General features: G+C 37.4%; 2 protein-coding genes across 2 annotated transcripts; both read left to right on the top strand.

Moving 5' to 3' along the window:
• Positions 1 to 12,571: 12,571 nt before the first annotated feature.
• Positions 12,572 to 47,198, top strand: FAM241A (family with sequence similarity 241 member A). Its single transcript, XM_057706708.1, has 2 exons — positions 12,572 to 12,890; positions 44,967 to 47,198. The coding sequence occupies exons 1-2, from the start codon at positions 12,726 to 12,728 to the stop codon at positions 45,210 to 45,212; spliced, it is 411 nt and encodes a 136-aa protein (XP_057562691.1). The 5' UTR covers positions 12,572 to 12,725; the 3' UTR covers positions 45,213 to 47,198.
• A 5,144-nt stretch (positions 47,199 to 52,342) lies between these two features.
• Positions 52,343 to 53,048, top strand: LOC130835267 (replication protein A 14 kDa subunit-like). Its single transcript, XM_057706709.1, has one exon. The coding sequence runs from the start codon at positions 52,485 to 52,487 to the stop codon at positions 52,773 to 52,775; it is 291 nt and encodes a 96-aa protein (XP_057562692.1). The 5' UTR covers positions 52,343 to 52,484; the 3' UTR covers positions 52,776 to 53,048.
• The last annotated feature ends 19,041 nt before the right edge of the window (positions 53,049 to 72,089 follow it).

Genomic DNA, 72,089 nt, shown 5'->3' with positions numbered 1-72,089 from the left:
AAGCACCTGACAACAAGGAGGATCTCTTAAGCAAGTATGTGTTGCTAGCTAGCAGAACAACGAGAAAAATTATATCAGAAGATGGAAGTGTTAAATTAGCCTATATTCTTGGTGACCCGAAAGCTATAAACTTCAGGGGGTATTTTAGAAAAAACTTAAGAGTTTCATGCTTTTCATGCAGAATGTAACTTAAGTCTGTGTAAATCATAACACAAACAAAAATTGTAACCAATTCATTCCCCACCCCCCACAATTAGGGTGAGAGTAGTATAAATTTTCATTGGGAGATCATTAGATTTGTACCAAGTTACATAATTAAAACTAAAAACAAAAAATATGAAATAAATAAATAAATGTATTAAATGTATCTAATGGAACACCAAAGCTGGAGATAAACTGTCTTGTAAAATACATCAAAATATAGGTCCAAAACCAAGGGCAATCTTTAACACAAGGGCAATCTTACTAAATCAAGGGCGAAACTTGAAGGTTGTTTTAGCACTACTACCCAGAAACTTAAAACCAGCTGGGTACAGAAAAAACAGAGCAGGGTTTCTTCAAAACCACCCACACAGTGGCTGTCTTCCTGCTCCCAGGTCTGCCGGTGGAGATCAGCTTCCAGCTCAAGCATGAGGAGCACATGGTGCATATGGAAAACCGTGGAGTCAGCCAAATTCCCACCCACATAAGTTCCTCTCCTCAGCAGCATCCTGACAACCCACAGAAACCAATTGGCTCAATGTGATGGCGAGATGAAAGCAGGACCCACTTCTCTTGTAGACAGAAATGTTTAGGTACAATGCAGAGACTTAACCAACCCTCAGAGCAGACAAAGTATCAAGAGTTTGAAAAAGCAAAAGCTGAAAGATACATTTCATTAGAAATGGAGATGCAAAGCCTGAAGGAATGGCGTTTACCTAATTATAAGTGGAAAAAGGAGCAAAAGATATTAAGTGATTATGTAAAGAAAAGTAATATGAGAAATAAAATCCATTTCAAAGGAGTTAGAAAAGGAAAAAAAATACTTTGAGGAACGTAAACAAAAATTAAAACCTTGCCTCTCAAGAATCACTAGTGAATGAATTATGGTGAGCAGAGATTTCTGGAGAGCTGGACATTTATTCTTCAACTAACACACTTGAGAGAAGTTTAACCATCTTGAATGCAAATCTTTCTAAAATCTATTGTTTTATTATCTGCTATGATCTATTACTTTCACTTCTTAAACTGATTATTCTTAAAGGTTCATGATAAGGAACATTGTGCAAGGATTTACAAACTCCAGCCTGAGATCAGATTCTAGGTTGACTCATAAGAATCACCTGAGAAAACCTCATAAAAATATGGAGAAGATATTCTAATTTACTAGGGCAGGAGTAAAGCCCAGAAATCTGTGGTTTTTAAAATCTTCCCAGGTGATTCTGATTCGCAGCCAGTTTCGTGAACTGAGAGTATAAGAGGAAGAACACTTGCCTGACCGTTAATATTCAGGTATTAGCTTTTTTTCTAAGAACAGTGCACGCATTCAACACACAATGATTGGACATCTAATATGTCCTAAAACTGAGCACCTAATATGGTCTTCAGTATACAAAGATGAACAAAACAAGCTCTGTCAAAGAGTTGCATTCAAACAGGGTAGCCGAGTACATAATTATAGCATAAGTCAGTTCAATAATAGGATGCAATGAAAAACCATCACTGGACAGTGAAAGATCTCCTTTATCTTAGCCTGGACTTCCTGGAGGGAATGGCATCTGAGCGAGTCCTAAAGGGTGAGATATTAGCCAAGTGAATTTGGAGAGGGAATGAGGAGGAAGAGGGGGACAATGTGCCAAAACCACCCCCACCATTATACATATGGTATAAGAAGTGGTAGAAAGCAGGGAAGGGCTGGATAGAAGCTCGAAGTTCATCTTGTAGGCAATGGAAAGCTGTTGCAATAAAGTCAGTGAATGTCACCAACAGATTTGAATTTCAGCCAGATGTCTCTGGCTGGATAAGTGGTATATAAAGAAGGACAAGAAATGAAAGAAGAAAGATGAGTTAAGAATCCATGGAAGAATTCCACTCAGATATTGAAGGTCTGATATGTCAGTGAAAACTGAAATGGAAAAAGAAATATAAATTTGAGGGAAATGGAGGCAAAAAGAGAAGGTGATTGCTTAGATGGAGGTGTCAGGTGGGAAAGATGGAAAAGGTGATGGAAAGAGTAAAAGGAGTCAAGGTTGAGTCCTCTTCCCCCCGCCAGACTGAGCAAGCAACTTGCCCTTGCTAAATGTCATTAATAAAAAGTAGAGCCTAGACAGGCTTTAAGAGAGCTTCTAATTCTATAAGTCTATGAATCATTTACAACACTGATTATTGCATTATTCAATGATGTCCTCAAAACCTCTCAAAACTCACCTTACACTGAGTGGCTCCTGGACATTTTAAGTTCACATACCTTCTTTATAGAATATTGCTCACTTATTTCTTGATGTTAACTTACCAGCTGTAATAGTAGTGGCTGACAGCATGCCTGCCTATAGCAGTTCTTCCCTCTTCTAAATTTGCTATTTCGAATGTATACCGTAGGTATGGAAGTTAGGTAACTAAGTAATCTCCCTCTCTTCTGAACTACAAAGCACTTAGTTTGTAATTCCTTATGACACTTGCCTCATGCTACCCTGCTTTACTCTTAGTTGAGTAAATGCTTTATATGGCTTATTAAAGTCTAAGCACCTGAGAAAAAGGAGAGTCTCAATATCCATTGTGCCCCTTCACATAAATCACTCCATACACAACCACCTTGCATACAGAATTTAAACAACATATAGGTGTCTTTTTGTACCAAGATTGTTAGAATGTGAATAGATTGTGAATAAATAGACTCTGAGGGAGCACCCAAACAGTATTTTTTTCCGAGTAGAGGAACTATAATGCTCAGGAGGCTTAACGGTCTTTCAGAAGGTCTTTTGCTTAGTTCTCTACTCTCAGTTGTGTTCTAGATAGATAAGGTTATTAAGAGGCAGAGACAGAAAACAGCAAGACATCATTAAAGCAAGAAAAACTGAATATATTCAAGTATAACTTGAGAAAAGAGGCAACTATCAAAGAAAATAAATACAGGCAGCCCCCTACTTTTGCATATAGTGAATTTCTGAAAATCTATATGAGGGTTAACTGTGTCCACTCTCAGAAGGCTAAAAGCCATAAAAAAAATTCTTTAGGTACATCTCATTGGTGCAATTTGAAAATATATGTCTAGCAATTTGTATCAACTCTTTATCTTCCCTGACAAATGAATCTCTCGGATAAACTGAACAAGCTAAAGCTAGATAGCGTATTGTTAATGCCAAAATTGTGCCATTAGGGACATGCTGCATGATTTTCACCCTTGCTCAATTGCAACTAAGTTTATGAGGCCTATGCCTCTTATGTTTCAACGGAACTTTTATTTTTCTAGCACACTGCCTCATATCTATAAAAATGTTACGTCAAGATTCAACTGAATAGTCAAATTGCGACTATTGTTCAGAAAAAGAAGGCAATGGGGCCAAAACTGAGCTATTGGCCCTCTTCCTCTAAAGGCTCAGAAGAATCATTCTCCAGCTGCTGAACATAGCAGTACCCATTTTATTTATGAGTGTCAATTAATGATGTGGAAATTACACGTTGGACAAAATCTCAGAAATTATGACTTAAGGACTACCTACAATTTGAATATTTAAGAAGACAAGGAATCATAGAATTTTTATTTTTTTTTTTAGTTTTTAATAGATACTGTGTCTATTAGTTTCCAGAAGTAGAAAGGAGCCGGTTAGTATGCACGGAAGGCCTAAAATTTGCATCTCCAGGGTCTTCCATATCTCTATTCCCCACCTGAATTCTGTTTTACATGAACTCTTAAAAAGGGTTTTTAGTAATCAGGGACTCACTGCTCCTTCTCTGTTCTGATTAAAGTTTGGCAAACATCTTTTTGCTCTTAGTTTACTTGCTATAAGATTGGAATTTTCCAAAGATATTTTTAATAGAAAAGTAAGCAGAGCAGGAAGCTTCAAAATAAGCATAGAAACGGAATGAACTTTACAGGATAAGGACTTTCAACCCAAACCTAACCAAAATTTAGATATAGCTGAATCAGCTCAAACATTGATTATGTACCTCCTACATACCTAGCACTTTGTGGATCTTTCTTCTGGAAACATATTCCAATTGGAGAGACAAACACATAAACAAAGGAGTTACTATAATGTGGCAAATGCTAGGACAGACATATGCAGATATTACTGGTTGCTAACAGCCTTGATGGAATACTTCATTTCAATCTACTAATTTTTTTAAGTTTTTTTAACTTTTTTTTTTTTTTGCCACACCATGTGGCATGCAGAATCTTAATTCCCCAACCAGGGATCAAACCTGTGCCCCCTTCAGTGGAAGCGAGGAGTCTTAACTGCTGGACCACCAGGGAAGTCCCTCATTCTACTAATTTTTCTCTTTCCTCAGTCTTAAATGTATTTACTAGCCAGCTGTCAAGTTCACTTCCCATTTCTGAAACTTGCCTCCTTTGTTTTTCAGATCTAGATCAGAAAGGCAAATGCATGGCATCTGTGCCAGTGCTCATATCTCCCATGCCACAGCAATTATTCTTTCCCAAAAAGTTCTCACAAGCTATCTTATACAATGTACCAGGCAGCCATGAAGACTAATTGGCATATGAGATGAAACCCATCTGCTATCCTTATCTAGTTTTACTTCCACAACTACCCTGTTGGCAGATGCCATTTGAAACTTTCAGCATGGGGTCTAATTTCTTGCCCAGCCAAAAACACATTTTCTTTAATTTCTGTTTCAGCTTTTTGCATTCCCTTTTGAGTCAACCACAAATTTATGTCCCATGTGAGGAAACTCAAGGTCTAACGTCATTTGCAAAGTGCAGATAACTGTGGTTTCCCACAAGCAATGAAAAATCACATCTCATGTGAGCTCTACTCACATAAGAATACTAATTAATGTGCTTAATATTAACACTAATTAATTAATACTAATTAACAGATGTCAATAATACCCATATTTGGCAAATATGAAAACTGGGGATTAGAGAGAGCCAGGTTTGAAATTCAGGCAAAGCCAAGAATCTGAATTGCTAGTCCCTACCCTGTACCGCCTCCACTTTTCCAGTTCCTTCTAAATGGTCCCAGGTAAGGATAGCACTCCTCTTAGAAATCCTTAGTTTTCTTAATACATGCTATTTTAAACACACATTAAGAATAATAGATTTATTTAGGAAAACATACACAGGAAAGAAAATACAGAAAAATATCAACAACAGGCCAACCTAGGTAAAAGCTCTACTGGTGTTCATCGTACTTGCAATTTTTCTGAGGGTTTGAAATTTTTCAGAATGAAAAGTTAGAGACAAAACAGTAATAGATCTAATTTTCATTGAATAAAGGGAGTTATTTCATGACAAAGTCTTAAAATTATAGATGCCTTAGAATCATATTTGGACAATTTTTAGTTCATTAAAACATTTTAAAAGATTGAGGGGGAGGGAACAGGGAAAATAATTTAAATATGAGTGATAAAAAGAGATGCAGCATAGGAAAATTCCTTCTATCCTTCTGCTTTTGAGAATTAAGCTCTCCAATAAGAACAACTTGACCAATTGGAATAAAAGCGAAGGACAGCGGCCAAAACACTCAGGTTAGATCTGGAGGCAAAGTCATTCAGAAATTATAGAATTTTAAAGCAGGAAGAGGTTTTTCAAATTCTCTAGTTAAACTTGCTCATTTTACTGATAATGAAATTCAAGTACCAGAGACTTTAAATGAACTGCCCACATTTCCGCAGTCTAATAGTAGCAGTACTATTCATTTCCTTCATATCCTAGTTTAGAGCCTGTATCATTCTAACTTCTTTAGCAAGTGATGAAAAGCCAACCCAAGATGGCGTATGAGAAAAAAAGGAGGGGGAGTGCCATTATGGTGATATATTTATTGGCTAACATATTTGAAAAAGCCATAGAGGGGTAGGTCAACTTTTGGAGTAGTTAAATGCTGGCTTTAAGAAGCTCATCGCTCAGTCATGCATTCTGCTGGACAGACTTCATTCTCAGGCCCTATAAGGTGGTTCTCCTGCAGTTCCAAGCTCATGTCATCACACACCAATACTGTAGACAAGACTTTGCTTTTTCTACAACACAAACAAAAATCCCAGAATTGAGTTTCATTGGCCCTGGCAGGCCTGATTTGGGCCATGTGCACATTCTCAAACCAGGCACTATAGCCATGGGAGGTAGGAAGGGTGAAATGCATTTGATTTACTTAGTAAAGTTCATATTTTCCACTCCTGGACCCAGGAGTAGAGTCATCTTCACTGAAATCACAGATTGAGAGTGGGAAAGAGTTGAATCAATAAAAAAAAAACAGCTGGGGTACTGTTAACATTAGAAGTAGGTACAGATAACAAATGGCAATATCTACAAATTCTACATCTATCCATAAATAACAATTGAAAGAATAAAGTCTAAGAGAAGACAAAAACTGCCTTTTAAGAAACATTCAAAAGACTGTCTTGAGGGGGGAAAAAAAGGTTAATCAGTTCTCTTATACTTCAGGAAAGAATTAGGACCAGTAGGCAGAGGAGACAAGGATAGAGATTCAATTCAGTAGATGTAAAGAACTTTCTAACAACTAGAGATATCCAGTAATTGAACAGGTGGCATCATGAAGTGATGAGTTTCCCATAGTTGGAAGCCTTCAAACAGAAGGAGGGTGACCATCTGTCAGGAATGTTATAGAAGGGATCCCTGTACTGGGTGGGAGGTTGTTCTAAACTGCCTCTTAGATTCCTTCCAACTCTAAGAGTCTAAATTATTGAGAATAGCATGAATAAAAGATCCAAACCCATTCAAGAACTAAATTATTCAACAAAAGGTAATAGAACTTTCAGCTATGAAGTTGAGTCAACCAGACTTTGCATGCCAGCCTTCCAATTTTACAAAGAAAGCAGAAACAGATCTTTTAAAATGATTATTTTTAAATTAAAACATTAAAATTAATTTTACCAGGAAACATGCAATCCAGAAAAATTTTTAAAATTTCTCTTCCAAATCTGATCTCTATGTTCACATAATTTCACTCTGTCAGACGTATTCCCTAAGTTGAACACAGTTAAGTTCCCTTGTGGGAAGACATTCCGGAACCTTTTTGAAACCTTGAAAATGTTGAAGTATGTGGGCCGAGCGATGGGATTCAGAATGTCCTGCTTGAGCAGTGGAGGAGCTGAGGGTGCGGGGCGTGGAGACTAATATCACCCTGTTTGGTCCTGAGGGATGGCTGGTTAGCCAAAGACGGGTAAGATTCCTCAGAGGAGGAACAACCTAAGACAGGCACAGCCGCAGAGGGGCCAACACGGGTGGGGCACAGACCCCTAATATCTGAGAGAGGTCTCCTGCCCCCAGGGCTGTTTTGCTCTCCACCCCCAGCTCAAATCCACACCTGCTCAATTTGGACCCAGGAAGTAAACAAAGATAATTGCCTCAGTCATGTGAGGCCTTTGATTGTTTATGAGTGTAACCTGAGAATGTTAGCCCACGAACTCAATAAAAGCAACCTGGGATGAGTCAGCAGGGCTCTTGATCCGAGAGGTCTTGAGCCCCCCGGTCCCACTTTTCTCTTCAGTCTGTGTCTGTGTCTTCTTCAAGCTTGCGGCACCCGTCACTCACCTCGAGTCGCCGAGCTGGTCTCGGCATTCCCTATTACTCTTTTCTACCTTTCCAGCTCCTGAGATACAGGATGACTGAGTGGCTCTGCTACTATCGGGCTGCACTTTTTCACTTAACATTATATTAAATATGTTTATCACACTGATGTAAAATTTTTATCATTACTGTTTTAAGGCTTATACATTTGTGTTGGGATATCATAGTTTACTCAGCCATGTCCCTATTACAGGGCATTTAGGCTTCTTTCAGCTTTTCACTATAGTTTTGCCTTGAACATCAAACAGGTTTTTTCTTTTACCTTTTTTGATTTTTTTCCTAGGTCTGCAGTTAGTGGGCCAAGGGGTATGGATACTTTTACGGTTCTGAATATGTAGTGCCAAAAGAATGCCATGAGTCTGCGATGCTACCAGCAGTAATTGAGTTTAACTATTTCCCTAAGGCATTATCCACATTAGGTTTTATTCAACACTTTAAAAATTACTAACATATATTAAGTAACACTTTATAATTGTTTACATTTCCATTTTTTTTCTCTACTAGTGAGTTTGAATAGCCTTCTCAACTGATTTTTTTTTAATGAAAACACAGCTCTTAAACTACATTCCTACTGTAAGGAGAGAACTCAGTAGTACATGTGGAGGCAAAGAAGTCACACCAGAAAAAGTGAATAAAACAGTTAAGGTAAACAGATTAGGCCCAAGATGGAGTCACTCATGCTAAACCCCACATCGGCAGACCAAAACTTAACTAAGTTTCGATGCTCAGAAAAGGAAGGCCTAGGTCAACTGATCAGCGCTTGCCTGCCCAGCACAAGTTACCTCACCAGGCCCCAAGACTTCCCTTTGCTCTGTATAAGGGAATAACCCTGTATTAACCAATCAGCAAATGCCCAGAGTAACTTTCCTGTTCCTGCTCATTTTGGTCTATAAAACCCTGTTGAATTGTACAATTCTTTGGAGCTCCTTTCTACCACTACATTGGATGCTGCTGTCTGATTCATGAATGGCTGAATAAAGCCAATAAGATCTTTAAAATTTACTCAGTTGAATTTTGTTCTTTAACAAAAGAAAGCATAGAAATTAATTCCAAGAAGGGCAAAATTTTCCTTCTCCCAATCAGAATGGACTCTCTGGGATGGCTAGAGAACATTGAGAAAGCATTGGTTCCACATGTTTCTGATACAGCTTCCTTAAAATAAAGGAATGATAAGGGAAGTGAGTGTTCTCCAATAAGTTCCTTTTCCTCTATACTCACATGTTGTCCAGAAACCATAGATTTTCCTGGGATTTTGGTTAAGATTCTAAACATCTCAAAAATTATTCCATATACCAAAGGCTCTGCTAAACAGGAAAGAAACAGATTTAAAAAATGAGAGGCAAAAATTAAAGCACAGGAAGCATGTAACACCACAGTATATCAAAAATTAAACTGAAAAATGAAGTTGGGCACTTTTTTTACAAATAACTGCATTTGTTTCTAATATTATATTACTAAATGAGTACAGATCACTCTGATTTGTTCATTTTTCTCTCTGGAAAGATGTACACATAGGAGTACAAGAATATTAAAAATAAGATATTAAAGTTGTGAAAGTGAGAGATTCAAAGTCCTTGTTCTCACAGCAACTGCACAAGATACACTTGCACTAGGCCACACCTGAGAAATGAATCTGTTTTTTGCCACTTATTAATTCCTGGGAAAACACAAGGTAAATACACTAATAAAATCACAACTAAACTACATACAATTTGAGACCAATATGTTATAGTTGCCTAGGTAATAACAATCTTATATTTCCCATGGGAAACTGACAGTAATAGCTTTATGCATTTATTATTCATATTATGCAACAGAATGAAAACAGTCCTCTCTTCTCATAAGATGCACTTGAAGGTATGTTATCTATGTTGTAACCTAAATAATGTCTTTGTATAAAATTCTACTACTGGATCTTTTAAAAAGAGGTAATTCTCTAAATCTTCAGGAAAAACCAAGTCTCCATAAAAAATGAAGAACAGTTGAAAGAGGAAACTTGTGCACTAAATAAAAAGATAGATATTAAGAATAGGAAAAGGTTCTGACATCAGTCTTAGGCAGGAATCAGAGGATTCTGGCCACCTTTTGGTGAAAGTTCTTAGCTTTTGCCAGGAGAAGCAGAATAGAATTCAAAAGAAAATCAATGGAAGCTTCATGAGATAAGGGACCTAGACCTGGGCCTAATGCCTAGAGGTGTCCACTAAATAACTGAACGAGTACACTTCTCAACGAATCAAGAAGCCTGAATCTCCCAAAGGCCAGACAGCATATTCTAAAACACTTCAATAAGACTTGTCCCCTAAGTAGAACAAAGCTAAACTCTGTATTGTTCTGTTCACTCTGTAACCTGATTGAAGAGGGTATAGCTGCTCGACTTATCAAGTTAACAGATACAAGACAGAGGGGGGTGAACTTCAAAATGTGCCTTAAGCCCCACAGAGTTGGCAGTAAAAAGCTGATATTCTCTGTGCCACTATACATAATCCTAAAGTTTTGTTTTAAAAATATATAAGGTCACTTTTTATAAGAAACACTACTAAGAGCCAAAGCAAAATTTCAAGAACGAAAATATCATTAGAGGAAAGCAATGAGGCCCATCAGGGAATGCTTTTGGGTTCCCGTGGTGACATTTGTTTCTGATTATATATATAATATTAAATACTTTCCTCTGGAGTTTTAAAGGCTTTTAAGAAAGGAAATAAACCGGATTCATTTTCTTTCTAATTTGTGATCTCCAAAGGCATATTTTCTAGTTTCTACAGTCCTGACTACCAAAACCAGGAAATAGGTCATTAAAATAAATCTTTATGTTCCTGCCTATTTTAATTCCCTCTCTGGGCATAGAGATAACATGTTTAATAGAACATCTCAAATAACTCACTCTTCTCCATACCTAGGTGTATTTACTTTCCACTGAAAGATAGCCTGATATTTTATCTATACAATAGTCTATTATTTTCTCAAAGTACAGAGAAGAGTAACACAAAATTTGATATCTTGTTTAAGTGCCTTCAACTTCCCTTTAACAAAATGGGTAGGGTAGACTGATGTGCGTTTTTCAACACCACTATCCTCAGTTCTGGCACTACCTGTCTGCAGATAAATTCACAGATCTTATCCACCAAGGACTCAGTTCCACAAGACTGCCACTCTCCCCACCTCCCCTCACTCCAACTCCACCCAACCACACACGCTTCAGATGCCAATTGCAATTCCAGGTTGTTACCTGTGCTTCTACCAGCCAGCTATATATTGAAGGTTCCCACAATCCCCTCTTTGGGTTCCATTAATTTGCTAGAGCTGCTCACAGATCTCAGAGGAATATTCACTCACTTTTACCAGTTTATTATAAAAGATATTACAAAGAACATAGGTGAACAGTCAGCTGAAAAGGTACATAGGGCAAGGTATGTGGGAAGGGGTGCAGAGCTTCCATGCCCTTTCTAAGCTGTCATTCTCCCCCCATCTCCACGTGTTCACCAACCCGGAAGTTCTCGAAACCCCTGTCCTTTGGGTTTCTATGGAGTCTTTATTACAAAGGCATGATTGATTAAACTATTGACCATTGGTGATTGATTCAACCTCCAGCCCTGTTCCCCTCCCAGGAGATCAGAGGGTGGGACTGATAGTTTCAATCCTCTCATCACAAGGTTGATTCTTCTGGCAACCAAGCCCCATCCTTAAGTTACCTAGGGGCTATCAAAAAGTTACCTCATTAAGGTAACAAAAGACCTCTTTATCCCTCTCATCACTTGGGAAACTCCAGGGTTTTAGGAGCTCTGTGCCAGGATGGAGACAAAGGAAAAAAAAAAACCAAACCATATATATATATATATATTATAAATCACAATACCACAGGTAATATGAAAAAGAATTATGAGTTAGATGTGTCTCCCTCACCATCCACTGAGAGTAACATATTCTTACCCATTTATAGAAATATACACAAAGGCAGATACATCACTAAGTGCTCCCAAGGCTCCAACAACCAACACACACCAGGGAAGCACTTAACAGAGAGAGACCTTCAGACCTTCGGAGGGACACAGAGAGGAGGCAAAAGGAACAAAATAGAGAATGTGTATTACTTGCAAAGGATGGACAGCTACTCGGGACAGGCAGCCACCATCATGTCCAGGCACACCGCCACTGCCAGGCAAGCACAGGGAGGCCCCGCTGGACTGTGGAACTCTGTGTGTGTGTGTGTGTTTCCCGCTGGACTGTGGAACTCTGTGAGTGTGTGTTTGTGTGTGTGTGTGTGTGTGTTTCCCGCTGGACTGTGGAACTCTGTGTCTGTGTATGTTTCCCTCTCTCACACACACCAACACACGCTCTCCTGTCTCCCTCACAAACGCACACCCCGCGTAATTCACCGTCTCTCACATAGTGCCTCTCTGTCAGGCTCTCACACACACGGTCTCTCTCATGCACACGCGATCTCTTATACACAGTCTCTCACAGTCTTTACGTACCTAGTCTCTCATACACATTCTCCCTCGCATAGTCTCTCACACAGTCTCACACTCACACACAAGCCTCTCTCATATACAGTCTCTCACACAGTCTGTTAATGTACAGTCTCACACACTCATAGACTCTTACAAACGCGTGCGCGCGAACACACCCCCCCACGCGTAAGACAGACTGACACAGACAGACAGACAGACACACACACACACACACACACACACACACACACACACACACACACACACACACACACACACACACAGCGTTGGCCCCGCCCCTGCCCTGGCCCCTCCCCCGGGTGGGCTCCGCCCCAGCGGCCGAGGGCGGGGCGAGCCGGTGACAGGAGGGGCCGGGCCCGGCTGGTACTTGTGGCGCCCCGGCCGCCGGGTCGCGCTCTGGAGGCGCCTGTCAGCGGCGAGCGCGGCCGATCCCAGGGCGGCCCTCGGGTGGCGGTCGCTGCCTTCGGCTTCGCGGCTTGGCCCCTCCGGCGGCCGTCCCGGGCGGCGGGATGTGCTCGGCCGGGGAGCTGCTTGGCGGCAGCGGCGGCGGCAGCGGCGGGGAGCGCGACGAGGACGGGGACGCGCTGGCGGAGCGGGCGGCGGCGGGGACCGAGCCGGAGCCCGGGGCGAGCCCGCGGCGGCGCGGGCGGCGGCCGCAGGAGGAGCACGAGCAGGTGAGAGAGGAGGGGCGGCGCGGTCCGGCCGGTTTCCCGAGCCCCAGGCGGCGGCGGCGGAGGGAAGTGGCCCGGCGGGCGGGCGGCGCCCGGGCTGTGCTGGGCGTGGGGCGCTGGTCGCCGCGGCGTTCGGGGAAGCCTCCCCGGAGAGCGGTTGGACGGCGCGCTCGGGGCTGGGCCGCGGGGTCGCGCGTGTGCGCTGCCAAGTGCCGGCCCGGAGTCGCGTGCCTGGCGGGGTCAGCGCCGCCCTTACCCACCCGTCGGGCAGAGGCTTCTCAGGCCGGAGCCCAGGGGTCTGTGGAAGTGCCTTCCGCAACGGTCACTTATCTAAAAGCCTTGCATGTAAACACTCCTCAACTTCGAGTTCGTACCCCGGTGCTGTGTTTTCGGGGCCAGCGGCTCCCCTGCCGCCTTCCATCTTGTCGTTTCTGAACCCACACCTAGCGCCTCTGTAAGGTGTGGGTGTATTTCTCTAGACACGCAATCAGTATCTGAAGGCATGTGTAGGAGCGAGTATTACAATAGATGTCTTGACAGGGACTCTCCGACAGCAAGTTTTTCACATGAACACAAAGGAGATCTAAACTTCATTTAAAAACTGAAAAAGCAAGAAAATTGCTTTCGGTTGATACCAATGGGGGAAAAAAAGTGTGAGTCCAGCTATAACAAGGGAAAAGAAAAGTTGGGTAATTTTTGAAACTCTCTGAATTTGTTTTCACTAAATTAAGTGTGTGATGATAGGCATTAGAAGACATCATTTACCTTTGAGATTCAGAAGTTTAATAAAAGAAATTGAATTATACGTGGGATGAATTTTCACCAGCAAATACAGTAATTAGACCTTCAAAAATACCCGAGATAAGCTAGCCTTCAGAATCACATTAAAGAGCAAGAATTAAAATGATTGTCTTTATTACAGTGTATACTGTTGAGATCCATTGATACCCGTCTCCTCTCGTTATCCTTCAGCATCTGTTCTTTTTGTCGCATTTTACAAACTCCAGCATCATCACTAAATGCATTAATAGATAAAGTATAACTTCTAGTGTCTCAGCCTTGGGTTTAGAAAACAGAAATAACCGTGTGTCATGCACAAAATATGCCTTAGCATTAGGTTTGCTCACCATGTGGAAGTGTAATTTTTCATTCTTTTGACAATATAAGAGATGGTGACTGAAGCAAATAATTGGTAGCTAGGAGATCTTCCTGATTGCTTTCCTGGTGGTTTTCCTCCATTTAACTGTACCATGACTCAGTACCTAAAGAACTGTTTCCTTTTACTTTAGTTGTTCAACTGGAAAAGTGAAGAAATAGCAACAGGAACTCCCTGGGGCAGAGAGGGGAATATGTATTTGAGCTGAAGTTCCCAAAGTAATTTTCAAGTGGTTGTAAGGGAGCATGTAAAATACTTCATTTAAGCTTCTGTGGACTTTTCATCAGTAGCTCTGGTCTTAACAAAATTGCTTATGGTACAACGAAAAGGGATGAAACAAAGAAAGAATGAAACATACTCTCGAAAACATATACTTTGCATACCTGCTTCTTTCATTACATGTCATGGAAATTTATTTTCCTGTACTCCTTTGAAAATGTTATCATTTTATTTTTATCACATGATTTATTTATATACTCTAAGTCCACATACACAATACTGAAAATTACACCTGAGATATGTATTTCCTCCTGTATCAGCACCAAAGAAGAACGTCTTATAAAGAAGTCAAAAATAAATAAAAAATTGATACTACCCAATCCATTGGTGTAAGAAGCAAGCTTTTGTGATAAATCATTTCTTGGTCATAAATGTAGCTTTTTTTCAAGTCCTGAAAATGAAATTTAAAATTTGTATGCACTGCCTTGCAATGATGGTAGAGATATAAAGATGTTTGAGGGAGAGGTAAATGAAATTAACAACTATAAAACATATCTTAAGGAGTTTTATTTATTTATTTATTTGTTTATTTGTTTATTTATTTATTTTAGGCGGATAGTGTGTGTTTTATTGTTTTAAGGATGAATGGATTACAAATGGAGTATTTTTGAAAACTTGGTTTATAAACTTGTTGTTTAGAACTGAAAGTGAACTTTTCCATAGAAGCAATGATATAAGAGAAACAGAACCAAAACTAATTAGCTGGAAATGAGACAGAGGCTATCACCCTGATGTCCTTTCTGCTTATACTCACTTAATGTTCCAGAAACTGAGTAGCTTCGTGGATGTTAAGAGAGAATTGGTAGTAGTAACAGTAGCAGCAGAGGCTCCTTTATATCTGGATCAGGGTTATGGGTGGTGTGCTCTTGAACACAGTAGCTCCAGAAGGCACCTGACTTTTGCTCCTCCAGCTCTTTCAAAGATTTTTGTCAGCCCCTAATTTTCTCTATTAAATCCCTTTCTATTTCTAGTTCCTTCGTAGTTTGCCCTTACCTGATCATTTGATGGAGCGGCTTTCTTCCTTTGGCTATTCCCCAACTAGTCTCCTCTACATACAGCCTTCCCTTCACTGACTTTTCTTTCTATTCCTGTCTGAAAAACTCATACCTTTCCCTCAACCTGGAAGGATCTTGCTCTTTGACTATACAAAATGTATCTTTGGCTCATGGTTATTATGATACCAGATTAAAGTGGTATTTATTTCATGCAATACCAAAATACAGTATTTATATAGGTGTTTTCTTAATAACTAAGATATTGTCAGCATCATTTTTTTACAGTTTATCCTTAAGTACAACTCCATTTGAGAGAAAACTAAGGTTCCTCTGTCTTTCTGACCTAAATCTTTCCAGGTAAGATGATTGACAAGGCAGCCTGTATCCTAGGAAAGGAGAACTTGACAAACTGGACCAGCTTCCCTAGATGAACTGTGTCAAGTCTGAAGTAGGAGTTTGGCCTCTAAGAAAGATAAGCCAGGGAGAGGGATAAAATGCCCAAGGAACTGAAGGGAAAAGGCACAGCTATCCTACATGTGTGTTGGTAACTGTGTGCATGAGAGATGATCCAAGTATGTTCATGACTGTGAATGCCAGGTCCCTTTATGTAAGAGAGTCTCTGCCCTGCTGCATACCTGAAAGGTTAAATATCTCCAGTCCTTTTATTACATTTATGTATGTATGTGGAACTTCACAACCTGAATAACCTGAGATGGCCCTGCCGTCTTAGAGCGTACAAAGATCCTACCCTCCTTGGATTGACTTTAGAATCATTATTTTTAGCTTTAAGGTCTTTCTTTATGGTTATAAAATGTGTACCTCAGAAAATGTAGAACTATAAAACAATCTAAAGGAGAAAATGAAAGCATTTGAAATCTCACTGAGAAATACTATGCTATAAAATATGAAATTTGATGTTGCTACATTTATATATATTCATATGCACACATATTTTTTAACATGTTTTAGTGTAATATTTGGATTTGGTATCTTGTTTTATCAACTTAGCATGTTGTGTCATTTTCCCATATTATCAAAAATTCTTTGTAAAAATTATTTTTAGGGATGCCTAATAATCATTCCCCTAATACTACATATTTAAGTTGCTTCAAACTTCTTTTATAGATAATACTGTAATGAAAATCTTTACTTATAAAGTTCTATCTTGTTCTCACAGTTCCTCACAGTTCTACCCTGGAATAAATTCCTAGAAGTGGAAGAGCTAGGTCAATAAATCAAACTCTTTGAATCCTCTTGAAACATCATAAAGAATTGCATTCAGGAAAGGTTGCACCATTGTATGCTTCTGGCATTAGTATGTAAGAGTGCCAGTTGGAAACCATCCATTCCAGCAACAAACAGTATAATTTATAGATTAATCTTTGCCAATTTAGTATGCAAAAATTATCTTGTCGTAAGATACTGCTGGAGAGGTTTACTAAACCATTCATATATTTATTGAGCATTTATATTTCTTTTTAATCATGTTCTTTGACCATTTTTTTTCTTTTTCTTTTGGCATTATTATAAGATATTAAACTCATATTTCACATTGATTATAATTATTTTCCATGCTTGCCATTTACTTTATAATTTTGTTTATGATTTTTTTTGGTTTAGAAATACTTTAAATTTTTATTAGCCAAAGGAATTTTTTGTTAATTTCATACACATATATCTCACACCCTCATACATGTGCACACACACACCCCCTACACATACATACATATATCAATATATATTTGTTTAGAACATTCTTTCTAATCCTACAATTAAAGTATCCAGCAATATTTTCTTATGTGTGTGTTTACAGTTTTTTTTTTTTTACTCTATGTATTTAATCTCTTTAGAATGACTTTATGTATTGTGTGAGGTATGGAGCTGATCTTTTTTTTTCCTCATCATTGAATAATCCACTTTCTCCCTGGCTTTACAATCCTTTATAGTAGTTATAAATACTGAAGTCTATATTAAGCTTTTACATTTCTGTTGGCATTGTGAAAGGGATTTCTTTTTCCACATCACGTTGTTGCTGCTGGTTTCTAGCTATTGGTTTTTATTTAGTTAGTTTTAAACTAGCTACCTTTCTGAATTCTTTTATTAATTCTAATACTAATATGTTTCTCTTAGACTTGATTCCTTTGCATCTTCTAGGTATATAATCATCTACTCTATAGATAATGTTGATTTTGCTTCCTTTTATATGGTAATGCTTCATTTCCATTTCTTGCCTTTTGCAATGCTGGAACTTTCAGATAAACGCTAGCTTATAGATATTTAAGTAAATAAGTGAAGGAACCTGTATAACGGCATTTTTCAAAGAATGTTCCGTGAGATCGTCTGTAAAAACAAAAAAATGGCAGCAGAGGCAAGCCTTGTGCTTCCCCTTTGATCTGTCATTAAAGATATGATCAGCAGTACATATTCTAGATCCAGAAAACCTAGGTTTGAATCCTAACTCTGCCACTTACTAACTGTACCTTTGGGGAAGTTAATTAACCTCTTTGGTCTTCAGTTTCTTCATCTGTATAAAGGGAATAATACTTGTATCAACCTCATAGAATTGTAATATATATGTATGTAATGTATGTAAAGTGTTAGAGCAGTACCTAGCATATAATAAGCATGAAGGGTTAGCTTTTGGACCTAATTTTCAACTAGAACCCTAACTGAAAAGAAATCTGAGAAATGTTATTTTTAAGTTTTCCAGACTGTGCAATTAGAAAGCTACTCTAAGAGGAAGGTGGAATAGAATAGTGCTCCTCAGCTTTTAATGTGCAGACAAATATGTCTTGTTAAAATGCAAGTTTTGATTTCATTGTTCTGGGGTGAGGCCTAAGATTTTGCATCCCTAACAAGCTCCTAAAGTGATGCTGATGCTGAACCCTTGGACCACACCCTGAGTGGCAAAGGAATAATAAGCAAACCAATCCACAGTATTCACCATACTTGCCCTTCAACGTAGTATCAGTAATAGATGTATATATGTATATATAAGGAAGTTATTTTACTATTTCCCTAGAAGGGTATATTTGAACTCTTGGTAAAGTGTAAGAAGCCAACAAGCCTTGGTTCCCCACACCAAGTGATTTGCTCTAGGTTTTATAACTAACTAGTACTAGAGCACACCAGAACCCAGGTCTCCAAACTCCAAACCCAGTTTTGTTTTTGTTTTTGTTTCAGAAATACAAAGAGCCCTCACCCATGATGGAAGAACTATCTGATAAATCTGCTCCTTCCTGAGATTATATAGCTCAAAAATAGATATTTGTTTATACCCATTTCCTTTCACATCTCTTAAGAGCAGTTTGCAAGCAATACTGTAGCAAGTGCTTTGAGTTTAGATGAACTCAGCCCTAAACTTAATCTAATTTTTTTCCAGTGTGCATCTAGTCACTAACTCAGGGAATAATTTTGTATATGGCAGGTATCTTTTGTTCATTTTTTTAAATCATTATTCAAGAATGGAACCTCTAAATCAGTGGTTCTTAACTGGGGGCAGTTTTGCCCCCGGGGGGCATTTGACAGTGTCTGGAGACATTTTTGAATGTTAAGACTAAGGGGGTACAGTACCATTAGCATCTAATAGGAAGAGTCCAGATATACTGCTAAACATCCTATAATACACAGAACAGTCACCTACAGCAAAGCATTGCCTGACCCAAAATGTCACTAGTGCTACGTTGAGAAACTTTGCTCAAAATGTATTAGAAGTACAGTGGTTTGAGTTGTCAAGAATAATTACTCTACTGATAGATATTCCAATGGATAGGTAATAATTGTTTATTTTCTTGACACCTATATTCCAAACAGGCAACCTCCCAGCAGATCTTATCTTGCATCTCTTCTTCCAGCAACTCCTTATATGCAACTTTCTATGTTTTGCTTTCCTTTTCTGTTGGAGGATGGAGGGAACAGAAAGTGCCCACCAAACTGAGAAGATATCTTGAGACTGAAAAACAAGGCAAGCAACTCCATATAATTAATGGATCGGTATATTATAGGGTAGCTTGTTCACAGGGTGGTATCAGGCGGACAATGATCCAGAAGCATTTGCAGCTGCACTCCACACTGCCAAGGGGCCACTGAGACAGTTTTATAGTTAACCTAGGGTATGGGGGTACGTGCTTGGAAACGTACGTTTCTAAGTCAATATTTATGAAGGTGTAACTAGTCTTGTGGACACAGGGAATAAGTCAGCAAGTTTTCATCATTGTTTGGGGATTACAGAGCAAAGAGGCCAATTTGGTCCCAATGATTATTAAACAATATCTGTTAGCTACAAAGCACTTGACAACAGAGACGTGATTTACCGCATAGTACTGTCCTGGGTAGGATCAGTGGAAGGCAGGAGAAACTGTCTAGCAGGCAGCTTCTGCCCAGGATGGCATCAGTTATGCTAACAGCCATATACTCTCGTATTCTTTTTCTGCCCCTCTGTCCTACTACCCATCTCTTTTTCATCTCTACTAGGTCTCATTCTCCCGTTGTCTTTTATTCTTTCCCACCTCCCATCTCAGTCACTTTCTCTTTTTTCCATACATCTTCTCCACCCTACTACCTCCTTTCTTCTGAGCATTATGGAGCAATGAAAAAGATTTTGGAGTATGACAGTTCTAAGTTTGAATCTTGGCTTTACTACTTTATTAGCCTTGTCATCCTAGTAACGTAATCCCTCAGAGACTCAATTTCCTCATTGTAATGAGTATAATGCTATCCACTTAAAGTTTTTATAAGGATTCAGTAACATTTTGTGTATTAAATACCTAGCATATAGTAGGTCCTCAGTGAATATTAGCTCCCTATTTTACCCTTGTCCTCTCTCATCTTTTTCTCTGGTTCCCTTCTTCTTATTCTTCTTAACTAACCACATCATAGAACTGTGTTTTTAGTACATGTAATTTTCAGATTTATAGAATAAATATTATTTATTGAACAAAGTATTGATTTCCTAATCAAAAAAATCAGACAAGTATTTCATATTTCTTTAAAAAAATTAACCCACCAACCTAAATAATTATTACGTTGCTTTTGCGTAGATCTCTAGTTGATTTTTTCTTTTTCTGTTGCGAATCACTGATCCTTGATGGGAAAAATACCCACCCTCCTCTGTAAAAGTTATTCCCAATTTACTATTCCAGAGAAGTAGTAAAACAAGTTTAAAGGGAAAAACCAAAAGTAGTACCATGACATTAACCTTGCCCTAGGAGACCTAAGTAGAAACTATATCTTTTTTCATACCTTCTTTAACCCTTAGCCACACTAGCTTTAGTTTCCATCTTTTTCTCTGGAGTCATAGTCTTGTCTTGCAGTAACAGCCACATATCTTCAAAAAACCTTGAGTCTGTACTAGGCACATTTTGGTTCATTAAGTGTGTGGCGTGTTCGTGTGTGTGTGTGTGTGTGTGTGTGTGTTTAAGGGAATTAATAAGATAATCAAAGGGTAGTTTCATTTGAGCAGAGAAACTGAATTTCTAATTAACTTAATGCAAAAGATAGTTTTTATCTTCTGATCTGATTTTTCCCATATCCAGTGTTTTTTTTCTTTTTTTCCATTTAACATCATTGGCAGCTGTGCCTTATCTTGGCTTAGGAAGAGGAAATGGTTGGCTTTATTTGTTGTCGCTGTTTTCTTATAGCACCAACTAGAGCTTAGCAGATTTCTAATCAAAGAGAAAGCATGGTGCAAATATTTTGAACTTTATGGAAAATGAAGGATAATTATTATTAATACTTAATATCTAAACAATATCTACTAATGCTTAATATCTAATATCTATTTGTGGTTTTTATTATATTCCATTTGATATAATTTTTTCTAATGATCTGTGAGATTTTTTTATTCCCTTTTCCAATTAATCCAATTAATTTATCTTTTACTCTCTTAATCAAAATTTTACTGGGATGTATGCAGACCATCTACAGAGGCAGGGAATTTGTTTGATTTCCCATGGCTGGCAAATTTCATCAGTTTGATTGAATTCAGAATTCCTTATCAATGGTTTTCAGAGGTAATAAAATATAACAGAAGCTATTGTCACTGCCACAAATTGAGAATGAAAAGGAAAGTCATTTTTAAGGAAAAATGTTTGGTTTTGGCTACTTTAAAACTATTCTGTCTGTGGTAGCAGGCAGCATACTGCCCTGTACACACAAGGTACTCAATAATGTCACCAGAAACTTCATCTCTTTAAAAAAAAAAAAAAGTAGATTTTAGGGAAAGTACAAAATGTAGAAGTTTTTAACATGCAACTTGAATTAATCATGTTCTTCACTTCATGGCCTGTTATCTATTATTAGTTCATGCACAGCATTAAATTTTATTTAATTTAATTAATTTATTTTTTCCTTGAAGAACCATTCTCTTCCACTATAGTAGGCAACTCTTTTAATATTTTTGGTAGATATGTCTGAAGGTGGTTTCATTTGTCTGTTTGTAACTATGATTTAAAATATTGAATTCTATTGGTTAAAATGAAAATGAATACAAATTTTAGTATTTCTCCATTTGTAATAATTTCAAAGACTAATTCAAGAACTAGGTGATATTCTCATTGATTTGTATCCATCCCCCAAAAGTTTTTTCCTTTATTGATTATATGTAGTTTAGTGGAAGATGTGTAAGTAAATGTTATAACTTTGCATTTAATTAAAAAATGACAAAAGTTATAAATATAATAATAAACATGTTGTAAATTATATATGCTGTGGTTAGGTGAAGCTATATATACCTAGAAAAATTTTGTATTTAACATATTATTTTTGTACATTTCGTAGGAAATAAAAGCTGCAAATACATTTAGTATCCAATGAGGAGGAAAACAAACATGTCCAGCCTCACTAGAAATAAAAGAAATGCAAATTAAAGCTATTAGGAATAATATTTCACCTATCAAATTGATAAAGATTAAAAAGATGAATAGTGTGGGTTTAAAGAAACAGTATGAAATAACAATACCCTTAAAATAAAATTAGAAGTAAAATTGATTCAGTCTTTCTGGAGAGAAATCTGGTTTCAAACTTCATGGGTAGAGACTGCTGTTGCCCCTCACTTTAAAAGTGTAAAAACTGCAGCACAGGGACATTAGGTAACATATTGAAAGTATCACAGCTAGTAAGTTGCAGAGTTGAGATTCAAACCCATGCTTGAAGCCCGAGTTCTTAACAACCAAGCTAGTGCTGGTCTATGAAATCAATTTAGTGGATTGTGAACAGGATGGGAAGGGAAAGAAATTGTTAGAATGCATCACACATGGTATGAATGTCATTTTGTGGAACTTTAGTTTATATATACTGAGTCAAGAAATAAAATATATTTCTTATTGCGGATCACGGTCAAGATCACTGCACTAGCCCAGCCAGCTCAATTCTGTCTCAAGGCCTCTGCCTGGACTCTCTCCCCAGATCTTCCCTTGGCAGATCTTCAGATCATCAGCTTAACTATAACCCCTCTGAGATCTCAGCTCTGCCTAATATACAGAAAGAGCCTCCAATTCACCCATCTTCGTCTCTTACATTACTCTTTTATTTTCCTCATAGCTCTCACACTATTTGAAATTATTTGTTTGTTAACAAGTTTATTCTCTGCCACTTCCCACTCTCTCCTTCACAGGCTCACACTAAAACATCATCTCCATGAGACCAGAGATTGCATATGGCAAATGCTTCAGACAGTTATTTTGGCATCTTTGAGGTAGTATAGCATCTATAAAAATTTCTATCTAAAATGACGCTGCTGGTAAAAACTCGATTGTTTTTGCTAAAGCAGTGTGGCTTCCCAGGGGAAACTTTCATAACAAAATTTAGTTTTGAAGAGAGAGAGGACTTTGTGTATAACAGGAACATACTCTATTGTCAGAATCAACACAAAAGAAACAAGTGGTGTTAGTTTGTGCATTGAGCTAAAATAAAGATTCCTGTAAAACGTTTGTAAGAATATAGGCAAGGATTGTGTTCCTTGATGTGCTGTGTTTAAAAATCACTGCAATATCAAGAAGGTGAAAGGCTAACAAACATAGAATCTGGGAATACTAACTGCCATTAATTTGTATAATTGGTCAAAACTTGCAATTTTGTTTTTAATTTTTCTTGAAATAAACATAGGAAAGATAGTAAAGGAAACCCAAAGCTAACATAGATTAAAATTCAGATCAGCCATTTCCATAATGGCAAAATGTTAAAAGATAATTTTCAAAAAGAGGTAAAATTATAGTGCCCATTAAATATAAAATGAACACGTTAAGGAGTTTCTTTAACTCATCATTAATGAGGGCACCAGGCAAATGTTACAGCTGCTTCAAAGGAAACATCAGAAATGTAGGTGGTCAAAAGGTATGTTGAAATGAATTTACAAATGGCCATGAGACTGGCTTTTTCCATAGGCGGGGAGGGAAGACAGTTGAAACTCTACTAGAACAGAATTTGTTTGCTTGTCTATAGATAAGAATTATTTTGCATTGCTATTGGTTATCTGTAATTTACAGACTTGTAAAATATCTCAAAAGTCACAAAGACCAAACAGTAGTATTCTGAAGAACGCACAGTTTCCCATGGAGACACCCATTGTTTTTTTTTTTTTTTTTTGCTTATTCTTAGTTTTCTTATAAAGAAAGAAATTTCTAAAATTTGCTACACAGAGTAGATTAATTTGTGGATAGTGAGGGTGCTTGATCTCTCCCTTTACAATGTCTCATGCTGCTAGAAAAGACTAATTCTATTCTAGTCTTCTTCTATGGTAGCACTGTATACATACATTCAGTGTACATATGCACGTGAAAAGCAAGGATTGATTTATATTTGAAGTTCTGTTGAGTTATATAACTAAAATTAATCTGATACTAAGATAACTACTAAAAACAAATTTAGAGAAGAACAAGATGGCTGCTCCAAGGATTCCATATCCATGTGTAGTTTTCATTCAGCACACGAATCCCAATTGCTTGTTCCTAGCATCCTAGCGTACTTTCTCCACGTGTTGAATGGTTATTGGTTTCACAGGCAACTTTGTCTACTCAGGAGTTTCACGGGAGTATAGAAGTATATTTAGTTTAAGCTTTTAATTTTAACGAAGGGCAAGAATGAAGTGATTTCTTCATAGAGAATTAACCAGTTAGTTATAACCATTTTTGGTATCAATAAAAATACTCTCTAAAACACTTGAGAATAAATATATGAAGAAAAAATTAAATACTAAACTTTATCATTCAGTATGTAAAGTTTATTTAAGTGATATCATAAAAATTATATAATGATCCTGCCATTTCTGAATGATAGTATTTTCCTTTTAAAGGAGTTTAAATAAGTATTTGGAAATCAGTCTTTGAGCACCCTATATTAGGCTACTAAGTTAAGACTTCAGTTGTGCAAACAACCTGGCCATATACTAAAATTATTTCTTTACCCATTTGTATCATATGGAACATAAGTTGCTTTAACAGCTGATAATAGTCATTGTTTTATGGACGGTTTTCTGTATTTATTATTTGTTTGTATTCATTATTTATTATTTATCAATTATTATTTAGTTTTTGTTCCTTATTTTCTTGGTAGCTTTTAATTCATTCATTCAAAACATTTATTGAGCTCCTACTATTTCCAGGGCAGTGCTGTAGGCACCAGGATGCAAAGAAACAAACAGAAACAGGCCAAATCCCTCCTCTCATTAATCATGCATTGTGATAGGGAGAGAGAGACGATGAATAAATGAACAGTATGTCAGCGGGTTATAAATGCTATGGAAAAAAATAAAAGTAGGGAAGGTGGATAGCAAGTATGCATATGGGGTAGAGATGCTATTTTATTTATTTATTTATTTTTCCTTGAGATCTTTATTGGTATATAATTGCTTTAAAATGTTGTGCCAGTTTCTGCTGTACAACAAAGTGAATCAGCTGTATTTATACATAAATCCCCATATCCCCTCCCTCTTGAGCCTCCCTCCCACCCTCCCTATCCCACCCCTCTAGGTCACCACCAAGCATCGAGTTGATCTCCCTGTCCTATAGAGTGAAGTAAGTCAGAGAAAAACAAATACCATATGTTACCGTATATGTATGGAATCTAAAAAAATAACAGTACTAAACAACCTAGTGGCAGGGCAAGAATAAAGACACAGACGTAGAGAACAGACTTGAGGACGCTGGGTGGCAGCTGGGATGAAGTGACAGAGTAGCATTGACATATATACACTACCAAATGTAAACTAGGTGTCTAGTGGGATGCTATTTTAAACAGGATGATTATGTAAGGGCTCACTAAGGTAATATCTGAGCAGAGACTTAAGGGAAGTGAGAATCACTTGGCTGTGCCCCTCCTTTTGCTTTGATTCTCTGGAGGGTAGAGCCAAATTTGAGGCTCAGTCTTAGTAATCATGGTAACATATCTTTCCACAGTCTAGACTCTCAATTCTTTCTCACCCATCCCCCGTTCCAGTTTTCTGTATTTTCTTACTGGTTTATTCATTTATTCCTACTGTAAGCAAATTCAAATCCTTTGTGGAAAGATGGGAGAGAAAACCAAATTAATTATGGATTTAAGTAAATTAATTAAAGACAATCTTTTTAAAAGTATATTTCTTAAGGAGTACTATGTAATCACACCTTATAAAGAATTTTTTTAAATATTTTTCTTATACCTGGTTTAGTTCCTTTGTACTAAATAAGGGATTTAGAGGTCTACAGTGCAGTTTATTGGAAAGAGCTCAGAATTCATAGTCAGAAGACTCCTGTGCTCAAATTCTGGCTGGTTGTCTGATTCTGCGGAAATCACTTGACCTCTAGAGTCGACTAATGGCCACTTTATGGTATTTTTGTGAGGAGAAAATGCTTGGAATATGTGTGTTTAATAAGTTTATGAACAAATAGCTAACAAGCAAATAAAATGGGGAGAGGATTCCATTTAAAAATGGGGGCAGCAATCAAAACTACAGGAATTTTTTTTCTGAAGAAACTAAAAATATTTCACTAATAATTTTCTCTCGGCCAGGGTATGATTTAAAAAGTGAGAGTCTTCAGTATATAAACCATATAAGAATTAATAAAATCATTAGAGTACATGAAAGCTCCATGAAGAGAGGCTATAGAGTAAGAAGAGAAGAAGGCTTACAGATAAGTCCCTGAGAAGTTCCAACACACACTCAGAAATGAGCCTGCAAAAGTAGACCGAGAAAGACAAAGGTGGTAAAGACATCTAGAATGACTAGCAGGCTTCTTGCTTTTACCTCTGGGTTGTTCCATTCACTGAGGTAGGGGACCCCTGGAGGAAGACCAATTTTAAGACAGATGATTATGAGTTTGGTACAGGGCATGTTGAATTTGAGGTCCTCTAAGATATCTACATGGAAATGTTGAATATGCAATTGAGCATACAAGTCTAGAAATCTGAAAAGTTGCCTGAGCTGAGAAAGATCAGAAGACTATGAATCTTTTATAAAAGTATGGGTCATTTTAATTGTTAGGGGAGAGTGCAGCAGTGTTTGAATATGGTGATTTGAATACGAATCTTTCCTTACATTAAGTTGCTTAATGGCAAGGAGTGTAGGTTATTTGCTTTCTGTACCTCACAGCACTTACCTTTCTCATGGTAGGCATCCAATTATTATTTACTGAATTGAACTAAATTGACTAAAGGATTTATTTTGCAAGCCAGACTATTCTGTGAGTTAAGGACTGTGAATTATCAGAGTTAGAGTTTAGTAATCAAAGGTTCATGGTACTCAGGGAGGACGCGACACACCAAGAGCCAGAGTGCGGTTTCCTGAAAGTAAGCAGCTGTCAGTCTGGCAAATCAGTCAGGTCTGTGCAGGCTTGCCACAAGTAGGTCACAACACATCTTGCATAAAATGCAGGTGCAAAACATGAGAGGAGAGGATTGTAACTTTTTAGAACATGACTACAGACTTTATTACAGTAGGCAGAAAACTTGTCATTTTCACTATATCACTATTCACCCAAAATTAAATAACTAATATATTCCATTATAAATAAGGTGGCTTTATATAGATATACTGTTTTTCAAAGACTTTCTTCCATAAGAAATTTCATGATTCCACATACTTTTATTTACAAGACTAGATTCCTACAGATTCTTTAGTGTCATAAATAATGAGAGGCAATTAATATTTTTCCCACTTAGTCCAAATGGTTGATTGATAACTCAACAGGCATTTCACTTCATAAGAATTGCACTGCAGTGGTTATTTCAGAATACAAAGGAAAGTCACTGGATTGGACAAAAAGTGCAGTATATAAAACAAGAAGCTGTTATTGTACAGAACACAATAAACAACTCCCAAACATTGTTATGTGAGTGGCATTTTCATAGCTTTTAAAAAATTGTCCCATTCATAAGTACTGTTAAATTTTATGTGAGACAAAATCCCATTGTAGATCTTAGTAAGAAATTAATTATAAAAAGCTAACTTTAAAGGCAACTCATTTCTAACAAGGATGATTCATATTTTTTGCCTAGTTCTGTTATACACATTCCAGCCATATTTATCTTTAACTCTTCAAATATAATATGGAAGAGATATTTAATAGCATAAGCAAGTAGAATTTTCAAACTTTCATAAAGCTATACACTTCCTTAGCCTAGGTACAAACTTAAAACTTCTATGATAAAATTTAATTTTAAAAGGGGGCATTCACAAAGTCACAAATGTTGATGATTCTTTCCATAGGTATGGTCAAGCAACAGCAGTGATAGACCTGGTGCTTTTAAGAATCAGTCCTCACCTACTTAGTGCTTCAGATTCTGACAGGAGTCTCTGATTTTGTAATATCTTTGCCTTTCTTGATTTTGTCTTAAAAGGAAGTGTGACTTACCTAGTGTGCAAATGTTCCAGTTTCAATCAAGACCTCTATTTTGCTTCTTTTGCTTTAGGAATGAAAGTATGTTACAGTATGAAATCCATTTTTGTACTTAGATATATGGATGCAAGCATTTGGGATTATGAATCTTGGTTAACCTTAAGAATAAATAGCAACACCTCTAAGCTGAAGATGATAGAGTGGGAAAGATTTGGAACAATAAATATTCAGAATTGGACAGGTAGTTACCGAGAGGTGACTCTCTCCACCTGAGAGTATAGAAGTAGTACCAAGAACACTGAGACAACGTGATGTTATAACAAGGCATCTGATTTTATAACAAGGCATAATTTTTACCAACAACAACACTTAGCAGCCTAGAAGAAGCAGCAGGGAAACTGGACGCTGCTGAAAGTCAGAAAGTGCGAGAGAATACGTGGCTATGAATTCGTGGTTGAAATGGTAGACTATGGGTTCTAAACTTCAAGGAGAAAATAAAGGGCTAAATCTATAAGTAATCCAGAGGCTTTTAAAATTTATGACTACTTCTTTCTTAATATCTATTTTCACAGATTTGTTTATCAGAGTATGATACTGCCTCTTGATGTTTTGCAAATGTGAGACTTCTGCCCTTTTAAAAGAAAGCAACAAGATCTTTTTCAAAACAGGTCTTTCTTTTGAGAGGTCTAGTGGGATGGTGCGGTAGATTGAGAAAAACAAAATTATGGTATCTTGGAGGGGAAGACTTTTCAGTCTAAAATTCCTCTGAAACTGATTCCCAGCTTGTTTCTATTGTTCTTCCTCCTTCATTTCTGTCTCTGCATAATTATATTCAGTCAAAAATTATGTTATTTATAAAGGCAGCCTTTCTATGATCATTGGAGCACATCCTACTGTTTTATAATTTCATTGTTCATACTACGAAGGCAAGAAAATTTCAAGGGGGAAGAAAAGGTGTTGATTTTCTGTCCAAATAAAATATATGTTTCTCTTTTAACTGGGTGTAGTTAGAAAAATGAAACCAAAAACCTGCTTTAATAGTTTTCTATGTGCTTAGTCTTTATGCCAATTTATGTTGCTTTTCTTCTGGGGAGAAGTGGTGGAATTAAGATTTCCATGTTGGTTTGGTTTTTAGTTTTAAAGAAAGAAAAAATTTTAATCTTGGTCAAATTGTATCACAATTGAGACCAGTTGCTATACTGCACAGTAAGTCAAATGTAAACACCACAAAACCATTTTTAAATGACATTATTTTTACTGAATATAAGTTAATCAAGACAAGTGTAACTGTTTGAACTGCTGTTAAAAACTGATATATTAAAACAAATAGAATGTGAGTGATTACAAGAGTGATTTTATATTTATAAGAAAGCATAGAGTATAGGGCTTTAGAACATGGGCTTTAGGGCAGAATGCCTGAATATGTATCTTCACTCCACCAGTTATTAGGTGATCTTGACTAAGTTACATAATCTTTCTTCTTCAGTTTTCTTTATGTTTTGAAGATCAAAGTACTTAAAACACTACCCAACACATAACAGATATTCAGTAAATATTATGGCTTTTAAAATTAATAAATATATTGTGAAATTCATTAAACACTTCATTTAAACATTATTTATAGTATTTAAGGCTTATGTCAGAGCATCTCCACAAAGGGCCAGCCTTTGAGATGAAGAGGAAAAAAAAACAAAAAATGAGTCTTTGCAGGTAACTAAATACTGAAGTCAAGATGTTTTAACCAAAGAATCAGTTTGTAGTACATTAGTGCTATAAACCACTATTCTGTTATGTAATAAGACAAAAGCAGTTAAACATGCCATATCATTTTTAAAAACCTCATCCAAATATTTGAAAGAATTACATTAACTTTTTTTGCCAGTTCTCCTGATTTAATTTTTTTACTAAATGGACTTTTTTTAAACTAAATGCGAAGCATTTTGCAATGCTTAAACACATCATATTTTGCCTTAAAATATACTTATTTTTATATAAATGTTAACCTTTTTACTAAGTTGTTAGCTTCTTGAAATTAAAGACATAGTCTTCTTTATGTAACAGATTTTAGGTATCAGGAAAATTTTGTTGAATTGCTTCTATAAAGCAGAAGTGTTTTTACAGTAAAATAATTTTAAATGTTTTATTGAACATACATGATCGCTTAAGATAGTTTTATTTGTTCTTATATGTATTAGTATGTTTATTACTTTGTTTATTTTTTTTCTTTCTGGGCTGCCAGAGATTTAATATGGGGAGTTAGGAAGAAGGAGGTGATTTTAATGCTCACAGAGCATTCTTGATTTACTTCTGAATTTCTGCATCTCCTACAAACTTTTGCAGAGGGTTATAAATACTGCTAAAAAAGTATTTTACTATGCTAAAAATTATTTGAGAAAACAGACTTGGGCATAAAATTTAATGTATTGGAAGCAACTAAAGGGAAAACCAGTACTATTGTGAGATTTGAATTTCCAGTTAACTTTCCTTAGGCTTATTTTTTAAAAATGAGTTAATTACCAGATAAAACATTTGCTAGGCTCTGCTGAGCAAAGAAGGAAAACTGCCTCTTTAATGATTGGTATGAGAGGAAATGAGAAAGGAGAAAAAGAAAGCCATTGTTTTTTATTCATTTAAGCTTTAAATATAAGTAAATATTTAAAGACTTTTTTTAAAAAAGGGCTAGTAGAAGAACCATATGATTAAATGAAACTTCAAAAGTTGAACTTTTATACCCAGAATTTGACTATCACAGCATATATGAAAAATAAACACTCTTCAAAGTACTTAAAGTCCTGCAGCTGATTCCAGAAACTAGCTGAATACTACCCAGGATCCCCTGGTTCATCCTTACAGGAATTATCCTTCAATTCACCATCAAAAGTAATTAATGTCCAGAATCAACCATGGCAGGACTTCCAGAATAATGAAGTAAGGCACTCAGCAGACTTTATCCCAGCAAAACAATAATTTAACTGGCAAAAATTATTTAAAAATAAAATATCATTTAAAATCATTGGGAATCACCCTAAGAGCATACAGCAAAGGAAGAAACATTCATTAAAGAAAATCTGCTATATCTAGGTAAGAACAGTGAGTATTTGTGGCATTTGAGCCACAACCTAATCCAATACCTTCCATCACAGTGCTGTGTTATATAGAAGCCCTAACCCCAGCATGTGTAGCCAAGAAGATGAGGTTCCCCTCTCCCCCTAACTCCCAGTCTAGGGCTACAGTTTCACCCTGGAAGGGTAGGCCTCCTCATCCCTTTTCTCCTTCCCCTCTCAGCTCCATGTTACAGCAAGTCTCTTCCAGGTAGGCATGGCTGAAAGGACCAAGTCTCCCTTCCCCCAAGCAACCTCCACCCTAGGCACAGCAAGCTGAGAACACTAAGGCCCAATTACTCTGCCCCAACCCACTATAAGGTAGAGGTTCCACACCAAGAGAGGCAAGCCAAGACCAAGAGCTGCACCCTACCCCCAGTGCCTACTTATAGAGCGAGATTGTCACTCTAGGAAAATAGGGTCCTGGCCTTCAACTCCAGTGCAATGGTGTAGGTGTTCTGCCCAGAGGAGGAGGCAGGCCAGAAAGGTAGAGAGCTCTTTGGATCTTCCTGAGTGGACTGACTTTATTTGGAAGAAGGAGTGGAGAATTCCATGCCTAAGGGTGTTGTTCAAAACAATACAGACCTTGATGAAGAGCAATTAAGAGGAGGCTGGTAGTTCCATAATATTAATACATCAGAACAACAGAGCAGGGGCTTCCCTGGTGGCGCAGTGGTTAAGAATCCACCTGCCAATGCAGGAGACAAGGGTTCAATCCCTGGTCTGGGGAGATCTCACATGCCGCGGAGCAACTAAGCCCGTACGTCACAACTACTAAGCCTGTGCCTCTAGAGCCCATGAGCCAAAACTACTGAGCCCACATGCCACAGCTACTGAAGCCCACGCACCTAGAGCCTGTGCTCCACAACAAGTGAAGCCACTGCAATGAGAAGCCCGTGCACCACAACAAAGAGTAGCCTCGGCTCGCCGCAACTAGAGAAAGCCCATGCAGCAACAAAGATACACTGCAGCCAATAAATAAATAAATAAACTTAAAAAAACAACCAAACCAAAAAAAAAAAAAAAAAAACACAGAGCAGCCAGAGGTTTTAAAGAAAGAACCAGGGAAAGAGTCGGCCATGAAGAACACTCTTGGGATCATAGTCACCTGTGAGGATCAGGAAGGCAAGTGTAATGTGCTAGGCCGCACCACTCTGGAACAGTTGTAGCAGGATGTGGGGCACACTTGAGAGCATTCCCTAAGCTGCACACAGACCCATCAACACAGAGAAGAAGCCTCACAAAGAACAAGGGGCTTAAATACAACCTGTGATCAAACACTGATTGAACAATATGCTATTCAGACCTGGGGACAACTCCTAGGAAGCAAGGCTCAAAAATATCACAATCACCAGTGACAGTCTGGAAAATTGTGTACATGCCCAAGGCTATACCCTCTCAGGAGTAGTAAGAGTAGGAACTAGTCCCTGACTGAATGTAGGACAAATAAGTAAAATCTCTGAACTATGATAGCAGTTTCCAAGCTAGAGTCCCAGCCATTGGTAAAGAGTAAAAATAACTGGCTAAGGGACTCTAACCAATAAATGGCTATATAGCCCAGGGACAACTCCTAGATAATAAGACTAGAAGATGAAAACAAGGGGAAAAAATATGAGTAGGAACATCAGAGGCTGCACACTGCAAAAGAATAGTTAGTTAAGCCAAGACACTAAACAAATAAGCAAATAACAACCACCACCACCCCCAGAGTAGTGGTAGGGGGATCAGTATGCAGTGTTGCAAAAATATATCTAAAATGTCCAGTTATTGACAAAAAATTATGAAGCATGGAAAAAAACAGGAAAGTATGATCCATAAATAGGAAAAAAATTAGACAATAGAAAATGCCTTTGATGGGGCCCAGTGATACACTTAGCAGACAAAACCTTCAAAACAGCTATTATAAATATATTCAAAAAACTAAAGGAAACATACTTAAAGAATCAAAGTATGATGACAGTGTTGCATCAAATACAGACTCCTGATTAAGAGAAATTGTTTTTCTTTTTAATTAAATGGAAATTCTGGAGTTGAAAATACAGTAATCCAAATGAAAACTGAGTGGGCAGAAGATAAAAATCAGTGAGCTTGAAGACAGAGCAATAGAAATTACGCAATCAGAACAATGGAGAGAAAAAAGAACGGAAAAAATGGAACAGAACTTCAGAGAATTGTGGGACGTGGTTAAACACATCAGCATACAAATAATGGGAATGTCAGGAGAGAAGAGAGAAGGGGACAGAAGAAATATTCTAAGATATAGTGGCTGAAAATTTTTCAAACTTAATGAAAAGCATTAAGCTACACATATAACAAATTCAGTGAAATCCAAGGAGGACAAACAGAGTGACCCACATCTAGATACATCGTGGTCAAAATGTTGAAAGAGAAAGAGAAAGTCTTAAAGCAGCAAAAGAAAAACAACTCATCACATACAATGAAACCCCAGTAAGATCAATAGTTGATTTCTCATCAGAAACTTGGAGGACAGAAGGCAATAGGACAACACATTCAAAGTGCTGAAAGTAAAAACCTATCCACTATCTTATATCCAGCAAAATTACCTTTCAAAAATAAAGGGGAAACACATTCCCAGATAAAAACAGAATTTTTTGCCAGCACACCTGTCTTACAAGAATGATCAAAGGAAATTATAAGTATGAAAGCATGTGATATCAGACAGTACTTTGAATCCACACACAAAAAAACAAGAGCACTGGTAATGGCAATTACGTAGGTAATTACAAAAGATAGTGTAATTGTACATCTTCTCTTGACTGATTTTAAAGCAATTGCATAAAACAGTATGTACATATAATTGTATTGTGAGCCTATAACATACTGAAATGTGATATATTTGACAATATCAACACAAAACACAAAGGTGGAAACAGAGTTCTATTGGAGTAAGGAAATGACACCAAATAGTAACTCACATCCACAGGAGGAAATAAAAAGAGCCAGAAAGGGAGGTGTTAGGAAGACAGATTGTATACCAGCCAACAAACAAGAAAGATTAGAAAACTATAAATGCCTGAGATATTTAGGATTTAAAATCAATAGAACCCTGTGATAAACTGGGTATAGGAAATTAGGGAAAACATTTTGCAGATCATTCCTGAGTTTCTGACTTATAGAAATTAAGGAGGACTTTATCCCTGAGAATCTGTTCATTGAATAAAGACCAGTTTTGAGAAAAATCATGGATTTGGCCTTGGATGTGTTGAATATTGAAGTATATTCATGATATCCGTAAATGTTGAGAAGGCAGTTGAATTATGGGTCGAGTGCAGAAGAAAGGTCTGAGCTGGATATAATATTTAAATAATTGATTTACTGGTGATAATTGAAACTGGGAGAGAAAAGAGATGAAGGCTTAAGACCAGAAGTTGAGGATCGATATTTAATAGCTAGGTTGAGGATGGTAAACCCACAAAGCAGACTGAGAAAGGCATAGCCAGAGGGATGAAAATAGAACCAGTAGAAGCAGGAGAATGTAATACCATACTGTTCAAAAGAAAAGAAAATGTGATTATCATTAATTCTGCTTAGGGTTTGAATAAAATGAGAACCGAAAAACTCTAATTTTTTTTTTTCTTTTTTTGCCACACCATGCAGCTTGTGGGATCCTAGTTCCCTGACCAGGGATTGAACCCAGGCCCTTGGCAGTGAAAGCACGGTGTCCTAACCCCTGGCCTGCCAGGGAATGCCCCCCACCCTCAAAAAAAAATTCTAGTTTGTTGATACAGCAGCTTATTGGTAACCTTTTCAAGACCTGTTGTGGAGGTATAATAGGAACAGAAGCTACCAGGGAGTAAGTGAGGTCTGACTGGAAGATGGTTGGGAGCAATTCTCCATGGATCTCTTGCATTGAGAACTTTTGTTCAGGACTATTTTTCAAGGATGTTTGTTAAATGAACAGACTTGAAAGATAGGAATAGTGTCTCCTTTTGGAGCAGAGGGCAGATAGATTGTTTGCTACCCACTGTAATAAAGATGATGTCTCCCTCTGGAGACAGACAACAGGCAGATTTGCTTACAGCCCATTATTTGCTTACAACTCCCTAAGCTCAGAGTTCCTCAGCTGTGACATAAACCCACTGCATGCAGCATCTACCTGTGCCATTCTGCCATGCTGTAGGACTTAGGAGGTAAAGGGAACCAACGTCAACAAGAAACTCAGGCTGCTTCCTGTGGCAGGAGCAACAAAGTCCTTTGTCTCTAACCCAGGAGACTTGTGTCTTCTGCCGATATCCATGAAACCAAGACAGGCTAACTTGTTAACTTGCAAGTAGGAGAAAACATCAGTCCCTTCACAGTTCCAGACAGTCGAAAAAATGGAAACAAGCAGAGTGACTTGTTTCAAACAGTTTGGTTATGAAGGAGAAGAAAAGGCAAGGCAGAGCTAGTGGCATCAAGGGGGAGAAAATCTAAGCATGTATAAATACTGATGAGAAGTAGCCAACTGAGAGGGAAAGATTGAATATATATGAGAGAGGGGTAATGGAAAAGGGATAATATAATGTAGGAAAGGATGTGAGCCTAAGCACAGGTAAGAGAAATTGGACATAGAAAGAGGAATACTTCCTTATTTATTTGTAACAAAAGAGAATGCAGAGAAGATGGATGTAAGCTTTGGTAGTTGATACATTTGGTATCACAAAGTTAAGGAAACTCTTCTGACTGCTTCTCTTTTTCCTGAGAAATAGGAGGTCAGGTAATTTGCTGGAGGAGAGAGATAAAGAGAGGAGTAGGAGGCAGCTCAAGATTTTTTTAAAAAAGAAATTTGAAATAGCTCTGTGTAGAGAGCAAAAAAAAAAAAGAATTGAGCAGAGAAATAAAGTAGGAATGTCCTTGAAGATAGTTTGGGGTTGTCATAAACTGTTGGTACCCTATGGTGTGACTTTCTCTAGCACCACAGGTACTCAAGTGCAGGCATAGAAAATAATTGTTACTCCAAGATTAGGGTTTCCCCTATGAGACAAAAGAGTTTTAAATTTTATTAAAGTTTGGGTCATAGAATTCAAGCTGAATGAGAAAAGTGAAGAAGGAAGAGGGCTAGTGGATTGAGAGAAGTTAGAGACGGGACTACAATCCCAGTGAAGCTGAAAAACAGTCAGTGGGAGTACAGGTATTCCCTGCTTTCAAAAACTTGCTTTCCACCACTTCACTTTTACGAACGACCTACATTAGTTTGTACCTGTTTTCGATAAGCAAAAGAAATCCAAAGAGGGCTTTTGCTTTTAAGAAAAAAAAAAAAAAAGATGTAAAGCGAAAATAGCATTCAGCATTTGTTTTGCAGCAAGCTATTAGAGAGGCAGCACACAACCCAAGTAGCTAAAGTGACAATGCCAAGCTCCTTCCCCAGGAACTACACTCAGCATCTCAGCATCAGGCCACCATAGCTTTGAGCTGTGTCTGTGAGCATCTGTGCTTTTTCTTAATTTGTTTTGTGTATCCATTAGCAAGATGTGCCCTAAGATAATTGCTTCTTTGCTTTACACCATTTCGGTTTACAAAAGGTTTCAGAGGAACACTCTGCTTTTGAATAGCAGAGGAAACCTATAGTTGAATAAACAAGTTGAAAGGAGAAGAGGTTGCAGCAAGAAGATTTAGGAGTTGTTCCTTCACTCATTAACTTCTTCATTCACTTAATAAACCTCAGTTCAGAGACTACTATGTGGTATCCAAAAATTATTTCCGTTTTGCTCAGTATGCATCTTGATATGTATACCAAAATAAATTTACCTTCCCAATTATGATTTCCATAGGCTTGGGTTATCGAGACTGGCTATGCTTGATAGGGAAGGTTAACCTAAAGTGGCAAGGAGTACTCAGCATCTTAGTCTTTACTCTGTATTCTTTTGTGTTATCTGAATTCAGTAACCATTTATCCATGTATTCTTATGTAGTTTTTGAAAACTTTTAGAAAGTTATATCTGAAAATTTCTACTTGCATAACCCCATTATTTTTTAATAGTATTAGTACATTCTTCATGTTAATTATTGCTAGTAACAATAAAACCAAATTAATGAGGAAGTTCTTGAGCACTATAGTTAAGAACACAGGCTTTGAAATTAACTAATAATACTTATTATAATGATTAGATGGCGTAATGAATGTAAAGTGCTTAACACAATATCTAACAATAGTAAACATTCAGTTAATGGTAGCCCTCAGTATTTTTTTTTTTTTTGGCTGCGCAGCATGTGGGATCTTAGTTCCCTGACCAGTGATTGAAGCTGTGCCCCCTGCATTGGGAGAATGGATTTGTAACCACTAGATCACCAGGGAAGTCCAAAACCGTTCTTCTGCCTCTAACTTTCAGGCTCTTTTGGTTTTTTTTGTTTTGTTTTTTTTGGCTGCGCAGCATGTGGGATCTTAGTTTGCTGACCAGGGATTGAACCCGCATTGGAAGCATGGAGTCTTCCTGGACTGCCAGGGAATCCCCTAATGGTAGCTATTACTACTTTTTATCATCATCATCTATAGTCAGAACTCTTAGCTCCAAGTGACAAAAATTCAACTTTTACTAGATTTTGCAAAATAGAAATTTATTGGCTTATGTTATTTAAAAAAAAAAAAAGGTAGATGCCCTCACTGGATTCAAGTATTCAAACAACATCAGCTGTGTCACTTCTTGGCTTTGTTTTATATTGGCTTCATTCATTGCAAGCTTTCTGCTTGTTGTAATAAGATGCCTTACATCTTACCAGCTAACCAATATCGGGGGGGTGGGGGAGGAGGGTGTGTGGGGGGGGAATGTCTCTTTTTCAGTAGTTGCAGCAAAAGTCTTAGGTAGAGCTTTCATTGGCCTGTCTGGGATTACATGCTCATTCCTTAACTAATCATACGCCCAAGGAAATGAAATGTTCTGATTGGCCAGGCCTGGAACTAGGGAATGGGCACACATTCAACCAAAAGACATAGACCAAGAATAGGTGGGGGCAGTTTTTCCCAAAGTTAAATCAAGGTGATACCAGCATAAGAAGGTAGAACAAAAACCAGACGGGCAAAAACAACAGACTTCCAACACGGCACTCGGGAAAACAGTTGAAAGTGAATCTTAAACTGTCACCGACTCAGTGAATGCCTGTTTATAGAACGTAGCTTGTACGCCTCTTAAAGTGAATACGCAGGCTCTGCTGTACTAATGTGCTCAGACTGTTCCATAGAGAGAAGGTGCCGCAGAACACATCCCTCCTCAACTTCTACATGATTAACTTGTCATAACACTTGAAGAAAAACACAACTGAATTTAATTATCATGAGAAAGGGGATCACTAAGGTATCAATTATCTCAGGCAGCATGTTACAAAAGAAAGAGAATAGAAGTAAAAATCACAAGACATAAATTCTATCAAAAATGTAGTAATAATATTAGTTACTATATATTGAGTGATTATTGTATATATTCTAAAAGCTTTTCATCTGTTTCCTCATTTTATTATCACAACTCTATGAGGTAGATATTAATATGCTCCTTTTATACCTGGGGAGACTGACGGTCAGTTGTTAGGTAATTTGCCTCATATATGTGACAGAGAAAGATTTTAATCTGTCCAACTTGCTTCCAAAAGCCTGTGTTTTTTGTTAATAAGCTGTGTAACTTAACCTCTTATTTCTTGTTTCTGAAGTAAGAGACTGATTTAATTATCTTTAAGGGTCCTTTACTCTTAAAAATCCTATAATTATTTAAGGGTTCACCTTTAATTTCTTATCACTAATTATGCATATTTTTAAAGAAGGATTTTCAGTCAATTATAACACCCCTATGTCATTAATCCTGGACAAAAACAATACCACTATTACGATGAGAACACTTTTTAATGTGCATATCATAGTCAGTACTATTACATGATCATGAAGGAAACTGCATTTGACAAGTGTTCTTCCATTAGGACCTCACATACAAAGAATAAAATTTGGCAAAGACACAAAGTGATTAATGTTAGAACAGGGGGGAAATGCCTGCATTTTTTGCATTGGTATATTTTATGTGTAAAGTGTTTCTTTGTGTATGTGTGGTTGGTGGTTTGTTGGTTGGTTGGATTTTTGCCTTATTGCAACTCTGCCAAGCATATCTCCTCATTCTTGCTTGGAGTTTCCTTTTTTTTTTTTTTTTTTTTCACATTTGAATCTGAAATTCTAGTCAATACTGAAAGGGCTATGAAAAATTTACTAAACTGGTACAAATATCTTTACCTTGTTTAAATTTTTATATAAGATGAAAATTAAAATTTGAGCAATTTTTGTGCTTGATAAACTCACCTTCAAGTATGCTGTAAACTGAAAAAAGATGTAAAGCAAAAAAAGATACTGATGTTCATTTCACTATGTTAAATGTACTCTATGAAAAATGAAAATGTGCTTACATTGTTTTTCTTTTTTCAGAGATCAATATGTAAAATTTCTCTGAAAACTAAGCGGCATTAGACAGATGTTAGCTATTAATAATAACTGGAGGGAGTATAACATAGGGATGAATGGTGTGGTCTCTGGAGTAAGAATGTCTGAGTTCATATCATAGCTCCTTCAATTACTAAATATAAGTCAATGGCCAGACATTTAACTCCTCTGAAACTTAGTTTCCTTACCTGCAAATGGGGAAAATAATAGTGCCTCCCTCACTGCCTGTTGGAAAGACTAAACAGGAGAATGCAGGTGCAACACAGTGCCGGCCACATGGTAGGCACTGAGTGTTAGGAGTTCTACTATACCATTAACAATACTACCACTCTTACTATTACTCTGAAAATTACAGACATCTCAGAGTGAGTCAAATACTCAAGAACTCATCTGTTCATATTAGCCTCCGCTCTTAAATACAATGGTTTAGGAATTGAACTGAGCATGTAAATTTTAGCTAACAGCTACCATATCTTATAATCTAATCTCGAACTTATTTATAAATATTTGAACAAATTCACAACTATACTCATGGGAAAATAAAATAATTGATGTTACATATAAATTTTGTTTGTTTTTATTTTTTGGAGTTTTTTTTTACCTAATATGTCATTATTATAGAATATTTCTATTGTTTATTCAACAAATATTTATTATGAGCCTATAGTGGGCCAGGCACAATGCAGCTTACTAAGTACTCATGTTGGAACTTTTAAGATATGGTTCTTGCCTTTAATAACCTGACCCTTCCTATCAAAGACAGTGAGAAATAGATATAGAAAGAAATAATTTTAAAATTAAATATTGAGGTGCACAAAATAATGGTTTCTCCCCCTGCCCCCCACCAAAGATGTCCACATCTTAATCCTTAGTACCTATGAATTTGATACCTTACATGGCAAAAGAGATTTTTGTAGATGTCATTAAATTTAAGGACTTTAAGATGGGGGACTGATCCTGAATTATCTAAGTGGACTAGACCTAATCACATGGGTCCTTAAAAGCAGAGAACCTTCCCCTGCTGTGGTCAGAGGGAAAAGTTAACTACAGAAGGATGGTCTGAGAGCTGCAACATTGCTGGCTTTGAAAATGGAGGAAGGGGACCAGAAGCCAAGCAATATGGACACCCTCTAGCAGCTAGAAAAGGTAGAGAAATAGATTCTCTCCTAGAGCCTCCAGAAAGAAACACAATCCTGTTGACCCTGACTTCTAACCTGCAGAACTATAAAGTGATACATTTGTGTTGTTTTAAGCCACTAAATTTGTAGTAATTTTGTATGGCAAATAGGAAATCGATACAAATACAATAAATTCTCTTTACTTAAGGTCTATATGTGGAGAAATAGAAGAAGATAAGGATCACTTTCCAAAGTTGTATCAAAAGAGCTAGGAAGAATTTTCCCAGAAGACCCACAAAAGTCATCATTCCAAAGTAGATCACATGCCCTTTCCAAAGCCAACTTCTAGTAAAAGGATTACTCAGACCGGTCATCTCTGAAGCTGTAGAAGAGATTTTCCTCACGTAGAGAATGTGGACTGGATTAAGATTCTAACAGGAAAGAGGAAAGAGTGAGTGGATGCTTAATAATATCCACAACAAAAATACTGCTAATTCCATAAAAATCTATACATTGTTTTGAGATTAATAAGTAATACTTTGGAAAAATAAGACCATCTTTTGTTTGGCAAGAAGTGGAGCAGGTAGAAAACCTATCAAGATATTGTTCTAATGCTTGCCAGACACATGATAAATTCTATCTCTTCAAATATTTACTGATACAGAAAATACTGTAATGAGATTGACTGTAATGTCAGTGATTTAAGGATGCTGCCTATTTTCTTTTCCATGTTTTTAAGTTAAGTGTCTTTCCTCTAGGATTATTTGAACCCCCATCCAGTTCATTGCTGGATATTTTTGATGTTTCTACAGAACTTCATTTGTGAAGATATGCCACTTTTAGGCATCTTCTAGTGACTTTACTTTTTTCCTCCTCTCCTTTAAATTGCCCAGATTAAGTGCTTCAGTAAAAGGGCAAATTTTTAGTAATTATTTAATCTGGTTGATAGGTACTTAGGGGTTCAATGTACTACTTTCTCTAATTTTGTGTGTTTGAAATTTTTCATATTAAAAAAAGAAGAAGCAGGCTGCCACAGCCACAGCACACCTGGGCCAGTCCTTATTGGGCCTTACACTTCCCGTCTCAGTGCCCCAGCTGCTCCCAGGATCTGAGATGATGTGGTTAACTGCTGCCTCCCCACCTGGCCTCTAGGAGTAACTAAGAGTTAACACCTACTTCTTCCCTTGAAAAACCCACAAGCAGTATGTAGAAGAATTTAAAGTAAATCTTCAGAAAGAACCGTTTCAGAATAGAGTACTTACTTTGCACTAAAACCACAAAACTACTGAAAAAGTCTTAAAAAGCTTCAGTAACAACAGAAAACCCCAAAGTACAATAGGTGCATAGATTAAAAGAAGTTAGAGGTCGCAAAAAAGAAAAAAAAAAAAAAGAGACCAAAATGATACCAGCAATGCTAGACACTGGAGTAGAAGAAAGAATTGAGGGACCAGAAGAATTACAAACTAACTCAAGAACTCTTCAAGTTCTGTCCTAAAGAAAAGAAAGCCTTAATCTCAGGCAAGAACAAATTTTTTTTTGTTTTTTAATATAGTATATTATCATGGAACACAAAAAAGTACAAGAAGCTGAGAAACAAAATTGATCACAGCACATCAGTGAAGGAAAAAATAATTTAGAAACTAAAATACAAAAAAATAAGGAAAGGTTAACAAATTATAATTCAAGAGGGTATTATCAGTATCAAAAAGAGTTTATGTAAATGCCATTTTATGGATTTGAAAACCAAAGCTCAAGAAAGTGAAGTAATTTGGTCAAGGTCATTCAGTTTAAGTGTTGGGAGCCTAGATTTGAACTCTCTAAATATCTCTACATTTGGTTTTTCTCACTCTTTTTTTGCTAGAAACAGAAATCCAAAAGTAATTTATTAAATTATATGTACATATTAACTCAAAAATAATTCTGGCTTAAACTTAAAATATAGACTTAACAGAGATGCCCCACTGAGTCTCTTTCTTCCACTACATCAATGACACTGTGTGCTACACAGATTACTATTATATGGGAAAACATCACCTTAAAGTCATACTGAAAATCATTTTGTCTGACTATTGCAAATAAAAGTTGGATTTTTCACTCTCTTTCCTTAAATATGTATTTTAAACAATATATGTAGAATAGAAAATAAGGCATTTTTTAAATGAAAAAAATGTTTTTAGTTACTTATTGGTTACCGAAATGATTAAGCTTTGGTTTCTACTAAAGGAATCTAAGTTTGATTCATGTGTTTGAAGAGTGCCTCAAGTTAAGCTAATTAACTTTTTTTGGGCATAGACAGCATATTTAATGGCATTTAATACTTTCTTGTTATTATGTGAAACCCTATACCTAGTCTTCTTTTTACACGTGAGTAATTTTCTACCTTGCACCTACTGTGAGCAAGTATAGGTTCAACAAATAATTACTGATTTGAATCATCACTCCTAAAAGAAATTAGGTTTAAAAAATTATAACTATGTCACCTACATCACATACTTTTTCTTTTGTGACTGTATTAGGGGCTAGTGAAGGAGAGAAACTGTACCAATTATTTTAACAAAGATAATCTAATATAAAGAATTGTTAAGTAGGCACTGAAGAATAGAAAAGGCAAAAACATTAAGGCAGTGATATGCAAAAGATGGTAAAAAAAGATCAGCATCATAAGCATCACCTGGAAACTTGTTAGAAGTGCAAATTCTCAGACTCCAAGCCGCACTCATGGCTTACGGAATCAGAAACCCTGGCAGTCGGCCAGCAATCTATGCTTTAAAAGCCCTCCAAGGGATTCTAACTTAGGCTAAAGTTTAAAAACCACTGCACTAAACTAGGCTAGAGGGCCACAGAAAGTAACAGCAGGAAGCAGCTACCACTCCTGGGCCTGAGGAAGCAAAGAAAAAAGGTAGAATTACTAAAACTGAGAAGACTGGGGAAGGCCCCGTCCCATGCAGCTGAAACTCAGACTTCTAAGAACCCATCACTGCTCACCTGGTGCTGGTGTTTCTAAGCTCAAAGGAGGGACACCATAGACCCTGGAACCAGATATCTGAGGAAAAGGAACCCACAAATTTGAGCTGGTGTCTCAAGAAGGCACACTGAGATTGGTTCTGCAAGTGTTGGGAAGCCACTAAATTGAAATCAGTGGCTGCTACCGGAGGGACCTACTGCTGCCAGAGTGAACTATCACTAGAGTAAGACTGACAAGATCAAGAAACCCATAAGAGGCAAACAAGGAAAGAGCAAATCGCCTCCCCCTCCAGCTGTGCAACATCTCCCTAGTTCCTCTTTTGTCAGAGTCTTAACAGGGAGCCAGATATGTTTGCAGAATTCCAAAGGGTGGGGTTGAAGCTGAGAGATAGTCACTTAATAACTGGCATAAAGACCCTAATTGTAATAAGACTGAGAGGTAACAGAAATCGTACATAATTTTTGGTATGTATAATTAGTATGTACACATGGACATTTTCTGGGGAACTGATATCTAGGTAGACTTTGGGGCTTATTGTACAAAATGATTCCTATTTGGAAACTATATGTTTCTCCTGATGAGATTAATAAGAAGCATTTAGGACATTATAGAATTTGGCAGGAAACTACACAAATACCTACACTGAAGTCTTCTTAGCTCCCCAGCTAAAACTGAAAGATCACAGCCGTGATAGCTGAGGATTGCTCAACAGTAGCAGCAAGCCCTGCTCCAGTCAGCTGAGGCTGGATTCCTTAAAGTCTTAGTGTCAAAGGAATGGACTAAAAAAGGCTTACTTACCAGGACAGAGCAATACAGAGCCTGCCTCAAAACAGAAGATTGGCAGAAAAAGGTTGTTCTGAAATCGCAGTCATTGATAAGAGCAATACAAACATGATTTTTCATTTAAGAAGTTGTCTTTGTGCAATTCCAGGCAATAGGAAACAAATGGAAATTAATCAGCTACTTCCTTCAACTTATAAATCAGTGTTGTAGTAGTTGAGTGTCCAGTCAATGTTGAGTCCACACAAATCAATAAATTAGTGCTTTCCATATTCTTGAAAGGTGGGCACAGACACAGTTGTTCTATATGACAATCAAAAGGAACATTCCCAAGTATTATTGAATGATTATCAGAAGTATGCCCAGTACCTACATTGGAAAATAAAGAACTATGAGATAGCCATTATTCTTAAAGACCTTCATCTGTTTCTCATTTTATGTTTTGTCTTGTTCTGTTCTTTTAAAGGATACTGAAGAATCACAAAACCACACTGGCGAGCCTGTTGGAGATGACTACAAAAAGATGGGAACACTTTTTGGTGAACTGAACAAAAGCCTCATCAACATGGGCTTCACAAGGATGTATTTTGGAGAACAAATTGTAGAACCAGTAATAGTCATTTTCTTTTGGGTTATGCTCTGGTTCCTTGGCCTACCAGCTCTTGGACTAGTTGCTATTCTTTGCCTTGTCATTATTTATGTGCAACAGTAAAATATGGCCAAATGAACTACTGACATTTGATAGCCATATATGTAATTAGTGAAGTTACATATTTCACTACATAAAGGCCGAAAAGTTTGCCTTGTTTCAGATTGTGTGCTGTTTTGTAATTAGATTTATAAGTTGATGTTGTTTAAAATTAAACTCAGCTCTTGATTATAACAGGGTTGAATATATATTTTGTAGCTTATTCATAACTCTTGTTTAATTACTATGATCTATGCCCACTTTTAAACACTCCTATTCCCCTGCCAAATCTTGAATAACACCAAAAAGTGAGCAGGGAAAATAGGATATGAAATTCAAATCGGGCAAGATAGGTCTTATAAAGAACTCTAATAAAACATTTTGGAAGAAAAAGGATGAAACAAGGAGCTAAAAATAAGTTTTAACTGGAGAATTGCTCCCCACCTACTCCCAATAAATAAACCCATTTTATCTGGGAAATAATTTGAATTTCCATTGTCCCTGCTTAGCCCAAACCAATGTAAATAATAACTTCTGTACACTACCTTAATATTTTGATGAAAATCAGTAAAGCTAGCACATTTTCTAAAGGTTGAAAAGAAATATATTTATTATTGCTGGGGAAACTTCCTAAGTTAAATGTAACTTTTTTATAATGTAATACTTGGGCTTGGAATCACTTCAGTATATCATTTGAAGTTTTAGACAATTTTGGTGCTAATTACTTTTTGTGAAATTTTAAAGTCTCATAAGCCAGGTCCATAGTTGGCTGTACCCCATGGTAATGAATATTTTCTTGTATCTAACCAGTTGTGTATTTTTTCCTAGAGAGACATTTTCAGTGTATTTTTTTTCAGAGATTTACATTTTATAGTTCTTTTATAGCAATTATTCTAAGATTTTAGAAATCTATTTCCTATCTTGATATGGATTTTCCCCCCAAACTGATTCGTATTATGGCTGAAATTCTTTACTATTCCTTTAAAAAAAAAATCAGCTCATTTTCTTTGATACCTGTATTAGAAAGTACAGTATTACAGTATAAAACCAAATGCTTAAATTTGGAACTCAACAGCCAATTGTATAATATTCCTCTAAGGCTAAAGCCAAGACAGTAATTGGCCAGGCATGTTATTAATGTGTCTTAATTCAGCACATTGGGGTTTTATATTGAAATAAGCGTTTCTTTAAATATACTTAGAAAATGGAAAATGGCTTACTGATATTTTGGATTTTGTTAGAGAATCTAAAATCTTTACACTTTTGTCTGAAAGACTTTCTATATAGACAAAGGATAGGTAGTTAAGATAATTATCTAGAAATTTAAGTTAAATAGAGGAAAAATGGAACAATGGAGCATTTTTACCTTTGGCAGGGCAATAACTAAAGTGTGTAATGTGTTTACTGTTCTACTTTATAAAGTTTTTACCCAATCCTGTTTTTTAAAATTTATTCTATAAGTTCTAAGTGTCTTCCATTCTGAAGCAGAAAATGATGAAAATGTTCAATTTATATTTCTAAAATTAGATCATCCAGAATAACAATACCAGTGGGAGGGCACTAAAAAGTATTGTGCATTTGTATAAATACAGACCTTTTAAAGTCTGAGTTAAAAAAAAAGACTTTGTACTATATCATTGTGTTTTTATTGGGTTTGTGATATTTTTATAGTAACCTTTATGAACCTGGCATAAGTGCAAGTTATTTGAAAAGGTATCTTTATTTGTGTCCAGTAGAATTGTGAAGTTTTTAATAGAAGTCATGAGATTTTGTATATCTACATTCAATATTAAAAAGTGTATTCTTTTCTAATACTACTAGGAATTTTAATTTCCTTTTGGAATGTACAAAAGATATAGTATGCATAATAACAGCTCTGGTTCCACCAGTGCCTAGTATTGAAAATATTTTAAAAGTAAGTTTTAATGTAATTACTTAGTATACTATCAAATACTATGCATCTGCACACTGCTGTTAATAGAGTATATATTAAATTCTATAAAGAAATGAGATATTTTGCTGCTATTCTTTCTGCATATATTATTAGAGCAGTATACCATCAAATCATTCACTTTTATAGGGAAAAAAAAACTTTGCTCATTTGATGGAAATAAAATATTTTCTTTTATGAAAATATATTAGAATGCAAATTATACTGATATCTTGAAATGAAAAGAAACTGGTCATTTCTTTGGTTCATGGTGTAAGGAATTTATTCAAAAATGGTTCTCAGGGACTTCCCTGGTGGTCCAGTGGTTAAGACTCTGTGCTTCCACTGCAGGGGGTGCAGGTTCGATCCCTGGTCAGGGAAGTTCCACATACTACACATTGCAGCCAAAAAAAGTGGGGGGGGATGATTCTCGATTATTTCAATCTCAGATACAAACCAATTTTAGAAACTAGCATTGCTATGAATAAAGATATAGAAGTTACAATGCTGCATTATTAGATTATTAGTGTATATATCACTCATACCACCAGCCCTCAATTCAAAGGGAGAAGGTTGAGACCTACAAGTAAACTGACTATAGATGAGTAAATCAATTCTCATTAAGGGAAAAACCCAGTTTTGTAGAATTCAGTTGTCTCGTAGGTTAAGCTGTCATATACAAGGTATTCTTCCATTCCTGGCCACCAGTAAAGAGCCAACTATATACATTTTATCCCTACTCTGCCTTCAGTGACATCAAGTTGGTGGCTTGACATTGAGTATGGGGGTAATATTTACACTATAGAAATTGGCAAAAACAACAAATCAGGGCTCTTTTTTCCTGGCAAGCCAGTTGTTAAACATATATCAGCCCATCACTGAGTAGCCACTCCAGAGGCCACATTTCCATTTCTACTCCTACAAATATACAGGAAGCACATTAAGGCAAATGCCCATGGACCCATCCAAAACTGTATTTGAATCTTTTCCATGTGGGAACTATGGACCATGGTTGTCTTCTGACTAACATATATCTCTATTTAATCACATGTTTTGATCAGAGAAAATCTCTCTGGGCTATCACTGAGATGCAAATCCATTAAAGACCATCGGGATGACCAGGAAATAAGAAACACTTACAGAACTGATGGAGGGCAAATTACAGCATAAGTAAAGCTCTGTTGTAAAGTATTAAGCTCAAAATAATCAAAGCTAGATATTGAGCAATCTTCAAAGACTGGTTTGTGATTATTTTGAGTTATTTGACAAAAGTTTATCGATTTCACTTTAAATGTCTTCATTGAGAATTAATGGCGTTACAAGGTTAAAGAAGAAAAAAATCAAATAAGACTTTCATACCGTTAGTACTTCTAGAACTAGACTTGAACAAGGAGAATATAAACTAATGTACAAATTATGCCTTCAGGATTACTGCTGGACTTAGTGTATTTTGTAAGTTCTGTTTCTCTGCCCAACCCTTAATTTTTGATATTTTGACTGTTCTCTCATCACTCTACACATTGCCCTGGGCAATATCACCACTCCCATGGCTCCAGTTACCATTTCATACTAACAGCTCTCCAGTCTGAATCTCCAGTTCAGAGAGTTCTGTACAGAATATAAGATTTCTACATTCAGTAGCTTGCCCAACATTTGTGCCTGCTTATCCCTTAGTACCCCCAATTTAATATGTGCAGAAAGGGAACTCAGCATCCTCCTCCCAAGCTTTTTCTTCTTCCTGTGTTTCCAGTCTCAGCAAATGACACAAGCCCCTCCTACACTACCCACATTGTAACCAATCGCCAAGACCTGCTCTTTTACTTCTTGGAAATATCCCTAATCTTTCCACTTCTCTCCATTCCCAGTATCACTGAGTTAGTCCATACCACCATCCATAGATTGCTATCTCAGAATTCTCACTGGTCTCCTGCCTTCGTTTTTCCACTTTATAATCAGAATAACCTTTCTAAAATGTGACTCTGACCTCCTTTGTCCTAAATCTTTTCAATGGCTTCCTATTGCCATTACGATAAAACCCTTACTCCTTAATATGTTTTACAAGGTCCTTCATGAACTGGTTCTTACATACCTCACCTCTGCATACTACCACCTTCCCTTTCCAAAATTCACTATACTGATTTTGTTTTCAGTTGAGAGGTGTGCTTCTCCTTCCAGAACTCTGTGCATACTTTACCTTCTTTCTTTAACTCCTGCCCACCAAACTGACCAACATATCCACAGCTTTAAGGCCTCAATTTAGACATCATGTCCCCCTGGAAATTTTCTCTCTTTTAAATCCAGTGTTGGTATTTCACATGCTTTCAGAGAACCCTGTATTTCCCCTATCAGTATTTGTCATGCTGTTGATACATTGTAGAAGCTTACTGTCAGCTTCTTCCATTAAATAATAGGCTTTACAGGGCAGAAAATGTCTATCATGTTCATAATTTCGTTGCCTAACACAATGCCTGGCATACAGTATGTGCTCAAAATCTTGGTCAAATGAATAAATCAACTTCATTTATTCACGCTCTCCCTAGAGCGCATTAACAGGAGATGTAGAGTTGGTTGTACTTTAGAGTTTTTTGACTCCAAAAATATATTTATTGTGCATAAAGAGAGTGGATTGATGTATATGTTATCATTTATAAAGTTTATTCACTTTTGATGGCAGAATATTGCTGTTATTTGCATACATATACAGTATTGCTACTATATGCTTGCATTTTTTAGGAGAAAATGTATTTTCAGTGTTGTGCTTTGTGGAATCACTATTTCTCCAGAATGCATATGGTCACTCATGTTACCTAAATTTCATATTTTTCCAGTATTTTTAAGTAGACTTATTTACTAAACTTTAATTTTCTAAAAATCTCAGAAGTGTGAGCAGAAATTCTCAAGTATGTAAGCTTGGTATTTAAGGCTCCAGGATAAATCCACTACTAGAACGTCCTAGTAGTCCAGATCATATATGTTAAATAACGTTTATAAAATACTTTGTTATTCTTTCTAATAAATAATACTCTTTCACAATCCTGCATTCTGAGTCTCCCTTCTGACTCCTTATATTGTGTTCTACTCGTTAGTTAATTGCTGCCACATCAAATTTGGAAATTATCACCTGAGAGTGAAAAGAGCTTTATCTTCCTCATCCCTAGTGCTATAGCAGAAAGCGAAGGCCTGATGTATATATGGCTTCCCAGGCAATAGAGTAGTGGGAAAATCTAGATCAAGATCAACCAAACTGTATTACTTCTTTCTGCTGATTATTGTGTAAATGAGAATTATTGAATGAGCTCAGCAGGAGCCTGCTAAGATCCAGAATTTGGTCATTCATGTGCTTATTAAATTTGAATTATCTTTTCAGCAGCCAAAGTTTTATCATTTAACCTTTCATCCAGTTAATCAGTTGGAAATTTATTTGCTCATTTTCCAATGCACCGTAGAATACAGTGGCTTTTACCACAAGACCATGGACCTTTTTTGTTATGGGTTTACCCCTGTATTACAAGAGGCTAGTTGATGGTATATTTTTTAATGTGAGATTTTTTTTTTAAGGGAAGAATGAAAATTATATATTCAATATACTTATTTATACCATAGTTGGTTTAAGAATTATTTTTATGGGGGTTGGGGAGTGGGATATGTAAAAACTCAATACTTGAGAATATGTGCCATCTACTGAATGCCCTTCTCTGGTCTGTCATGATAGCCTGTTATATATTTTCCTGGTTCTACGTATGTATTATCAAAAATATTCATGACTGTTATTTAATGTATTTTCAGCTTTTTAAAAGGCACAAGAATATATGTGTAAACAACATACAAATAAAGGCTAAGAAGAAACAGTTACAAAAGAAAAACACACTCCTTAGATGTTGGTTTGGAAAGATTAACCTAAATAAATTAACCTTGCACAAAACCATAATGATGATTTTTCATATAAGGTGAAGCATTATTTAATTGTTAGACCAGTGGCTTTCAAAGGTTTTAGTTTGTTTTGCTTTAAGTGAAATCTTATATAAATATCCAATATATATAAATGATAAAAGCAGAGCTGCTGTCATGGATTTTGCTGTAGGTCCCAGTTCCCTGGAAAGCAGACTCTGGGGAGAAATTAGCACTCAGGAAATTTATTAGGGAGTGCTCTGGGGTCAGCACCTGTGAAGGAAGTAAAGGAAGCAGGATTGGGCAGTTCCATACAGTCACAGCAAGGCCTCAGTGACTTTACCGGATGCTCTCAAACAGGGATGGCCCTTAAGAATTGACCTATAGTTGGGACAAGGGAGCTGCCTTCAGTCAAAAGTAACCGCCAGAGAGGACTGACAGCTGGGTGTTGTCATCTAGCAGCATTCCAGCAGCCATCAGAGAACCTTTGGTTCCAAAAGAAGGATCTGAGCAGCACAACACAGCATCCCATAGACTCTATTCTTTTCTCACCTCATTTTCCATGATCCCTGAGTCGCTTCCAAAAACCCCACTCTTCAGAATACAGTATGATGACTAATTTAAATCATAAAATCATTGGTCAAAATAGATTAAAAAATTTTAAAATGGGTACAGCCTTTAGTCTGTTGTGTTGCCTGCTTCTATTATGAGATTCAGGTCTTCAATTATGACTAAACAGTATGCCCAGAGTTCAAAAAAGGCTTGAAGTTATTACAAACAGGTGAGCAAATGATTGACAGAAAAGCTTATTACTTGAAATCAGGAGTAGGAAATCTATGAAATTTTGTATATGTAAACTGCTTACACCAAAATTTATGCTGAGTCCCTCAGACAGTGCCTCACAAGACCAGGACGAACCATCAGGGCACACCTCAGGAGCTGGGAAGGTTCAAACGTAGAGGCAGGTAAATGCTTTGTGCTTTCTGGCCCTTTTCCAAGTTCCAAAGCAGTTTTAATCCTCAAAATTTTGAAGCCGGTTAAAATATTATTTTTAAGATTTTCAATAGCACAGCAGAACTCACTTGTAAAGAAATCATATTCCCCCCCCCCGCCCCCAACACACTACTGCAACTGATTTATGACTTGAGGATCTGGCCCTAATCATGGCTTTTTTATTTATTTTTAGTACAAAAGGTCTCAGCAGCCAAATTTGGTAATTCAGTAGGCACTGGAACTTTCTCCAGTGTTGGCCCAGAATATTTTGGGGGCCCCTAAGAGTAATTTTCCTTACTATCTTTATCCCTAGCATTTTAGGAGTGAGCAAGATCAAGCAAGACAGAGGCCCCAAGCCAGTTACATAATAAAACTATAACACTGTTTAGGCATGATTTCCCCCTTTGGTTACAGAAAAACATTAGAACAACGTACAGACTTTCAGGTAAAAAGATCTCTTTATAGGCCGATCTTGCGGTGCAATCATGGTGGACGTAATGGAGTCGCCCAAGGCGCGCATTAACGCCAGCATGCTAGCTCAGTTCATCGATCAGCCCGTCTGCTTCGTAGGGAGGCTGGAGAAGCTTGATGAAGAAATCTCTGGAATCGTGGAAGTAGTTGGAAAAGTAACGGCCAAGGCAACCGTTATGTGTGCATCTTATGTCCAGTTTAAAGAAGATAACCATCCTTTTGATCTTGAACTTTACAATGAAGCTGTGAAAATTACCCATGAGTTCCCTCAGTTTTTTCCTTTGGGGATTGTGCAGTATGGTTGAGCTTGATGAATTTTTTATGATTGCCAATGAGCTACTTTGAAGACTATTACAGGAGGCCCCTGATATTTGAAGGAGAGATTGTTCTCTTTTTAATTTCACTTACTAACTTTATTAGATATTCCAGTATGCCACTTTTGACAGAACTGGTTTATTGACAGTTCTCACCTAAGTCCTCATAAAGAGTCATTTCTCTGGCATATGGTCAGATTAGATGCAAGAAAAAAGAAGTTGGCTGAGTTTAGTTTTCTGTTTTGTTAATAAAAGTTTAAATGGTAAAAAAAAAAAAAAAAAAAAAAAAGATCTCTTTATAGACCTGAATTTAAGACTTGGTTCTGCATTTACTAATTGTACAATTTGTATAAGTCATACCCACATCTCTTTAAGCCCCAAGATTTTCAACTGTAAACTGGGGTAATTTTATGTAAGAGTGAATAAATTATTGCAAAGCTTATTATAGTGCCTTACACATAGCAAGCTTTCACTAAATGCTAGTCATTAAATATAAACATTCACACATAAGAGAGGACATTCTTCACTATCCATGGGTACATTCAGAGCCATAAAAGTATTTTATTGTTGCCAAAAGATAGATAAACATAAGGGAATTCTATCACAATGCAATGATTCACAGTTCCTCATGACTGAAATCTTGTGAATTGTCTTATTAATTTCAAGTGCTAGTGCTTCATGAATCAAAATGGTCATAAAAATAAGGAACTGAAAAAAAAATGACTCAAGAACCTAAAGACTTGAATAGAAATGAAATATGCTCTGTGCAACCACACCTTTCTTAATCAAATGTTGTTTTCTCTAAACACCTGCTTACTACAATACCATGCATTTTCTATTGCTTCTTTGCCTCAGTAAACTTAGGTGCAGAATCACACTCACTAATGCATACACAATTCTGCTGTGGATTTGAACAGTTTACAAAATGAAATCAATTCTGAAAATACTTTTCTAAGTTTTATTCCATTGCATAGACCAAGAGTATTATGTTATGTTTATAGAACTGCAAGCAGTATCTTACTTCGATTCCAAAGGGAAATTGCAGACTAATATGTTGGCTTATATGTTATATTATGTTTTCAACATGCACTAGAAATGTTATCACAAAGATAAATATAATCGAACACCAGTACTCTCGCATAAAATTACAGTACATATGTGAATACATTCTGTACACAGGTAGACAGTATAAGCTAGTAAAGATTATTAATATATAGTGTTTAAAAGAGTATTATTAATTTGTTCATAAAGTCTTATCTTTTTAGTCTGTAAAAACATGCTAAAAGCATATTATGATCTTAATTTTTATTGCAGCAAATCTTCAATTACACTGTTCCATGCTGGGTTTCTCTTTCATATTTCCCTTTCAAGTGTCTCCCTACCTGAAAAGTGAAAGTTCCTCAAATCAGGTGTTTATGGATATGAATGTTTTATAATAAACTATGGCATATCTTTAGTGCCATCTCCTAGTACATTTCAAAACTGGTTCTCCCACATTTTCCTTAACTGTCAGTTTATGCTTTCAGATATTTTTATAAGATGCTCACATACAGCTAATGTTGGCAAAATACAGCTCTCCTCAGGCATTTCTTCCTTTTTCAACTTGTAAGAAACATTTCTTGAGAGCTCCACGCCTAGCTACCTAATTATCACAGTCTCCTTCTCTGTAATGGAAAGACACTGTGCTTTTCCTTCCCCTGCCGTTATCACTGACACTCAGGTCGATAGATGACACGGGCTTTTTTCCACCAACCTGGCTTACAAAAGACCTAGGCTAACAAAGAAGACATTATTTTTGTAATGCAGAAAGACTTAGACACAAAAAGACCTGAACTTTCATACCTGTTTTAAATTGCACGTGCTTTACTGATATCATTTACAAGTGCTAGGTGCTGCTACTTCATCTCTGCCAAAGCAAGTAAGACAAACTGCTACTAAAACTACCTCTTTACCAGATGAGTCACTTCTCTTTATCAATGTCTGTTGGAAATGGTCATATCAGGAAAAAATGATTCTAGTGAATCCTCAAAGTATATCTAAACTTCATACTTCATCTCTTCATTGCCATCTAGTCAAAGAGCAAGGTTTGCTCCACCTGCCCAACTTTTCTATTTCCTCTAATGTTGGCCACATTTCCAGTTCTATGTAGAGTTTTGTGCCTCATAGAACCATGTTTTTCAATGCAATCTAATCTTCAGAGGAGGCCTAGTGAATGGACAATCATTTTTTTTAGTAGATTTGGCACATATAATCATAGCAAGACTGAAAAGACACCATCTGCTGCTGACTTTTTACAGGGCAAGGAACATCAATATGAATTCATGTTTAGCCTAATATAGATACAGATAAATATAGAAATAAGTATAGATATGAGTATATAAAGGGGTTAGTATTGAAAGAGTGCAGGACATACCACCCCAAAATATATCACTTTGGTACATTGATTATTTTGAGCTGAAAGCACTTGAAAAGCAGCAAATGCAGAGGAGGCTTTCTCTGAACTCCCCTTATCTGCCCAAAGATAGATCCTCTAAAAGGAACTCAATTGTCATAAATCCCCTTGACAGGAGTTTCATCAACCAGGGAAGGCTGACTCCTATCACAGGAGAGGAGACTAGCGGACACCACAGAAAGACAAACTTTGTCACAAACCATCATACCTCCCATTTTGCATTCTTCTAAGAACCCATTCATCATTCCTAAAAATCATTTCCTAAATTGCCTACCTCCCCACTCCCCTTCCCCTATTAAGATGGTATATAAGTTCTCACATCTCACTGATTTGGAAGGTGTTCTTTTTTTTTTTTCCTGTTATGCTCCCATGCATGAAATTTAATGAATTTGTATACCTTTTCTTCTATTAATCTGCCTGTTGTCCGTTCATTTCATAGACTCAGCTATCAAATCTAGGAGCATAGAGGGAGTCTTTGCTCCCCTGCAGTATACAGTCATATATTTCCAAACTAGAAGTAACAACACCCCAGTAGTAACCACTACACCAGCACACAGACCTTAGTTTCTAATACCATTCTCTAGTAAAAGGAACCCAGGCTTCCTGGAGAAATGGCCGACTCTAGGCTGGGTAGGGAATATACAAGATGAGCCTAGGATATCTTATAGTGCCATAAAGTAAGAGCTAAAATCAATCAATCTTTCTGTCTCTCTGTATCTCTGTATCTGTCTGTGTGTCTGTCTCTGTCTCTGTCTCTGTCTCTCTCTCTCTCTCACACACACACACACACACACACACACACACACACACACACAGCATACAAGAGCCAATTTTTGAAAGTATTCCCAATGACCAAAGCCGGAACAATTTGAACAAAAAAATATATGAAGTGGTATTGTTTTGTAACCCAGCATATAAAATAAATACCCATGAGCTCATCCCGATATAAATAAATTAATGTGGGAGAATAGACACATCTCCTGTACAGAAGAATTGAGAATAATTAGTATAAACACTGACCCTTTAAGAAGGTGGAGCATAACTCCTCACCCCTTAATTATGGGCTTTTACTTTCCAAAGAGTACTGTATGGAAGGGAGAAGCAGGAGCAACTCTATAGTGGAGAAGCCTGACTACCTCAGCCAGGTTATCAAGCTCAGTATCATCCATAGTAAGTCCTGTTAACAGCACGTACCCTTGAAAGGATATGATAAGAATGTTACTTTACATCTGTGGTCTTCCTCTCAAGAAACCATATTTCCATGCTAAACATGGGGAAAACATTTGACAAATCCAAATTGAGTATCATTCTACAAAGTATCTGACTGGTACTCCTCAAAACTGTCAAGGTCATCAAGAACAAGGAAATTCTGAGTAACTGTTTCAGACAAGTGGAGGCTAAGGAGACATGATCGATTTCTTTTTTTTCTTTAAGAAGTTTCATTGAGATACAATTGACATACAATAAACTGCATATATTTAAAGTGTGGAATTTGATAATTTTTTTCTTATTAGTAATGTATATATGGCAATCCCAATCTCCCAATTCATCCCACCCCAACCCCCCCTCGCTTTGCCCACTTGGTGTCCATATGTTTCCTCTCTACATGTCTCTATTTCTGCCTTGCAAACCGGTTGATTTGTACCATTTTTCTATATTCCGCATATATGTGTTAATATACAACATTTGTTTTTCTCTTTCTGATTCGCTTCACTCTGTATGACAGTCTCTAGGTCCATCCACGTCTCTACAAATGTCCCAATTTCCTTTTTACAGCTCAGTAATATTCCATTGTATACATGTACCACATCTTCTTTATGCATTCATCTGTTGATGGACATTTAGGTTGCTTCCATGTCCTGGTTATTGTAAATAATGCTGCAGTGAACATTATGGTACATGTTTCTTTTTGAATTATGGTGATCACTGGGTATATACCCAGTAGTGGGATTACAGGGTCATATGGTAACTCTATTTTTAGTTTTGCAAGGAACCTCCATACTGTTCTCCATAGTGGCTGTATCAATTTACATTCCCACCAACAGTGCAAGAGCGTTCCCTTTTCTCCACACCCTCTCCAGCATTTATTGTGTGTAGATTTTCTGATGATGCCCATTCTGACTGGTGTGAGGTGATACCTCATTGTAGTTTTGATCTGCATTTCTCTAATAATTAGTGATGTTGAGCAGCTTTTCATGTGCCTCTTGGCCATCTGTATGTCTTCTTTGGAGAAATGCCTATTTAGGACTTCTGCCCATTTTTTGATTGGGTTGCTTGTTTTTTTGATATTGAGCTGCATGAACTGTTTATATATTTTGGAGATTAATCCTTTGTCTGATGACTCATTAGCAAATATTTTCTCCCATTCTGAGGATTGTCTTTTTGTCTTGCTTATAGTTTCCTTTGCTGTGCAGAAGCTTTGAAGTTTCATTAGGTCCCAATTATTTATTTTTGTTTTTATTTCCATTACTCTAGGAGGTGGGTCAAAAAAGATCTTGCTGTGATTTACATCGAAGAGTGTTCTTCCTGTTTTTCTCTAGGAGTTTTATAGTGTCTGGCCTTACATTTAGGTCTTTAATTCACTATGAGTTTATTTTTGTGTATGGTGTTAGGGAGTGTTCTAATTTCATTCTTTTACATGTAGCTGTCCAGTTTTCCCAGCACCACTTATTGAAGAGGCTGCCTCTTCTCCATTGTATATCCTTGGCTCCTTTGTCATAGATTAGTTGACCATAGTTTATCTCTGGGCTTTCTGTCCTGTTCCATTGATCTATATTTCTGGTTTTGTGCCAATACCATATTGTCTTGATTATTGCAGCTTTGTAGTATAGTCTGAAGTCAGGGAGTCTGATTCCTCCAGCTCCAGTTTTTTCCCTCAAGATCGTTTTGGCTATTCAGGGTCTTCTGAGTTTCCATACAGATCGTAAAATTTCTTGTTGTAGTTCTGTGAAAAATACCATTGGTAATTTGATGGGGATTGCATTGAATCTGTGAATTGCTTTGGGTAGCATAGTCATTTTCACAATGTTGATTCTTCCAATCCAAGAACATGGTATGTCCCTCCATCTGTTTGTGTCGTCTGTGATTTCTTTCATTAGGGTCTTATAGTTTTCTGAGTACAGGTCTTTGACCTCCTTGGTTAGGTTTATTCCTAGGTATTTTATTCTTTTTGTTGCAATGGTGAATGGGATTGTTTCCTTTATTTCTCTTTCTGATCTTTCACTGTTAGTGTATAGAAATGCAAGAGATTTCTGTGTGTTAATCTTGTATCCTGAAACTACCAAATTCATTGATTAGCTCAAGTAGTTTTCTGGTGGCATCTTTAGGATTTTCTATGTATAATATCATATCATCTGTGAACAGTGACAGTTTGACTTCTTCTTTTCCAGTTTGGATTCCTTTTATTTCTTTTTCTTCTCTGATTGCTGTGGCAAGGACTTCCAAAACTATGTAGAATAGTAATGGCAAGCGTGGACATCCTTGTCTTGTTCCTGATCTTAGAGGGAATGCTTGCAGTTTTTCACCATTGAGAATGATGTTTGCTGTGGGTTTGTCATGTATGGCCTTTATTATGTTGAGGTAGGTTCCTTCTATGCCCACCTTCTGGAGAGTTTTTATCATCAATGGGTGTTGAATTTTGTCAAAAGCTTTTTCGGCATCTATTGAGATGATCATGTGGTTTTTATCCTTCAATTTGTTAATATGATGTATCACATTGATTGATTTGCATACACTGAAGAATCCTTGGGCTTCCTAGGTGGCACAGTGGTTAAGAATCCACCTGCCAATGCAGGGGACAGGGGTTCGAGCCCTGCCCCAGGAAGATACCACATGCCACGGAGCAACTAAGCCCATGTGTCACAACTATTGAGCCTGCACTTTAGAACCTGTGAGCCACAACTATTGAGCCCATGTGCAGCAACTACTGAAGCCCATGCACCAAAAGCAACAAGAGAGGCCACAGCAGTGAGAAGCCCGCACACCTCAACAAAGAGTAACCTCCACTCGTTGCAACTACAGAAAGTCCGTGTGCAGCAACGAAGACCCAACATAGCCAAGAAATTAATTAATTAATTTTTAAAAATCCTTGCAATCCAGAGATAAACCCCACTTGATCATGGTGTATGAACCTTTTGATGTGTTGTTGGATTCTGTTGGCTAGTATTTTGTTGAGGATTTTTGCATCTAAATTCATCAGTGATATTGGTTTCTAATTTTCTTTTTTTGTAGTATCTTTGTCTGGTTTTGGTATCAGGGTGATGGTGGCCTCACAGAATGAGTTTGGGAGTGTTCCTTACTCTGAAATTTTTTAGAAGAGTTTGAGAAGAATGGTTGTTAGCTCTGCTCTAAATGTTTGATAAAATTCACCTGTGAAGCCATCTGGTCCTGAACTTTTGTTTATTGGAAGATTTTTAATCACATTTTCAATTTCATTACTTGTGATTTGTCTGTTCATATTTTCTATGTCTTCCTGATTCAGTCTTGGAAGGTTATACCTTTCTAAGAATCTGTCCATTTCATCCAGGTTCTCCATTTTATTGGCATATAGTTGCTTGTAGTAGTCTCTTATGGTGCTTTTTATTTCCACAGTGTCTGTTGTAATTTCTCCTGTTTCATTTCTAATTTTATTGATTTGAGTCCTCTCCCTCTTTTTCTTGATGAGTGTTGCTAGAAGTTTGTCAATTTTATTTATCTTCTCAAAGAACCAGCTTTTAGTTTTATTTATTTTTGCTACTGTTTTCTTTGTTTCTATTTCATTTATTTCTGCTCTGACCTTTATGATTTCTCTCCTACTAACTTTGGGTTTTGTTTGCTCTTCTTTCTCTAGTTTCTTTAGGTATAAGGTTAGATTGTTTATTTGGGATGTTTCTTGTTTCTTGAGGTAGGATTATATTGCTGTAAACGTCCCTCTTAGAACTGCTTTTGCTGCATCCCAAAGGTTTAGGATCATTGTGTTTTCACTGTCATTTGTCTCTAGGTATTTCTTTATTTCCTCTTTGATTTCTTCAGTGATCTCTTGGTTATTTAATAGAATATTGTTTAGCCTCCATGTGTTTGTGTTTTTTACAGTTTTTTTTCTTGTAATTAATTTCTAATCTCATAGCATTGTGGTCAAAAAAAGATGCTTGATATGATTTCAATTTTCTTAAATTTACCAAGGCTTGATTTGTGACCAAAAATGTGATCTATCCTGGAGAATGCTCCATATGCACTTGAGAAGAAAGTGTGATCTGCTGTTTTTGGATGGAATGTCCTATAGATATCTATTAAATCTAGCTGGTTTATTGGGTCATTTAAAGCTTGTGTTTCCTTATTAATTTTCTGTGTGGATGATCTGTCCATTGATGTAAGTGGGGTGTTAAAGACCACCACTATGATTGTGTTACTGTCGATTTCCTCTTTCATAGTTGTTAGTATTTGCCTTATGTATTGAGGTGCTCCTATACTGGGTGCATGTATATTTATAATTGTCACCTCCTCTTCTTGGATTGATCCCTTGATCATTATGTAGTGTCCTTTCTTGTCTCTTGTAACATTTTTTATTTTAAAGTCTATTTTATCTGATATAAGTATCGCTACTCCAGCTTTCTTTTGATTTCCATTTGCATGGAATATCTTTTTCCACCCCCTCACTTTCCATCTGTATGTGTCCCTAGGTTTGAAGTGGGTCTCTTGTAGACAGCATATATATGGGTCTTGTTTTTGTACCCATTCAGCCAGTCTGTGTCTTTTGGTTGCTGCATTTAGTCCATTTACATTCAAGGTAATTATTGATATGTATGTTCCAATTAACATTTTCTTAATTGTCCTGTTTTTGTTTTTGTAGGTCCTTTTCTTCTCTTGTTTCCCGCTTAGAGAAGTTCCTTTAGCATTTGTTGTAGGGCTGGTTTGGTGGTGTTGAATTCTCTTAGCTGTTGCGTGCCTGTAAAGCTTTTGATTTCCCCATCAAATCTGAATGAGATCCTTGCTGGGTAGTGTATTCTTGGTTGTAGGTTCTTCCCTTTCATCACTTTAAATATATCATGCCACTCCCTTCTGGCTTGCAGAGTTTCTGCTGAGAAATCAGCTCTTAACCTTACTGGAGTTCCCTTGTATGTTTTTAGTCATTTTTCCCTTGTTGCTTTTAATAACTTTTCTCTGCCTTTAATTTTTGTCAATTTGACTATTATGTGTCTTGGCATGTTTCTCCTTGGGTTTATCCTGCCTGGGACCCTCTGTGCTTCCTGGACTTGAGTGACTATTTCCTTTCCCACATTAGGGAAGTTTTCAACTATAATCTCTTCCAAGATTTTCTCGGGTCCTTTCTCTCTCTCTTTTCCTTCTGGGAACCCTATAATGCAAATGTTGGCACATTTAACATTGTCCCAGAGGTCTCTTAGGCTGTCCTCATTTCTTTTCATTCTTTTTTCTTTTTTCTTTTCTGCATCAGTGATTATCACCATTCTGTCTTCTAGGTCACTTATTTGCCCTTCTGCCTCAGTTAACCTGCTATTGGTTCCTTCTAGTGTATTTTTCATTTCATTTATTGTGTTGCATATCTCTGTTTGTTTGTTCTTTAATTCCTCTATGTCTTTGTTAAACTTTTCTTGCATCTTTTTGATCTTTGCATCCAGTCTTTTTTCAAAGTCCTGGATCATCTTCACCATCATTATTCTGAATTCTTTTTCTGGAAGGGTGCCTATCTCCACTTCATTTAGTTGTTTTTCTGGGGTTTTATCTTATCCCTTCTTCTGGTACAAAGTCCTCTGCTTTTTCATTTTCTCTATCTTTCTGTGGCTGTGGTTTTCAGTTCCACAGAATGAAATACTGCTGGTACTGCTTGATACTGCTGTCTGCCCTCTTGTTGAGGAAGCTATCTAGGAGGCTTGTGCATGCTTCCTGATGGGAGGGACTAATGGTGGGTAGGGCTGGGTGTGCAGAGCTCAGTAAAACTTTAATCTGCTTATCTGCCAGTGGGTGGGGTTGTGTTCCCACCCTGTTCATTGTTTGGCCTGAGCTTACAGGCTCTTTGGCAGGGGCTAACGGCCTAATGGTGGACTCCGGGAGGGCTCAAGCCAATGAGCACTTCCCAGAACCCCTGCCGCCAGTGCCCCTGTCTCCTTGGTGAGCCACCGCTGCCCCCCCACCTCTGCAGGCAACCCTCCAACACCAGCAGGTAGGTCTGGTTCAGTCTCCTATGGGGTCACTGCTCCTTCCCCCTGGGTCCTGGTGCACACACTACTTTTTGTATGCTTCCTAGAGTGGAGTCCCTGTTTCCCCCAGTCCTGTGGAGGTCCTGCAATCAAATGCCACTGGCTTTCAAAGTCTGATTCTCTGGGGATTCCTCCTCCCGTTGCTAGACCCCCAGGTTGGGAAGCCTTACATGGGGCTCTGAAGCCTCCCTCTAGTGGGTGGACTTCTGTGGTTTAACTGTTCTCCAGTTTGTGAGTTGCCCACCCAGTGGTTATGAGATTTGATTTTGTCACGATTGCGCCCCTCCTACCATCTCACTGCAGCTTCTTCCTTGTCTCTGGATGCGGGGTGTCTTTTTTGGTGAGTTCCAGTGTCTTTCTGTCGATGATTGTTCAGCTGTTAGTTGTAATTCCAGTGCTCTTGCAAGAAGGAGGGAGAGCATGTCCTTCCACTCTGCCATCTTCAAAGGAGACGTGATTGTTGAATATAATGTGGTATCCTGGAAAGGATTCTGGAACATAAAAAGGACATTGGATAAAACTAAGGAATTCTGAATAATATATGGACTTCAATTAATAATAATTTCTCAATATTGGTTCATTAGTTGTGACGAAGGTACTATACTGTAAATACAAATGTAAATGTGAGATGTTAATAGGAGAAACTGGATGCTTGAATATATAGGAACCCTATGTACAATCTTTGCAACTTTCCCATTAATCTAAAACTATTCTAAAATTAAAAGTTTATTTTTAAAAAAGCAATTTAATGAATTCCACTTAAACCCTTAGACATGTCAGTAACTCCCGTTAGTGTAAATGTAATTTGTGTTATCAGACAACTTGAGCTTCTAATGATTTCTGCTCTCTTCATCTTCTTTATATATTATTTTATAACAGCAATATGAAATTCACATTAATTCACTCTTCTTTGAAAAATTATTGACCTGTAACTTTCCATGTGAGCATTTGATTAATGTTTAATAAATTTCCAAGGGAAGGGGAAAGAATAGCAATCTAAATGTCCTGATACAAAGTGATTAGCTCATACCCAAGAGAGCCTTTGGGTTTGACATATACTCCTATACTTCTAGGTGTTCCTTCCGGTTGTGGAGTGTACCTCCAGAATGCCCTGGAAGTGAACACACTGTGACTGCGACAGAGAGTCTGCTGGCTCAGAGGTCCTGAAGAGCCTCACCACTGTTGAGTTCTGACCTGATCAGGACACACCAGACTGGAACACCATCTCCTTCCCCCACCAACACCCAAAGAACAGTCTTAATCTCAGAGCCTACCCAGAAGAGAGCTCCTAGGCTGGAAACATCTTTAAAAGTCTTTCCAGGGCAGCCTCCCAGATTCATAACAATGTGATCCTGTGGCCTTCAGGACCCTGGAGAGGAAGCCTGCTGGGATGGGCCCTGCAGCCTGGCAACTTCCTTTTGCATTCATGCCTACCCACAGGGGCATCCTCAATATATCTGCATGTCACTAAGAGGCCCTCTCAGGGGAGAATAGCAGGTGCTGGGTACTGTCTATAGTGTAAGGCTTTGATAAGCAGTTTGATAACTGCTTCTGATAGCAACACTTGTTTTCTTCTCATTAAGCGATCTGGTGCTTTATGAGCATTTGAAACTATTTCTGTCTGAATATCTCAGTATAGTCTCTATCATTTTTTGAAAGTCAGCAATTCTAACTATCCAGTGGTGATTACAGAAACTATCTATACATTGAACAGGTGACATCACAGAGAAAAAGGAATTTCACTTGCAATCTATTCTTCACTCCTGCCCTCAAGGAAGCAGGCTGTGCCTTGGTTTTCCTGTTTGTAAATGTCGATTTAATCTAACTCTCAAAGGTGTAAAGCATTATCAGATAAGGTTTAAAAAACATCTTAACTTTGGTTAAATATTAAATTTAAGTTATTGGGTTTATATTATATGTATTTATTATGAATATTTATTATATTTATTTAATTTTTATATACATGTTCCAGAAGAGATAGTAAGGTGTTAACAGTGGTGACCTCTGAGTAGTGGACATGTTTTTATTTAATCAATTTTGCTTAATTTATTTTCTACAATGCGGTTCATGTACACTAATAGCAAAAGGCTATTGTTTTTAATCTATGCTAATTTATGCATTCAGTGCATTAAATTTCTCTACCTTCTATCTGTTCCCTGCCTGGCAAAAAAATTATTTTTTTAAAGGATAATCTATTTAATGAAATAGAAAAGCTGCAAAAATACATACTAAGAATGTTAATAAACTGAGTTTTTATTCATAAATAAAATGCTTCTCGAAGTTTTCCATGAGGTATTGGCCTTCAAGATGGAAATTTCCAAACTGTTTTCACTTGCTACTATAAAAATTGCATGAGTGGTCAGGCCTCAACACAGATGGGGAAACTTGGTGATGCCTAGATGACAAAAAGGATAATAAGGCCCATATGCTGAGCTGTTTTCTTTTCACTGCACCTGGTCTATGGGGGCCCAAAGTGCTCCAAAGCTGATGTCATAATTGACTGTTGGGAAAATGAACTTAATGTCACAGAAAGGTCAATCATAACACTGAAAACCATTTGAATTAACTTCTTATCACTGTATTTTGAGTGTCACTTTTTTTTTTAATAACGTGGTTTTTGTTTTTGTTTTTGTTTATTTATTTCTTGGCTGTGTTAGGTCTTCATTGCTGCACACAGGCTTTCTCTAGTTGCGGTGAGCAGAGGGTACTCTTTGTGGTGGTGCATGGGCTCCTCACTGTGTGGCTTCTCTTATTGCAGAGCATGGGCTCCAGGCGCATGGGCTTCAGTACTTGTGGCACATGGGCTTAATAGTTGTGGCTCACGAGCTCTAAAGCACAGGCTCAATAGTTGTGGCACACCAGCTTAGCTGCTCTGCAGCACGTGGGACCTTCCTGGAGCAGGGATCGAACTCGTGTCCCCTGGATTGGCAGGCAGATTCTTAACCACTGTGCCACCTAGGAAGCCCTGAATGTAATTTTTATACAGTTATTTTGTTCAGCTGTTTGCATACCCAGGACCAATGATGAAAGCTTAAATTCTGGAATCCCTGAAAATATTTTTCAGGAAGTTCCCTACCTCTGCTTCTCTTCCACTCCCATCATAACAGAATACTAGGAAAGAGGGGAATAATTCTAAACAAGGCCAACACAAGTTCCTTTTGAAGCCCACTTGGGCCATCTGCTGGAGCAGTCCTATGATTTCCCTCAAGTTGGCAATAATGCCTATTTTAATCTAACTAAGCAAATAAACAGTAAGTCCAAAATTCTTATTTCTTAAATCTTATTTATTCTCTTTCTGAGATATAATCAAAGTGCCTTGCAGACCTGCTCAACCAGGCTTTGCCACAGTCTGGGAGTTAGGCGTAGTAGCTGAAACTAAACACTGTTGCTCAGTTCTCAAGTGATTTGCTCAAGTCTAAGGGTAAGTGTCTATCTCCCAAGCCCCATAACTGCTTTCCTCATTTCTTTTCATGTAAAATTGTACAAACTTATTTAAATACTATAAAAGTAAACAAAACAAAACAAAAACAAAACCAAGTTCAAATACAGATTTTTAGGAGATTTTCTTACTTTTTTTTCAGTATTTTCTCAAAACAACAGGCAAAGTAAAAATTTCTCACTTATATGTTATACAGACATTTGCAGGGAAGAGAACCCTTTGGAAGCAGTCTGTGCCTTTACTTGGCATTTGCTTTCTGTACTGAGATTTTGGGGTTTTGTTTCTTTTGGGGTTTTTTGGAAAAATTTTGGAGATCTGCTTTTTCTGTTGAATCACTCAATCTGCAAACACTTATTAAACACCTACAATCCACAAGGCAATGCAGGTATTACATGCTATAAGAAATACAAATTATAAAGCCTGGTACTTACTATTACAGAGTTTATAATCTAGCTTGAAGAAATCAGAAATAAATGTGAAAATGTTAATAGCAACAAGAGATAAAAATCAGTTATAAATCCAATTCTGTGATTGAATATGATAAAGTTAGAATACTATTAGATATGGGACTGACATCAGCAAAATCGTGACCTAGGAATTTCTAGTGCTTGCCCCCACCTCCAAAAAAAAACTATCAAATTTAACAATTATCCATGCATGAAAATATTTACCTTCACAGAGCCAAGGATTCCAGGCGAGGGATTACAGCACCTGGGTAAAGCACAGAAATGAGAAAAGATGCACTGAGGAAGGTAGGAAAGATAGATTCACATTATCTCCATCAACATTATCTCCATCACTCCTCCCCCAAGCCCAGGCACCCAAGCATGGAAAGAACCACCCTCCCTGTGGAAGGAGAGTGAAGGGAGCTGCCGCCTGGCTCCAGCACCAGGCTGACTCCCGAGGCCCTAGGTGGCTCCCTGTGGGCTTCTGAGAACCCAGGCCCCTGGCTCACCCAAGTGTTGCTGACTTCAGCAGCCCCAGGTAATTCCTCAGGCCCCAGGCAGCTCTTGCAGCACCAGCCTCCCAGCTCACCCCTGTGCAGGAAAGCTCCCAAGCCCCAGGCTTCCAATCAGGCTTCCAATCAGCTCCTCCCCACCCCCTCGGCAAACCCAAGCTTCCAAACCCAAGACCCAGGCTTTCAATCTACCCCAGCACCAGGCTAGGCTCCCGCGACCCCAGGCCCCCAGCCCACTTCAACATCAAGCTAGACTTCCAATCAGCTTCCAAGCCCCAGGCTTCCAAGCCCCAGGCTTCCAATCAGCTCCTCCCCACCCCCTCGGCAAACCCAAGCTCCCAAACAGGCCCAGAGCCAGGCCAATTACCACAGACCCAGGCTTTCAATCTACCCCAGCACCAGGCTGGGCTCCCGCTACCCCAGGCCCCCAGCCCACTTCAACATCAAGCTAGACTCTGCAGACTGAGACTCCAGACTGGCCCCTCCACTAGAAATTGCTCCTGGGGAGAAAAAGATGGCGGCGAGGGGAGAAAAAGATGGCGGTGAAGTAGAGGGACGTGGACTGCATCCCTCTCCACAGATGCATTGGGAATGCACCAAAGGATGCAATAATTCCCACAGAGAACCAGCTGAACACCAGCAGACGACATCGGACAACAGAAAGGACTGCAAGGATCCCAACATAACTGGTAGGGAGGCATCTACAATGGCTCAAAGAGGGTGAAGCGGCGGAACTGTGGCAGATGGGAGGGAGTGAGAAATATACAGAGGGTCCACACCGCAGCTCAGCGTTCCTGGACTGAAACGTCGATTCACAGCGGAACAGAGGGTCCGGGAGTGGGAGCGTGAGAACCGGAGAGCTGGTTCAGGGTAAGAAACATTGTTGCCAGTAAGGTGACGGACCAAGAGGACAGGAGGGAAGAGGTCTGCGAAGAGGAGTGCCTGCCCCTGAGAGCTGCCCAGCCGTGATGGCGGCTGGATGCTGCAGGCTCACAGGTGGGGGGGAGGAGCCGCAGGCATAGCCTCTCTCTCTCTTTCGGTGCCTCTGCAACAGGCAGTGGAGAGATGCCCTGTGGGCCACCTAAGGCGCTCAGGGATAACAAGTACCCTCAGGCACTCGGGCGGGGCTAGATTAAAACCCCTTGGAACGGCCAGCAGCAGGGATGCTGCCGAGGAAAAAAAAAAACAAAAAATAAAAACCCGAGAGAGGCCCAAGTCTAAAACTTTCTGTTTACACCTGAGCGACTGGCGTCCCTCTGCAACAGGCACCTCCAAGCCCGACTGAAACAACACACACCGACGCTTACAGACGAACAATAAAGGAAGCTCTGCTGGTCACAGAATAATGCAAAAAAACCCAAGGTGAGTAGAAGGACATTTACAGCTGAGACTCTAAGGAAACAGAAATATTAGTATCAATCCTATTGAACTGGTCCATTCTGGGATCAGTTCTGGATTTTTTTTTTCCTTTATTAATTACGATCTTAGTCCTAAGGGATCTACAAGTTTTATAACATAATTTTTTTAATGCTATTTTTTATTCTGTATTTTTTTTTTGCCTTTTTATACACTTCTATTTCTAGCTAAGTTTTTGGTAGTACAGACAATATATCTCTCATACTTTCCTTTCATCCCTATGTTTTATACATTTCTATACCTTTCTTTATATTTGCATATTTCCAGTCACACTACGCTCTTCTGTTCCCCTTTCCTCCATCCATTTTTAGTTTATTTTATCTTAACATACTTATAAGCAACACTATCGATCTGCTCAGACTCCTTGCTCTAGTCTCCAGATGATGAATCACCTTGGTATTTAATATTAGGTTTTTGTCTTTATCTTAGTTCTTAGTACAGTTGTCTAATTTCATTCTGAGAATCTCCATTCTGTCTGGTGGTACTCTAGCTCTTTTCTATATTTGATTCTAGCTTACAAAATCTCCCTGGATTAGTGTTTGTATGTGTAAGGTGTTATTTGTTTGTTAGTTTGCTTTTGCTTTTGTCTCTGATTTGTTTTGTTTCAGTTGTCAATTTCTGTTGGGTTTCTCTTTGAATATCTGATAGCATACTGGGGTTCTGTCAGGTCTTTCCAGAGCCTTATGTCCTAATGGAGTCAGTAATTGTGTGTCTTATACATGTATGTGTTTCCTAGACTTAGTATTTGTTTAACCCAACACTGGGACATTAGTCTGAGGCTTGGACAGTCTTCTATAAACACCTCTATCGCCAGGACAAGCAACCCCAAAAGTTTGGACAACCATGAGGAAACAAAGAAACACCATGCAGGCAAAGGAGCAGGAAAAAAACCCACAAGACCAAATAAATGAGGAGGAAATAGGAAAAATGCCTGAAAAAGAATTCAGAGTAATGATAGCAAAAATGATACAAAATCTCGATAACAAAATAGAGAAAGTACAAGAAACAGTTCATAAGAACTCAGAAGAACTAAAGAACAAACAAACAGCAATGGATAACAAAATAACTGAAATTAAAAATACTCTAGATGCTATAACCAGCAGAATGACTGAGGCAGAAGAACGAATAACTGAGTTGGAAGATAGAATGGGGGACATAACTGCCACAGAGCAGGAAAAAGAAAAAAGAATAAAAAGAATAGAAGACAGTCTCAGAGACCTCAGTGATAACATTAAACGTATCAATATTTGAATTATAGGCATCCCAGAAGAAGAAGAAAACAAGAAAGGGTCTGAGAAAATATTTCAAGAGGTTATAGTGGAAAACTTCCCCAACATGGGAAAGGAAATAATTAACCAACTCCAAGAAGCATAGAGAGTCCCATACAGAATAAACCCAAGGAGAAATACACCAAGGCACATATTAATCAAACTAATGACAATTAAACACAAAGAAAAAATATTAAAAGCAGCAAGAGAAAAGCAACAAACAACATATAAGGGAAAACCCATAAGGATAACAGCTGACCTTTCTACAGAAACTCTGCAGGCCAGAAGGGAATGGCAGCATATACTGAAAGTCCTGAAAGAGAGAAACCTACAGCCAAGAATACTCTACCCAGCAAGAATCTCATTCAGATTTGAGGGAGACATCGAAAGCTTTCCAGACAAGCAAAAATTAAGAGAATTCAGCACCACCAAACCAGCCTTACAACAAGTGCTAAAGGAACTTCTCTAAGTAGGAAACACAAGAAAAGGAAAACACCTACAAATACAAACCCAAAACAATTCAGAAAATGGTAATAGGAACACACATGTCAATAATCACCTTAAATGTAAATGGATTAAATGCTCCAACCAAAAGACACAGACTGGCTGAATGGATACAAAAACAAGACCCTTCTATATGCTGCCTACAAGAAACCCACTTCAGACCAAGGGATACATATAGACTGAAAGTGAAGGGATGGAAAAAGATATTCCATGCAAATGGAAGTCAAAAGAAAGCTGGAGTAGCAATACTCATATCAGACAAATTAGACTTGAAAGTAAAGACTATTACAAGAGACAAGGAAGGACACTACATAATGATCAAGGGATCCATTCAAGAAGAACATATCACAATGGTAAATATCTATGTCCCCAACATAGGAGCACCTCAATACATAAGGTAAATGCTAACAGCTATAAAAGGGGACATCGACAGTAACACAATAATAGTGGGAGACTTGAACACCCCACTTACATCAATGGACAGACCATCCAAACAGAAAATAAATAAAGACACACAAGCTTTAAATGACACATTAGACCATCTCGACTTCATTGATATTTATAGGACATTCCATCCAAAAATGACAGAATACACTTTCTTCTCAAGTGTACATGGAACATTTTCCAGGATAGATCACATCTTGGGTCACAAATCAAACCTCAGCAAATTCAAGAAAATTGAAATCATATCAAGCATCTTCTCAGACCACAACGCCATGAGACTAGATATCAATTACAGGAAAAAAACTGCAAAAAATACAAACACATGGAGGCTAAACAATTCACTCTTAAACAACCAAGGAATCACTAAAGAAATCAAAGAGGAAATCAAAAAATATCTAGAAACAAACGACAATGAAAACACAACAACCCAAAACCTATGGGATGCAGCAGGAGCAGTTCTAAGAGGGAAGTTTATAGCAATACAGTCCTACCTTAAGAAACAAGAAAATGATCGAATAAACAACCTAACCTTACACCTAAAACAATTAGAAAAAGAAGAACAAAGAAACCCCAAAGTGAGCAGAAGGAAAGAAATCATAAAGATCAGAGCAGAAATAAATGAAAAAGAAAGGAAAGAAGCCATAGCAAAAATTAATAAAACTAAAAGCTGGTTCTTTGAGAAGATTAAAAAAATTGATAAACCATTAGCCAGACTCATCAAGAAAAAAAGGGAGAAGATGCAAATCAACAGAATTAGAAATGAAAAAGGAGAAGTCACAACGGACACCTCAGAAATACAAAAGATCATGAGAGACTACTACAAGCAACTATATGCCAATCAATTGGATAACCTGGAAGAAATGGATAAATTCTTAGAAAAATACAATCTTCCAAGACTGAACCAGGAAGAAATAGAAACCATGAACAGACCAATCACAAGTACAGAAATTGAGGCAGTGATTAAAAATCTCCCAACACACAAAAGCCCAGGACCAGATGGGTTCACGGGCGAATTCTATCAAACATTTAGAGAAGAGCTAACACCTATCCTTCTCAAACTCTTCCAAAATATTGCAGAAGGCGGAACACTCCCAAACTCATTCTATGAGGCCACCATCACCCTGATACCAAAACCAGGCAAAGATGTCACAAAAAAGGAAAATTACAGACCAATATCACTGATGAATATAGATGCAAAAATCCTCAACAAAATACTAGCTAACAGACTCCAACAGCACATTAAAAAAATCATACACCATGATCAAATGGGGTTTATCCCTGGGATGCAAGGATTCTTCAATATACGCAAATCAATCAACACGATACATCACATCAACAAATTGAAGGATAAAAACCATATGATCATCTCAATAGATGCAGAAAAAGCTTTTGACAAAGTTCAACATCCATTTATGATAAAAACTCTTTAGAAAATGGGCACAGGAGGAAATTACCTCAACATAAGAAAAGCCATATATGAGAAACCAAAAGCCAACATCATTCTCAATGGGGAAAAACTGGAAGAATTCCCTCTAAGAACAGGAACAATACAAGGGTGTCCACTCTCACCATTATTATTCAACATAGTTTTGGAAGTTTTAGCCACAGCAATCAGAGAAGAAAAAGAAATC

The sequence above is a fragment of the Hippopotamus amphibius genome, chromosome 13 (assembly GCF_030028045.1).
Source record: "Hippopotamus amphibius kiboko isolate mHipAmp2 chromosome 13, mHipAmp2.hap2, whole genome shotgun sequence".
NCBI lineage: Eukaryota > Metazoa > Chordata > Mammalia > Artiodactyla > Hippopotamidae > Hippopotamus > Hippopotamus amphibius.
Note: the sequence above shows the minus strand (reverse complement) of the source record. Positions and strands in the feature narration are given on the sequence as shown.

Bases quoted from the DNA above. Each gene is read 5' to 3' on its own strand.
- FAM241A (XM_057706708.1), top strand. From the start codon at position 12,726: ATGTGCTCGGCCGGGGAGCTGCTTGGCGGCAGCGGCGGCGGCAGCGGC. The intron at 12,891-44,966 runs GTGAGAGAGGAG...GTTCTTTTAAAG, and splicing joins CGCAGGAGGAGCACGAGCAG to GATACTGAAGAATCACAAAA.
- LOC130835267 (XM_057706709.1), top strand. From the start codon at position 52,485: ATGGTGGACGTAATGGAGTCGCCCAAGGCGCGCATTAACGCCAGCATG.